The 67,466-nt window shown below is 60.3% G+C and overlaps 5 protein-coding genes across 6 annotated transcripts in view; 2 read left to right on the top strand and 3 right to left on the bottom strand.

The window, feature by feature from the left end:
• The window catches only part of FADS1 (fatty acid desaturase 1), a gene marked incomplete at its 3' end in the record, with an annotated part of 12,058 nt that extends 9,917 nt beyond the window's left edge, over positions 1-2,141 (top strand). The window contains exons 8-12 of the mRNA XM_079708807.1: positions 819-916; positions 1,085-1,181; positions 1,432-1,511; positions 1,619-1,744; positions 2,090-2,141. Of these exons, the coding sequence (XP_079564933.1) occupies positions 819-916; positions 1,085-1,181; positions 1,432-1,511; positions 1,619-1,744; positions 2,090-2,141 (453 nt within the window). The remainder of the gene's footprint in view (positions 1-818; positions 917-1,084; positions 1,182-1,431; positions 1,512-1,618; positions 1,745-2,089) is intronic.
• Positions 2,142-6,580: 4,439 nt separating this feature from the next.
• Positions 6,581-8,467, bottom strand: FEN1 (flap structure-specific endonuclease 1; the record flags this gene model as incomplete). Its single annotated transcript, XM_079707919.1, has 1 exon — positions 6,581-8,467. One exon carries the CDS (start codon positions 8,465-8,467, stop codon positions 7,325-7,327), a length of 1,143 nt encoding a protein of 380 aa, XP_079564045.1. The 3' UTR covers positions 6,581-7,324.
• A 1,128-nt stretch (positions 8,468-9,595) lies between these two features.
• On the top strand, positions 9,596-13,238 carry TMEM258 (transmembrane protein 258). Its single transcript, XM_079708794.1, has 4 exons — positions 9,596-9,645; positions 11,806-11,915; positions 12,381-12,517; positions 13,132-13,238. The coding sequence occupies exons 1-3, from the start codon at positions 9,643-9,645 to the stop codon at positions 12,505-12,507; spliced, it is 240 nt and encodes a 79-aa protein (XP_079564920.1). The 5' UTR covers positions 9,596-9,642; the 3' UTR covers positions 12,508-12,517; positions 13,132-13,238.
• A 2,973-nt stretch (positions 13,239-16,211) lies between these two features.
• Positions 16,212-47,027, bottom strand: MYRF (myelin regulatory factor; the record flags this gene model as incomplete). Of its 2 annotated transcripts, XM_079709046.1 has the most annotated exons (27): positions 16,212-16,292; positions 16,475-16,549; positions 17,903-18,008; positions 18,379-18,453; positions 18,693-18,798; positions 20,114-20,365; positions 20,621-20,812; positions 20,923-21,008; positions 21,164-21,244; positions 21,678-21,746; positions 22,038-22,126; positions 22,397-22,469; positions 22,542-22,702; positions 23,391-23,500; positions 23,989-24,100; positions 24,349-24,549; positions 24,907-24,997; positions 25,393-25,503; positions 25,687-25,763; positions 27,116-27,311; positions 29,042-29,165; positions 29,257-29,507; positions 30,576-30,834; positions 31,750-31,811; positions 34,240-34,503; positions 34,696-34,783; positions 46,982-47,027. In XM_079709046.1, the coding sequence occupies 27 exons, from the start codon at positions 47,025-47,027 to the stop codon at positions 16,212-16,214; spliced, it is 3,438 nt and encodes a 1,145-aa protein (XP_079565172.1). The 2 variants fall into 2 exon arrangements, with proteins under 2 accessions (XP_079565172.1, XP_079565173.1); XM_079709047.1 differs by lacking the exon at positions 21,164-21,244 and having other exon boundaries at positions 18,693-18,780; positions 20,923-21,011.
• A 7,674-nt stretch (positions 47,028-54,701) lies between these two features.
• Positions 54,702-67,466, bottom strand: part of DAGLA (diacylglycerol lipase alpha) — a gene marked incomplete at both ends in the record, with an annotated part of 24,047 nt that continues 11,282 nt past the window's right edge. The window contains 12 exons of the mRNA XM_079707552.1: positions 54,702-55,653; positions 57,110-57,297; positions 57,812-57,941; positions 58,769-58,965; positions 60,182-60,254; positions 60,591-60,659; positions 60,980-61,122; positions 61,972-62,052; positions 62,507-62,584; positions 62,699-62,782; positions 63,358-63,511; positions 67,209-67,333. Of these exons, the coding sequence (XP_079563678.1) occupies positions 54,702-55,653; positions 57,110-57,297; positions 57,812-57,941; positions 58,769-58,965; positions 60,182-60,254; positions 60,591-60,659; positions 60,980-61,122; positions 61,972-62,052; positions 62,507-62,584; positions 62,699-62,782; positions 63,358-63,511; positions 67,209-67,333 (2,274 nt within the window). The remainder of the gene's footprint in view (positions 55,654-57,109; positions 57,298-57,811; positions 57,942-58,768; positions 58,966-60,181; positions 60,255-60,590; positions 60,660-60,979; positions 61,123-61,971; positions 62,053-62,506; positions 62,585-62,698; positions 62,783-63,357; positions 63,512-67,208; positions 67,334-67,466) is intronic.

The raw sequence follows: 67,466 nt of genomic DNA on the forward strand, positions 1-67,466 counted from the left end.
GAGATTTACTCCAGGCCTAATTTAGAGCCAAGTAACAGAACCAGGTAGAGACCCTTCCTTATCTCTAGGTGAGATGATTTGGGCTCAGCAGGCAACCTGACTCCTGATGCCCTATTTAATTCAGCGAGTTATCTCCTGAGGCTATTGTGCTTGGCCTAAAGCAGGGGCCAGGCTGGGGAGGGGGAAGATGAATAAGAGACGGCACCTTCACTCAGGAAACTTCTGATGAAACAGGATGTGGTTGACACCAGACGAGGTACAGGCAGAAGGTTTGAGGATTTCGAAAGGGGCCTGACTGCATCTGGCTGGATGGGAGGCATCAGAAAAGACTTCGCAAAGTCACTTACCTAGCTGGCCTTGGAGGACAGGCAGAGGCAGGGGAGTTGGGATGGACTCTGAGCAGAGAAGCTGGGAATTAAGGGGCGAATCTGGTCACTGGACATGTGGTGGAGGACTCGGGTGTCAGGGGAGGAGGGTGGTGCAGAAAACTCATCAGCGATTTGATCAGGGCACTGGCACAGACTGAGCCACGATCCTGGAAGACTCACTTGGCAGCGTGATGAAGGAGTGAAGGATGGAGACGGGTTGGGAGGAAGTGGAGGCAGGGAGACCTGGCACCTGTGAAGGAAACAGGCAGGGAGGGCTGGGGGCGCCACTAGGGACGGAGCGGGGCTAGATGGTGCCGGACGGGCAGCTGAGAAAGGCTGCCGTGAGCACTCCAGTCTGAGGACCGGGGAGGATGGCTGCTCCACGCAGAGGAACAAGTGCCGTGAGAGGAGAGGTGCTTTGTGCTGTCACAGGGCTGCCTCTCGCTGCAGGACTTGGCCTGGATGATCAGCTTCTACGTCCGCATCTTCCTCACTTACGTGCCGCTGCTGGGACTGAAAGGCTTCCTGGGCCTTTTCTTCATGGTCAGGTAGTATTTGAATGGGGAGGAGGGAGCAGCGCAGAGATGTGTGGGAGTAACCAGTCTGGTCTGGGGGCGTTGGCTGGGGAAGGTGGCGGGGTTGGAGCAGCTTCTGAGCGAGAGTCAGAACTCTGGGCTCTGCTTGTACTGGTTTTGTCTGGGTGCCATGTCCACCAGGTTCCTGGAAAGCAACTGGTTTGTGTGGGTGACACAGATGAACCACATCCCCATGCACATTGATTACGACAGGAACGTGGACTGGGTCTCCACCCAGGTGAGGGACAGTCACTTGGAAGACCTGGGCACAACTAATAAGAAGGGTGGGTGGGCACAGACCCAGGGTAGGGGGGTGGGCGGTGGTAACAACAGACGCTCCCAAACCTTGCCTCGTTAGCCTGAAGCTTCTCTCCTGCCACCACGTGGAGAAGGGAGTGACCAGGGACAGGCCAGCTTTGCCTGGAGAAGGCTGGGCTGGCCTTTCCATCTGGTACCCAGAGCCATGCTCCCCCGACCTTCTCCTCCAGCTCCAGGCAACATGCAATGTCCATAAGTCGGCCTTCAATGACTGGTTCAGTGGCCACCTCAACTTCCAGATTGAGCACCAGTGAGTAGGGAGGCCTGGGAAGCAGGGACCTGGGGAGGGTCCACGTAGGAGGGGGATGGGGGGCCACAGGAGCTGGGGCCACTGACTGTCCCCTGTTCTCCGTGAAGTCTTTTCCCCACGATGCCTCGACACAATTACCACAAAGTGGCTCCCCTGGTGCAGTCCCTGTGTGCCAAGCATGGCATAGAGTACCAGTCCAAGCCCCTGTTCTCAGCCTTTGCCGACATTGTCCAGTGAGTATCTGAGCCTGGGAAGAGGGCTGGGAGGGCCGGAAGAGGGCAGGGCAGTGGGGTCAGTGGTGAAGTATGGGGTGGGAGCCACAGGAAGGTGCCATCTGGAATGGAGGTCACCAAGGCCAAGGCCAGGTGCTCTGTTGGTCTTGTGGCCAGTTTGGGCCTTTGCTCTCAGTGCCATGGCCCAAGCCCTTTCTCAGAAGCAAAGGGGAGGCGAGTGCTCACGTCAAGGGGGCCTTACATCACCTCTGGAAGGGCCTCACTGCTGCACTTCTGGCAGGTATGGCTTTGGGGCTCCTCTCCACTCTGTCTCCCTCACCACCTGCTCCCATCTTGTCCCCTCAGCTCACTGAGAGAGTCCGGGCAGCTCTGGCTAGATGCCTATCTCCACCAATAAGAGCAGCCTCCCATCTGGAAGAAGAGCCTTGGAGCCAAAGCAGAGGGGGCTTGGGGACAATGCCACTACAATCCTAATATTCAGAGGGGGTGGTTTGAGGAGATAAAGGCTCTGACTCAAACTCCTCCCCTTTATCTTCTAGGCACAGATCTAAGACCCAAAGAGGGGTGCGCAAGACCCCTGGAAGGAGGGGTGGAGCTGTTGGGACAGGGATGTGAAAGTTTTGTTTCCTTTTTTGTTTAGCAGATGCAAGTGGTTGGTGGGCAAACAGGGAGTCAGAAGGGTGTTCGAATAGGAAGGGTCTACTGAACCCAGAAATCAGGAAGAGATTTAGCACTAAAATTCTACCCAGGGGACTTCCCTGGCGGTCCAGTGGTTAAAACTCCGTGCTTCCAATGCAGGGGGTGCAGGTTCAATCCCTGGTTGGGGAACGAAGACCCCACATGCCGTGCAGTTTGGCCAAAAAAAAAAAAAATTCCATCCAGGAAAGGGAGGAGCTCATCTTACCGGTCCACTTCTCAGTGCCTTCTCCACTCTTGCTTGTAAACCTCAGAGGTTCACAGGCTGGAGGAGGGCAGAGCAGCTGAACCTTCTGGGCAAGATTTAGAAAGGAAGCATGAGCGCCTGAGGCCTGGCAGCTTGGTGTTGGAGGCATCTGGCTCTGAAGGATGCTGGCACTACAGGATTTGGTCCCGCATTCCATCCAGGGTACAGAAGGAGCATAAGGTCCCAGGGCTTGCCCAAACAACCAGCAGAGAGTCTCTGGCCATTAAAAATCCTTTCAGCTTTTTGATTCACCTCTTTTGACCACCACCCGAGGGAGAGAACACTCCTAGGATGGGGAGTCTACTTCTTGCTCCATAAGCAGGTGGGCAGACGGGCGCTTAGTCTTCTCCTCTGCAGAAACAAACGGGGGCTCCCAGGGGTTTCCCGTTGCTCCCCGACCTGTAATTCCAAATTTAATAAAGTAGCAGTTAGTGAGCACAAGTGACCAAGCTGGGAGAGGGTGAATTACCAGTCATGACGAAAACAGAGGGTTCAGGCATAAAGAATATAAGGGCCGTAAGAGATTTTCCATAACCTAAATTATGTTACGGCATTACTTCTGAGCAGGACTTGGGTTAAGTGTAATGACTTCATAGTTCTAAGCGGAAACAGGAAGGGAAAGTCACAGACATTTGTGATCATCATGGCTGCCCTTCAGCATCCTTACTCTGGCAATTCTGTTCAAGTACCTTTCTCTGCTGGAGACCAGGTAGGAATTTAGGAGAATCTCTTAAAGGTGTATCAGTCTAATACTGAAATACAATGTTTTTAATCTCCTGTTTTTTAAAAAGATAGAAACAGTTTAACCCGTCTCTAGAGAGTGAACACAGGACTGTGCCCATGGGTTACCAACATTCACACCCTTTCCCCTTCCCACACCCACAGCCTTGCAGGTGAGGTGAGGGGATCATTCACCTGTCCCAACAGCATCTACTCGAGGCATATTGAGCATTTCGGACACTGGAAAGAAAGTACCTTAAACTATAAGGAAAAAGCAGAGACCTGGGAGAATTCATATTTAGTTTAGGAAAGGAATGGCAAGGAGATGAGAATGGTAATCAGGGAGATGAAGGTCCTAAGGCATGTTGGGGTGGGATTAGAGGCACCACCTAACGGGAAGGCTGTTGTGATTACTTAGAGGGTTGTCAAAACAAAGACAGACTTAAACACACACACACGCACATACAGCAGAACAGGTTACAGAAGATTTTACATGTTTTCCATTTGGGCAGAACCTGGCTTAAAACAGTCTGGGTAAAACAATTAGTAGCAGAATTGGAGAGTTCTACTTTCATTGGCTCCTTCATTCCAGAATAGGTGCTGAACCCAGCCTCTCAAGCCATCTGGCTTTGGGCCCAGGCTGCCCAATCTGAGCAGAGCTAGTGAAACTTACTGAGCCAAGTCTGAGCCCTCAAAACACCTCAACCACTGTGGCCTTCTCTCCTTAGCCTGGACCAGTGTGGTCTCACATGGCCACAAAGGAACAGACTAGTGACAAAAAGCTCAGACGTTGCAAGGTAACATGAGTGATCTCAAATCCAAACAATGACATGAGAAAACAGGATTAGAGAGGATAAGTTGTTGCCTCTGGTCATAGATGTGGCAGAACTAACATTTGAACTTACTTTTTAAAAACTCCAACTTATATGCTTATCTTTGTTACTTTCATCTTCCTACCACTTTGCCGGAGGCATTTTAATTGGACCCAATATCAGCGTCCTTTTTGTGTGTGCCAATTTTGTTACCACATGCCAATGGAGTAAAACTGAGAAATAAAGGTAATTTTGACCAAACAAAGGCTGATATAATCCATGATGCTCTCCTGCATCTGTTGACAGGAGTCCCTGTACCTCTGCTACAAGTTACTATCCGACTCTGACTCACTTCTTTCTGAATATGAGTCCCCATACTGACTCCCCTCCCTTGCCTAAGCCCCTTGGGGCAGAGGGAGGATCATCAGGCTGCTGTGGAAACACTGAGGCACAGGTGGACTGTGGCAAGAAGAAAGGCCAGCCCATTCCCATGATACCCATATGTTCCAATGCTAGACTGCCTGTGTGCGCTAGTCAATTCTAGTGTTTAGTGCACTGCTTCCTACTACCATGAGGCAATGCCCTCACCCTTTTAAACTCTGATAGTCTGTGCAGGTAGTCTCCCTAAGTTTCCTTTTTTGCCTAAATCTCTGTAAGGCGTAATACCTCAGAGCTGGACTGCAAAGCAATGCCCTTTTAACCACTGCCCTACTAGAAGAGCTCTCCTCTCCAAGCGAGAATATTAGAATGTGCTAGGGCTTCCCTGGAGGCGCAATCGTTAAGAATCTGCCTGCCAATGCAGGGGACACAGGTTCGAGCCCTGGTCTGGGAAGATCCCACATGCCGCAGAGCAACTACTGTGCCACAACTAGTGAGCCCGCGAGCCACAACTAGTGAGCCCGTGTGCCTAGAGCACATGCTCTGCAACAAGAGAAGCCACTGCAATGAGAAGCATGCACGCCGCAACGAAGAGTAGCCCCTGCTTGCCACAACTAGAGAAAGCCCGGGCAGCTACGAAGACCCAGTGCAGCCAAAAATAAATTTATATTTTAAAAATGTGCTAAATAGGATTTGCAGGATTGATTTTCCCTGCAGTGGTTAATAAACTGGAAAAGACCAGGCAACTGAACTTCAAAAATAAGAGGAAAACAAACCACGCTACCTGCTACCACAGGGGACAGGCCCTTAACTAGAGCTACTACACTGAGGTGGTAACACCTAAGTCTTCCCACCTCTGGGCCCCATCACCATTACTGCAGGCTTAGAATCAAATTACCTGAATGAGAAAATGGAGCTCAGGAAAATTCCCTGGCGGTCCGGTGGTTAGGACTCCATGCTTCCACTGCAGGGGGGCACAGGTTTGATCCCTGGTCAGGGAATGAAGATCTCGCATGCTGCGTGGTGCAGCCAAAAAAAAAACAAAAAAACGGAGCTCAAATAAGTTGTGTGGCTTGCTTCAGTCTGGAAAATTGGTTTCATTTGTCAACTGCTAGAGACAGAGCAGTGAACAGATACTAAGATCGAGAGTTTGAAAACTACTGGTCTTTAGTCTTCTACCTGCTTAATCTGCTGAAATATTGTCAACTTAAATTTCAGACCACTTAAGTGTCCTTGGTTAACTTTAAATGGCAGTAAGTGATAGGAATGCTACAAAATTAGAAACTCAAACAGGACAGCCCCCTATCAAGTTTTATTAGGATTAAAAAAATTTCAGGGCTTCCCTGGTGGCGCAGTGGTTGAGAGTCCGTCTGCCGATGCAGGGGACGCGGGTTCGTGCCCGGGCCCGGGAAGATCCCACATGCTGCGGAGCGGCTGGGCCCGTGAGCCACGGCCGCTGAGCCCATGCGTCCGGAGCCTGTCCTCCGCAACGGGAGAGGCCCACATACCGCAAAAAAAAAAAAAAATTTCAGAGTACAAAAACATTCCACCTCTATGAAAAACAGTAACCTGAAGTTGACGTCACAAAGCGAACAAGAAAGTGATTTCTGAATGGCAGCTTTCACGATTTACAAACTGGTAAAGTAAATGCTTGGATGCTATGAAGTAGTTGATCTAAATTGTGAGGATTTCTCAGAGGAGCTCCTTTATCTCACACAGTAGGTGGAAAACTAGAAATCCGTTCAATTTATTAAAACTTCTTTCCCAGCAAGATAAACTAGGCATCATCCTCTAAATGGCTGAAGTACTGCCAAAGCTGCTTTGGCCATTCTATGGAGCACGGTGCCATCTTGTGGCCAAACCACCCATTACTACAGTGCAATTCCAGCAGGTTAACTTGGAGTGAAAAGAACATTTTATACTGCCTGAAACCTGGGGCACTTGAGATGTCTTCAAACGTTCTCAAAGAAAAGGACATTCTGGTTACTTTTATAATTTTATTGACTCTTTTCTCCTCATATCTTTCAAAACAAAAAACCCAGCATCTTATCCCAAAGTTTCGACTCAATTAACTGCCTCAGAGAGGCCACGTGAAGCACCACCACTTGATGCCTCTGAATAACCACTGTAAAGACTAGAGTTATGTACAGAGCAAGTTCAAGTTTCTGCCCACCTCAGGACACACAGCTGGTAACCAAACCCTTGTGGCCAACTCCAGGGACTCTGCCTATCTTATTTCTCGGCAGCTCTTCCCATCTGTTTAAGACTGCATCTTCCTGATGGCTACCCTTCAGGGTGGGTCAAGGCTGAGCCAAAGAGAAGCACAGTCTAGTCCCCCGGTCACCTCCCACCAGCCACCAGCCACCAGCTGGCCAGGCAGGAAATCATTTCCGGTCTTTTGTCTCCATCATTTATCTCCCTCTTTCTTCTTCAAAACTTGTTGCTCTCACTTTCATGTAACAATGGATTCAGTGTCCATTAAATTGCCTGAGAGGCGGCTTCAGCCTGACATACTTTCCTGAGCTAAAAAAAGAAAACAACAAACCTCTGTGGCTTTCCTGCCATGAGATCAAGTAACAAAGGGAAAAGCACTACTGAGCAGGATGGTGCTAGGGAAGCAATGCAAGCCCCTCCCCACCCCCACGGAGGTTTCTCCAGCGCCAGCTCTTGCGGGTACAACACGGCAGACATTCTGGGGTCAGGGAGGTATAATGAAGGGCAAGTCATCTATTTTCCCCTTTTGAACTTCCCTGCTGCCCCAGTCTTGGCCTTCTTCTTAGCGGACCCCTTGGGTTCTGGCTCCTTGCGCTTAGCTGAAGAGAGGGAGCCGGTCACCTTGAAGAAATCATCCAGGCGGCCCTGGGTGCTGCCCTGGCGGCTCTTGCTCAGCCTCCTGACCCCGCTGCGGATTCGCTCCTCGGAGAACTGCTTTTCACCACACATGAACTTGACGAGCTCTTCTTCATTTGGCTCGCTCCACTTCAGCTCCACAGATTCTGGGTCCAGCACCTCGGGCTCCAGGAAGAGCTGCTGGGCCTCCTTGTGGAGCCAATTTTCCGGCACAGGGTACTTGTTGGGGTCGAGCCGACGCAAGATCTCCTCGATGCTCTTGTGCTTCTGGATGAGGTCCACGGCCCGCTTGGGCCCAATGCCCCGAATGGTCTCACAGTAGTCACTGCCCAGCAGGATGCACAGATCCACAAACTGCTCCTGGTTCAGGCCCAGCTCCTGCAGAACCCGGCTCAGGTGGAACTCCTGGATGGGCAGCTTCTTGGCCTCGCTAGCAGTCAGGTGCCGCATGAGCACGGGGCTGCCAAAGGTCAGGCAATCCATGTCCTCGGTGGCCGCGGCATAGACTCTGCCGGCCTTCACCAGGGCGGCACAGCTGGCCTCAGCCTCGCTGGGCGCATCGAGGTATGGGACGCCCATGAGGCTCAGGAGATGCTTGCACTCGTCATTGTGTTGCTTGGTGACCTTCACCAGCCGCTTTGTAAACTTCTCCACCTCCCCTTCGGCCCCAGCAGCCTGGGCCTGCTGCAGCTGCTTCTCCGCCTCAGCCCGCCGCTCGCTGCGTTTGGCCAGCTCCCCTGACTTGAGCTGTGGCGGCTTGCCGTCAAAGACGTACACGGGCTTGATGCCGTTCTCGATCATTCGGATTGTGCGATAGAACATGCCCATCAGGTGGCTGGTGGTCTCACCCTCCTCATTCTGCAGCACATCCCCCCCTTGGCGAACAGCTATTAGGAACTGATAAATGCTCATGGAGGCATCGATAGCCACCTTGCGGCCAAAGTAGCTCTTGATGTCATTCTCCCGGATGGCACTGGGGGCCACGTCGGCAATCAGTTTGGCCAGTCCTTGAATTCCCATAGCAATACAGAGGGACAGCTAAAAGAGAAAGGCAGGTAAGACAAGGAGGAACTTAAAGGATGCAAAAGGAGGAAGGGTTACCAGGGGTGCTATCTCACCAACTTCACGCCCTTGGCTAAACATATCTAGCACAACAAAACGACACCAAGTCAGCACCTCGGAAGATGAAAAGAACAAGACAAGGCTCCCATAGTCAAGAAACGTACAGTCTAGTAAGGAAGTCCTCTCAATTAATACTAAGGCCTCCTGAGAGTTAACTGAAATAACAGACAAAAACCCCCGACAAAGATTAGGTGCTCTGTAAACGTTCTCCCTGCAAAACCCACTCGATCCTTTGGTTCGTGCCTCAAGCTGCCTGCTTTGCTAGAAGGTGTACCGAGGGGACAGTGCCTCGTTAGCCGGGCATCCTCCCCCTGCGTCCGACAAACGCAGGCAGGAAAGGGATGTGAACGAGTGTAGCTCAAAAAAATGTCTCCCCTCCGGGAGCTTAGTCACAATACACAACGACCTCATGAGCTGGGAATTACCTTCTTTCTACAAATGATGAAAGAGGCTCGGAAGTTAAGCGACTGGCCCCGGGCTTAGAGCGGGAAAAGTGGCGGGCCCGCCTGACTGCGAATCCCGCGCTCGCTCCGCCCCGCCCGCGGCAGCCGCCGGCCTTCCCCAGGACCCGGGGCAAAACGGCCCGCCGCTCTCGGAGACGCTTCCGGAGGGTCTCACCTGGCCTCTGGGGCGCTCCGGCGTGGCCCAGGACAGATCTCAGCCCAACTCCCTCCTCAGCCGCGCAGCCCCCTCGGCACTAGCCGCTGATACACTCACACTCCGCCGCCTTCCAAAGCCCGCGCTCCCGTCACGTGACCTGCCGCGGCGCACAGCCTCCTGGGAAGTGTAGTACAGGCTCCGGCCCTCTCGGCCAGCTTCTCTCACGACAAACAGTCCCGCCAGGGTGAACGCACTCGCTCAGCGAGCCGACCCTACCCTTCTCTACCGCTTGCCCCCACTCCACCCCGGTCGCCCCGCAGGCCCCAGATCCCGCCACACCCGAAACCATACGACTACAAATCCCACAACGCCACCTGTGCAGCTGCACTTCCTCTTCCGGCTGAACAACGCGCCTGCTCCTGCCGACGTGTTCTTCCGGTGGCTGAGTGGCGGATTACCCTGTGTCCGGCAAAATGGTGAGAGGGTTGAGGGGAGTTCCGGATTGGACTTTGGGGACCCCTCGGGGCCCGTCCCGCGCCCTGTTTTTTTCTCGCAGAAGCCTCAGGTGTCCGAGGTCCAGAGGGCTGGAGGCTCCTGGATCCTTCGGCTTGGGCTGAGGGGCGGGGAAGGGAAGCCCCTTGCCATGGACTCCTTAGGCTGAGGTTTTGATGGCACTGGGCTTCTGATCTAATGATTTATAAGGATGAGGAGCATGGGGAGCATTTCTGATACCTTCGAGCTTTTATCTCTGTTACTTGTGATCAATCTGTTACCTCTATCTGGAAAGTTTTTCCCGCCTGCCGAACTCGTACTCATACTACACGGTCCCGGGCAAAAGTCACCTTCTTGATGAAGTACTAACAACTGTCTCGGGCACTTGTCCTCTTTCTCCTGGGAGCCCCGCAATCTATGTACAGACCTCTTGCCACGTGTCATGGACTTCTTTGTTATTTGCCACGCCTCCTAGTGACCACCATCTGACGTGCCTCTGGCCCTGGGATGATGTCTATTCAGCTTTGTATTTCCAGTGCCAAACACGGGGCCGGCAACTGGAGGCTCAGTCAATGGCAGCGATTGTCTTTATCATTTTTAGGGGGGCATAAATGTTTACTGAATTGAATTCCTGTGTCTCTGAGAACAATGAGGTCAATTTACTTCTCTAGAGTTGTTGTGTTCTGGATTTTAGAAGCGTTGGCTGGTGGGTGACAATGGAAGTTAACATTTGTACAGAACTTTACGTTTACAGCCCTCTTTCACAAGCATTATCTCATAGTCTTCCCTATAACCTTGGGAGGGAAACAAACACCTATTGAACAACTACTCTATGCCAGGCAGTGAGTTAGATGCTATTGCGTTTGTCGCCTTTCTTAAATCATACATCAGCCTTGTGAGAGAGTTATTATTATAATCACTTTACTGAGACTCATGTTATTCAGTAGAGCCAGAATTTTATTTATTTTTTATTTTTAAAAAATATTGTTTACTTGTTTACTTATTTACTTACTTTTAATTTATTTTATTTTTGGCTGCCTTGGGTCTTCATTGCTGCGCTTGGGCTTTCTCTAGTTGCAGCAAGTGGGGGCTACTCTTTGTTGCGGTGCCTGGGCTTCTCATTGCGGTGGCTTCTCTTGTTGCAGAGCCTGGGCTCTAGGCACGCGGGTTTCAGTAGTTGTGGCATGTGGGTTCAGTAGTTGTGGCTCGCGGGCTCTAGAGCACAGGCTCAGTAGTTGTGGCGCACGGGCTTAGTTGTTCCACGGCACGTGGGGTCTTCCCGGACCAGGGCTGGAACCCGTGTCCCTTGCATTGGCAGGCGGATTCTTAACCACTGCGCCACCAGTGAAGCCCCAGAATTTTAACTTATGTCTTTTGCCTGTAGGTCCTGAGATTCCTTAATTGTGTAGGGGGAAGAATACAAGATTAGGAGTTGAGATCTGGGTACCAGTCCAGAGTCTGTCTTTCAGCAGGGATTCTGAGCTTGACGTCTACAGACATGGGTCCATAAAGCTCCTAAAATTATAAGCAGACTTTTTCTTGTATGCGGTTTGTCCCAGGCAAAGAGTCCATACCTTTCATCAAGTTTTTTTCATGGTGGCCGGCGACCTCAGAAAATGTTAAGGACCATTGCATTGATCTGTAGCTAATCAGTCACCTTCTGTGCCGCAGCCTCTGACTCTCAGCTGCCCATCTTGTCTCATATTGAAAAGACAAAATGCCACCTTAGTTTAAGATGTAATTGTTGTCATTCCCAAACAGAATCATTTGACGGTGGTTCTGATGGATTTCCACATTTCCCAAGCTGAAATAAGCTTCTAGCAGTCACAGCAGCACTAGGCTCTGTGATAACCCCATAGTGCCCCCAGATTGAGGTCATGGGATTCTTTTTTTTTTTTTTTTTTGCGGTATGCGGGCCTCTCACTGCTGTGGCCTCTCCCGTTGCGGAGCACAGGCTCCGGACGTGCGGGCTCAGGGGCCATGACTCAGGCTCAGCGGCCCAGCCGCTCTGCGGCATGTGGGATCTTCCCGGACCGGGGCGCGAACCTGTGTCCTCTGCATCGGCAAGCAGACGCTCAACCACTGCGCCACCAGGGAAGCCCCATGGGATTCTTTGATGGCTCTGATCTCACGCCTTCCCTTAGGAGCTTGAGGCCATGAGCAGATACACCAGTCCAGTGAACCCGGCTGTCTTTCCGCATCTGACCGTGGTGCTGTTGGCCATTGGCATGTTCTTCACCGCCTGGTTCTTCGTGTATCCTTTCACTGAGCAGTCAGTGGGCCAGAGTTAGTGAGGTGGGAAACTGAGGGAGGAACCATGCTGGGTACATGCACCCTGCGAGTTTTGTTCCGGTGTGGGGATGGGGGATGGTAAGGAGGTTGAGGGAAGGCTATTTGACGTCCAAAGTCAGGTTGTGACCTTATTTTCCAGGTTCAGGTGAGCTCAATTCGCTCTTGCGGTTTCCAGGACAGTGAGCAGAGGGCCTGGCTGGACTGGAGGCTAGGTATGGGGACCCGTGGTGTGCTCAGGTGTCAGGAGGTATGAGGGCTAGTCTCAGCTCTGCCGCTCATTAGCTGTGTGACCTAACCCCTCCGGGTTTCATTTTCTTCATGGGTGGTGGAAGGGTGGTAGGAGCACCAGAGTCTAGGTCACCTCTTGGGCCCCTCTGCCCGGAGCCAGACCAGCCATCCCTTTGCTTCTCCTTAATTGCCCTGCCAGTTATGAGGTCACCTCCACCAAATACACTCGGGATATCTACAAAGAGCTCCTCATCTCTTTGGTGGCTTCACTCTTCATGGGCTTTGGAGTGCTCTTCCTGCTGCTCTGGGTCGGCATCTACGTATGAGCTCCCAAGGGTAAGAGCAATGACAGGGTGGGACACTGGAGAGGCCTCCCCATGCCCACATCAGTGGGGTCCTTGGGCCTGCATGACCCCTTGGTTAATGGAGTGAGACTCAGCAGAATGGATAGGGACACCACACACATGTGCCCCTTTCCCTGTCTCCTAATGGGGATTTGAGCCAAGCGGGACCACCTTTGTCAGTTCTGAGGTCTCCACACTGTCCAAGGCCTCGACCTGGCTCTGGGATATACTACGTAGGGCTGTGGGCACAGGCTTCCCATGGTTACACATCTGCATTCTTACCCGTCATACACAGTGATTCGAGAGCCGCTGGGGAGTGACCCAGCAAGGGGCCAGGATCCGGGACTTGCTGCCAGGAGTAGCACTTTAATTCGTTTCAACGTTTTCAGTCATTGAAATAAATTTTGACTAAGTGACTAAAAAAAAATACCCACAACCTTGCTGCAGATAATCCACCAGACAGGTCACTTAGAATCAATCGGCTCTGGTGGCCCTGCTTCAAAGGACTGTGCCCGTCAGCCCTCGCCCCAGGAGCGTAGGGGTTTGGAGTGAAAAGCTGATGGAAAGAAGGCTCACTGCTCTCGTTTTGATGCCCCTCTTTTTCAGGTACCAGCCAGGCGGCTTCACTGAATCCCTGCTTTTGTAAATTAGGTTTTTTTTACTGTGCCCGAAGTGTCTCACCTGCTGCTCACAATAAAGGCAGATGTGTGACAGCCCTGCCTGTTGCCTGTCCTGCGGGGTGGGAGTGGTGCAGGTGCTGGGACCCACGGCTTCCCCAGTCCCACCCCTTCCCCTTTCTCCTTTCAGGTGGTTCCTGCTTGCTGGGAAGCCCTGCCCTCTGCCTGTGAGAGGGATATGGGGAGTGTCTTATCCTTAGAATTGAGGGCTCACCTGTGGATAGGAAGGGGCTCGGCCTGCCCTCCACTGTGGCTTCTAGTGTAAACTTCTGTGGGAACCCGTACCAGTCAAGTCTGCCCTGGGCCAGTCCCCTCCTCTCAGTGGTGCCGGGGACCCTCGAAAGGCTCAGCTTTTCCCTAAGGTGGCTACTTTTAACCCAGGCAGGGCAGCAGTAGGTCCGTGGGGTGTGGCTAGGGGAAGGGGCTGCTGCCTCCTGTTCCCAAGCCGGGCCTGAAGCTACGAGGGATAATGGGGTACAAAGCATCACCGGGCTCAGGGGCCCCAGTTGGTCCCAGGCCCATAGGCAACCCCATCTCCCACCAGAACAATCTCAAGAAGACAGGGAGGCAAGCTCAGATACAAAGCAGTATTTATACATTTATTTATATACGTATATTTACTTCAGAAAAGAACAGTTCAGGGGACAGGAAGCAAGCAGGCCCGGGGCTGCTCCCCTCTGCGCACTCCGGGGTCAGAGTTGGTACGCGATAAATATGAGTCAGAGCTCAGGGGCAGGAAGGGGGGGGTTAAGTGGGAGGGGAGGGGCGCACTATGCACACGCAGGCTTTCCCGGGGGGCTGTAACATGGGCAGGGGCACTTGTGCATTGAGAGGCACTGTGTACAGCTTGAAGCCTGGGGGAGATCGGCCCAGTGGCTACAGGAGTAAATGCCAAAGGGGAGAGAGGAAGGGAGGGGTAGGCTGCTGGACCCGGGGTAGGGGATGGAGCCAAGACACCCACTCACCAGCACCCGCCAGGCAGCTGTCAGCCTCCAGCAGGTGGCCCACTGGCCTTCCCTGAAGCCCCTTTCCCTCTACGGCAACTTCAGTCCAAGGTTGACCCCCCCTCCTTGGCCCCAAACTCAGCACTGAGGACCCCCTCCCCAGGCATGGAAACAGCCAGCTGCCAACCAGATTGGGGCGATGCTGTGTCCAGATGGCTCCAGGGGGCAGTGGAGGGTCACTTTCCAGTTAAGCACAGGGGGGCCGCGGTCCAAGAACTTGTACCCCCACTGAGGAAGCCCCAGAATCCTATTAGAAGGGGCAGGGCTCGGTAGTTGTATGGCATTTAGGGAGGGTTCCCCCAGTGGGAGGAAGGAGAACAGAGCAGCGCTAAGTAAGCCTTGGCCGCCAGCATGGTGTGGGGAGCCATGTAATTCCTATGTCGGAAGGAGGGGCCACACTGGGGAGGGGGCTGGGAGGCGAGGTATCCTTGCTACCCCCATTCCCCCTGTGTTTCCCTATCCCGAGAAGTGCTTTGACATCCATAGCAGAAGGGGGCCCGCGGTTCCTAGGCTTCTTGAAGATTCAGGTCTCCCACAGAAAGGCCTCCCACTCAAAGCTGAGAATGAGAGGTAGATGGGGCAAGGCCTGGCTCCCAAAGCGGTGGCAGAATATCACAGGGCAAGGACGGCATTTCCGTCCCCATTTCTGAACCCGTGGCAGACACAGCGAAATGATTTCCACTCTCCTTCCACGAGCCTGGATGTGGCCTCAGAAAGCTCCACATACCCATTAAGAAAGGTTAACGTTGGCACTTGAGAGAAGACTTCTTCTGTAAGCCAAGCCCACCGCTCTGCTCCTGGGAGGAGTGGGCAGAACTGGGACTACTGCTGAGCACGGGGCCCCCAGCCCGGCTGTCCGAGCCCAAGCACGGGAGCCCTTGAATCTGGGGAGGTGAGGCCACCAGCAGACAAGAGGGAAAGGCCAGTCCTGGTGGTCGGGAGTGGGGTGGGTGTCTCAAGGCTCCCTGGGACGGATCAGAGCCAGGGCCCTGCCTTTCAAGTGTCCCCCCAGGGCTCTGGCCTGCTCCGGGCTTTCCATGTCCATCCTTCCACTCCTGCCCGGGTTTAAGTGCATTTTAGTAATTATTTTCATTAATAACAGCAAAAGCTATTTGCATCCACCCACCAGACGAGACCGGCCTGCTGCCTTGCAGGGATTCCCGCTCCTCTGCTCAGAGACCTCTGTGAGCTCCGGAAGCTCCCAGGGGCCCAGGCTGCGGGGCTGCAACGCCATCTGGGGGCTCACAGGGAACTTCCTTCCCTTCAGGATACTCCAGGTTCAAGGGTCCAAGGCTTACCTGGCCCACTGGCTCCCCTGGTTCAGCCAGGCACTAAGTGTACACAAGGCACGTGGTCGGTTGCCAGCCCATCCAGGGCTGGCTTCAGCTGCCCTGGGAGCTCTTGGAGCCAAGCTCTCCCAGGGAGGGGAGACCTCCTGGGCCATGCTTAAAGCTTAGAAGTCCAAGTCCAGTAACAGTCAGACCCTAAGAAGTCCACTACCTAGCCCTCCCCAGGGAGCAGCTTCAAGGGTGAGGGCTGTTTGCCCTCCACTGACTCGTGGGTCCAGCCAAGTCTCTGAGGGTTCGAGCCAAGCCCCCGCCGGTCTCAAAGGTGGACGGGTCCTCTCTCCAAAAGAGGGGTGGCTCCCAGTCGCAGAAGGGGAGGCAGGAAGGGTGGGCTCTGGGCCGAGTCACGGGCTTCCCCCGCCTCTGGGGCGCTGCCGCCCGCCAGCCCTCCATCGGCCGTATCCGGACACGTGAATCGGGCCGGTCTGGGCCCGGCAGGTCTCCCTCCAGCGCCCTCCATGGTCTGGGGGCGCCGCCAGCAGGCCCAGCAGCTCCAGTGTGAGGACTTCCAGTTTCACCAGGCACGGGGAGGGCCGAGCCGCCTCAGTTCCTCCGAGGAAGTGCCAGCGGCGGGCTCCAGTGTAACACCATGGCATCCAGTGTGGAGGGGGCGCCCGGGGACCCCCAGGCCCTGCTGTGGCGCTGCCTCCCAGGGCAGCTCAGTCACACAGGCGGTAAAAGTGGAAGTAGTAGTCTGCGGCCGGCCAGACCGGGGCCTCCAAGCTGCAGCTGGCCTGACCCTGGGGGGAAGGGCAGTGGGAACCAGTGAGGTGGCTCCGGGGTGGGGGTGGGGCGCCAGAGGCGCTCCCCGTGCTGACGTCGCCTGACACTGCCCATGTCCTGCCATGTGATCTTCAGTCCCCACCCTTCCCCCAAGCCCCACCCTGAACCTCTGGGGGCAGACAGGGCCCCCCGTGCTCACCAGCAGTGCCACCCGGAAGTGATAGGTGAATCTGCGGAAGGACAGGATGGTTACTGGCCACTGGTGGGAGGTGCCCTGGGGAGAGGGGAGAGGTGGGCAGAGGGGTCAGGACAGCTGCGCAGCCCCCCACCCCCTGCCCCATCCCAACCGGCATCCCTCGCCATGGCCGTCGCAGCCCTGGCTCTGTGGCATGGTTTACAAAGCGGAGAAGCAGAGATCTGAAGAGAGATCGGAGGGTGCACTTTCTACTTCGGGGAGCAACAGCACCCACCGTCTGTGTATACCCCGTGCCAGGCACCCGGGGGCCCACAGCCGCTGGTCTCTTACTGCCTCCCCTCTCACCACTGTGCTCCGGGCACATCCAAGTACTTCGCTCACCCCATCCGCACTGCAACCCGCTGAGGTGGTGCCGCTTACAGATGAGGACAGTGCTGAGCTACCTGCCTAAACTCTGCCGACGCTGGGCAGAGCTGGCATTCAAGCCCTCCCCGCCCAGGGCCGGAGCCTCCAGGGCTCTCACCCACTCCATCGTCTACTCAAGCTACGTTCTGCACCTCTTTTCTCCCGGGCTAGAGAGTGCATTCTTGGAAGGCAAGGCCTCTTTCTTCCCTACCTCTGTCTCCCCTCAGCTGGGCCCAGCACAGGGCCTGGGACAGAGGAGGCCCCAACAGATACTTGTTGAATAAACACACGAGTGGGTGAGAAGAAATTCCCTTAACTTGTGCTGAGAGTCACAACTTCGGGTCACGTGGCCAGACAGGAGCTGGACGGTGACAGGTTCCCAGACCAGGAGGCAGCCCCCTCCACACAGCCCAAGAGATCTTCCAAAGTCACAGATGGAACCATGCCACGGCCCCCGCCCAAGCTTCAGGTCCAGCCTCCTTCCTGTCTCCCCTGGCGCACAGCCCTCGCCACGTTTCCAGCTCTGCCAGCGCGCCATGGTGTCCCTGGCCGGCCGCCAGGCCTCTGCACCCGCTGTTCCCCTACTCCTGGGACACTGTCCCCTTTCCTTTCCCCAGCTGATCCCATATTGCTCTTCAGGTCTCATCTTAATCAAACATGACTTGGGGGCAGCTGGCCTGACCCTGAGGCCACACAAGGTCAGCTCTCCCTGCCACGGGCTCCCAGGACGCCCTCCACACACCCTCCCCGTCTCCACCATTGCGCTCACCCCAGGTTAGGCCTTGTGGAACTGTTTTTCCTCCCCAGGCCTAAGTCGGGGCAGGCACAGGGCCGGGAGACACTCAGCGGTGAGCGGTGCACGCATGCCCCCCTCCCTGAGACACAGAGGCCCAGGCCCCAAAATGTCCTCCATGGAGATGCCTGCACTCTTGACTGCGGCTCCCTCTCCTCTCCCGCTTGGGAGCCCAGATGTGCCGGGGGGAGGAAGCTCCGGCCTGGCTGGCCCACAGCTTCCCAGTCTCCTACCTGGGTGTCCTGGTGGGCATGGAGGCTCTGTGGAAAGCCCCCCTCCTCACACGGCTCCTCCTTTGACATCAGGCTGCACAGCACCACGGACACGGGGGCCGAGGAGCTGGGAAAGACCCGGTTAGCAGGGAAGTGGGGTTCTGAGCTCCCCCAGCCCAGCCCGCTCCTAGCCAGCCCTCCACTCTACCTCCCTCACCCCGGTGAGACAGGGCACTGAATCCTCACAGCCTGAAAATGATGCGTAGCCGTCAGGGCTCCAGACGGCTACAAACCCTTTCCCATCCACCGTCCCACACAGCCTTCACAGCCCCTGGGAGGCAGCAGCCCATTTCACAGATGAGGAATCGATGCCTGGAGGTTGCCAGGTCACACAGCCAGTGAAGCATAGAGCAGGCAGTAAAGCTAGCACCCCTCCTCAGCCCCCTCCCCCGGCTGCCTGGGACCACTGGGTCTCCATCCCCCACGGCGGCACTCACTTCATCTGCAGGGTCAGGCGGAGGTGCAGTGGGGTGCTGCTGCTGATGGGGATGTGGTAGGTGAAGTTTCCAGGCCTGAAAGGGCAAAGCTGGCTCCTCAACAAGGCCACCCTGCCCCCGCCACCTCCCATCAACTCCTCAGCCCCCAGTCTACAGTGGAGCCCTTCAGGGGCCTGGAAAGGGGCCGCCCCACCTTGAGGGGGAAGTTCCTCCCTGAGGGGAGCAAGATCTGAACACCTGGACTGCCTGGGCTCATGTCACCAGAGGGAACCTGTCCTGGGGCGGGGGGGACGGGGGGAGGTAGCCAAGCCCACCTGCAGGCATCCTCTGAGGAGCAGTACTGGGACGTGATGGGCATCGAATTCTCCAGCACCTGGATGGAGGTCAGGGACGGCACTGGGTCTGCAAGGAGAGAGGCCACTGGCGCAGGAAGGAGGGTGACAAGACAGGACACAAATGAGAAGCAGCCAAACCTGTCCTTGCCCGAGACTCGCATCAGTCATTCACACCTCAGCAGGAATAAATTTCAGGTTATTCTTTCCAGACTCCCACAACAGCTGGGGTCACGCCACCATCTTCCCCAGCAGCCCTAGGACTACACAGTTCCCGTGAGCCTGAGGTGTGCCTCCTTGACGGACCCAGGACACCCAGAAGTAGGGATGGGTCTTCCATATCCCCTGCACGGGGCGTACAGGAGCCCGCTCTTCAGGCCCCTGTTCCTGACTGCACACATCTCTTCCCAACTCAGGGTGCAGCGACGTCAAGTTGGTAGCTTGAAATCAGCCATGGTGGGAGTATTCACACACACAGATCAGGGCCCCACTGTCCTTCAAAGACTCAGCTTCAATGTCGCCTCCTCCAGGAAAGCCTCCCCTGATCATCTCCGCACCTCAGTCCGGATTCTGTGCCCTCCCCAGTCGCCAAGCTGCCTGTGTGTCCCCTCAGAGCCTCACCACGCTGCTGTTTTCGTGTCTGTGAGCCCTTGGGGGCAGGACACATCCATCTCCATCACCCCTGGTGCCCTGTACGGAGCCAGTCACAGAGAAGGGGCCCAGGAAACGGCTGCCTGGTAAGCATCTACCCCGTGGGGTTTCCCCATCACTCTGAACTTCAATCTCGGCAAACCAGTTTCTAAGCTTTTTTTTTTTTTTTGCTCTTTAAGCCACAAAACCCATCAAATGGAAGTTGATGAGGAAGCTCAATACCTAGAGCAGAGGTGCTTGGTTGAAGCCAGGAAGGTTCTCGGCCTCCCCTTCAAGCTCCAAGGCAGCCCCGGAGATACTTCAGAGAAACCCGGTTTGAAAACCAATAAAGGGTTCTCTAGCTTTGTTAAAACCAAAGGTTTGAGGTTTGGAAAATTGGGGGGACCCTGAACAGTACCCTTCTTGCCCTGGCATGGTGACATAAAAGGAGCCACGTGGACTTGGGATCAAATTCCACCTCTGCCGCTAACAGGCTGTATGACCCTGGGCAAGTCATTCACCCAAGTTTCCATTTCCTCATCTGAACAATGGGGACGATTCCTTTCTCGCAGGAGTGTTGTGAAGATTAAACGAGGCGATGGATATAACGCTATATAATCAGCCTGGCCTGATTCCTGGGACTCAGTAATGCTCAGCAAATGTCTGTCGACTGACAATTGTGCACCCAGGTATTCCGGTGATGGGCTGAAATGGGCCCCAGCCAGTGAGCCTTGCCGGGCTGGGCTGAGCGGGGGAGGGGGTAGGGCAGGTACCTGGCTGGCTCCGGGCCTGGGTGGGCTGAGCAGGGCTCAGGCCAAGCTGAGGGGCCCCTCGGCGGCCCCGGACACGGAGACCAAGGCTAGGGCTGTTCTTGGCTTTGCCCTGGCCCCCAGGAAAGGGGACCGCAGGGCTGGCCACAGGGTCTGAGTTCTTTGGATGCTTGAAGTAGCCAATGCCATTGGCTGACAGGCCCCAGGACTTGGCTCTGATGTTGGTGGCTGGCAGGAGGGCCATCTGGCTGTGGCCTGTGGAGAGAACCAGGCACAGGCTGAGAAGGAGGCACGGGCTGCCTCCTGCCCAGCTGTCTTGAGGGCCCGACTGGACTCTGGGTGACTCCCTTCTCTCTCCTGGTCTCCTCAGGGGGAACCCCCAGTCTTTCTCCAGAGCCTCAATCTGGGCTCCAGGAGACCAGACCCTCCCACCAATGAGTCTTTGGGGCCTTTCTTAGGCCTCCTGTAAAACCCCCTCCAACCTAAAACCTGGCCCCAAGCGAGCCATACCTGAGCGGTTGGTGGAGGCGCCGGGACTGGGGCTGAGACCATGGCCAGGATTAAAGCTGGGGCCAAGGCTAGGGTCAGGGGTGGGGCTGGGGCTGGGCGGGGAGCAGCAGACGACTGGGCAGGGGCGGCTGGAGCACAGGTCCAAGGTGCGGAGGGCTGGAGCTGGGGCCGAGCTGGTCGGGCCAGTGGTAACTGAGGAAGCCAGAGGCTGTATGAGCCGGAGTGGGGCAGCAGAGCCCCCGACCCAGAACACAGCCACCGCTCCCCATCCCATCCCTCCAAACCCACGCCCTGGCACGCACCCAGCAGCAGAGAGGGCTGCGTGCCCGGCCGCCCAGTGGTCACAGGGGACTGTCGGAGCTGAGTGGTCCCAAAGCTCTGGCTGGACCTGCTGGGGAAGGGTGGGCTGAGCTCAGAGGGGCTGGGAGAGCCTGAGCAGGAGGCCTGGGAGTCCCAGAGCAGCGGGAGGGGCGCGAGGAGGTGGACAAGGAAGGCAGAAAGGAGGCAGAGGCAGGAGGGAGAGGGCTTGGTCCAGACACGTACCATGGGCACATGGCCTCACTCCCCCCAGGGTGCTGGGGCCGGAGCAGGGCCAGAAGACAGGAAGTGGACACGGCAAAAGAGCTAAGGGGCAGCAGAGAGGAAAAGAGGGGGCAGGCACGGGGGAGGAGAGAAAGAGAAGACACGGTCAGAGATGGCCCAAGGACTGAGGGTGACAGTGGGCAGAAGAGCCCAAGGCCCCACCCTGGCCCTCCTGCCCCTACCCCCTGTTCTAACCTGGGCCGCTCAGATGCCCCCTGCCACTCAGAGGCCCAGCTACCTGGAGGAGCACCGAGTAGGCCAGGGAGAAACATCGGCTTCAGTACGGCTGCGAAGCAGCTGCCCCCCTTCCAGAGAGGCCTTCCCACCCACCCCCACAAACCCTTGGCGGGCTAAGAGCCTGAGGTGGAACCCCCTTTAGAGGAGACAGTCTCCAGGGCTCCTCCGACCCGGGGCTGCCCACCAAAGCCCCGCCCGGCCTGGCGATGGCCCCACATCCAGGCCTCCAGGGACATACCCATCAGTTTCCACCAGGTCCTCCTCGGTGCGCAGGCTCAGCACATACAGTGTAGACATGGACACCACGCTGGGAGCCACAGGAAGGGGCCATTGTTAGAGCTGGAGCCACCATCCAGCACCCTCTCTCCAGGGCGGGGCCTGTGGTTTTTGGTCCCAGGGGCTGGACTCCCAAGTGATGCCTGTACGCGGGTCTCCCCAGTCCCAGGGAGAGGAGACAGAACGCGGCAGCCCCCCTTCCTTCCCCGAAACCTCAGCCACTTCATCTCCCAGGCCCCGCCCTCTTCTTCCCCCAGGACTGGGCCCGTGAGCAGCCCGACGTCCCCGGCCAGCCGCCCCCAGAGTCTGGGGGACAAGTCACCTGAAGGCCATGACCACCACCAGGGCGATGATGGTTCCCTGCAGGAAGCGCTGGCTGATGCAGGCCTGGTCTGGGACCACAGACGATGACTGAAGACCAAGAAGAAAGGGGGAAAAGGCCCAGACTTAGGGAGCCTACGGTCTGACCCACGGTGGGCTCTGCTGAAGTTGGGGTACTCATCCCCTCGGGGGGCAGAGGGAGAGGAAGGAGAAACCAGGGGCTGGGAGGGCTAGAGGGTCCAGAAGGGAGGGGAGGGGAAGCGCTTGGAGTCAGTGAGCCTGGAGAGGCGCCAGCTGGAAAGGGAGGCCACGAGGATGGGGAGGCCCCAGTCCCTGCCCCCCATCCCTGCCCACCCTCACCTTGCTGGCCACCTTGGGGGGCCTCTTCTTGTGGGGGACGCTGCCCGCCCGGCTGAACTGGCTCCCTGCGTGGCTGCAGCAAGAGGGCAGGGTCAGAGGTGCCTCTGGGAAGGGGGTCTTGCCCTCCCCGGCCCCGAGCCCCCACCTGAAGGCGCCTGAGCTGCCGGTGGACTTGAGGCTGTCGAGGCGCCGCAGCTTGGCCAGCTTGTGGCTCCAGCGCTCCAGCTCATCAATGCGCGTCTCCAGGTTGTCCGTCAGCTTGCACAGCTCCTTCACAGCACCCACGTTCTCCATGAAGATGCGCTCCTGCGGCGGGCAACGGCCAGTGTCGAGGGCACAGTCAGCCCCCGGGAGCCCCAGGCTTTGGGCCCATCGGGGCCCAGGAGGAGGGCACTCAGAGGCTCCCTGCCCAGGCCAGCCTTGCCCCTCGTCCAGCCTCAGCTCCCTCGGCTCCCTGTGCCTGCATCCGAACAGCATCCCACCTCTGCACCTTTCCCCACCCATGGTCAGAACCCGCTGACCCTCAGAGGCTCCCACCCTCCATCGCCCCGTCTGATGAACACGATGTCTCAGACTTCAGCAGAGGCCAAAACATATCACGTTCTCGTTGGTGCCCATCCTCATGCCGGGAAGGTTACAAACGTTATCCTCACGACAAACCCCATGTTTAAGCTTTTGTCATAACCACATTAGAACTTCTTAGCGGTAAGTATCGTTTCCCTCCTTTTGCAGGGGAGGAAGATGACCCTCAGGACGTTCCTCTTGCCCTTGATCGCACAGCCACAGACTGGCAGAGTCCCCACCTCCCAAATCCACCTCTCCCAGTGGGGTGGGGAGGGGGCTCTGGAAGCAGCATGAGAGAAGACTGGGGGGCAGGGGGAATGCTCCTGTTCTCTGCACTTCAGTGTCCCCGGTCTCTACGGAGGGGGTGAACGCCCTCCAGCGGGTCCACCCCTCTGCCCCTTGGGCTCCCTTCAGTCCCTCCTCCACAGACCTTGTTCACCACCAGGAAGTTCTCTATGGTTTTCCCATTGGCAAAGACCACGTCTCCAGTGTCCTTCACGGCCTCAGGCAGGATCTCCTTCACCTCCTGAGCGATGACACCTGGGGAGGGGCAAGCCAAGTGTGTGTTGGGGGGAGGACTGCCCACAGCACCGTAATGTAAGCAGGGGCTGGGATCGGTGAGGGTGAAATTCTGGGGGCTAGAGATTTGGGATCCAGGGAGCCCCGGAGCAGGGAGCTCCGAGGCACAGGGTCACAGTTCCAGGGATCAAGGTGTGGGGTTCCCTGGGCTAGGGACAGGGGCATATTCCAGGGAGTAAGGACCCCAGGGGAAAGGGAGCGGGGATCCAGGAGAATAAAGGCAAGATTCATCTAGGGAACAGAGGAGCGAGGATCCCGAGGCCACAAGTCCCAGGCTTCCAGTGTCAAAGGGCGAGCGGTCCGGCCCGAAGGGCAGGTCTTCCGGAGGGCCGGGATTCCCAGGGGCAGGTTTCCAGGAGTCATGGGAAGGGGTTCCTGGGAGTAGGGTTTCCAGAGGACAGGACAGGGTCGGGGTTACCAGATCCCAGCCTGCGCATGTGAATCCTTACCCGTTTCTGGCGCCGCGGCCTCGATGCCAGCAGTGGCGGCAAACTCCGGCTTGTATCTGTAGTGGACCAGCCGCATGCGCGAAATCCTCTTCAGCTGCTCGGTGGTGTCCACCTGCGCGGGAGCCAGGGCCAAACTGAACGCCTCCCGTCCTGGGCCCGTCCGGAGGCAGCAGTGTGGAGGGGAGACCCTGCTACTAGGGTCGCGGGATCCAGAGATCCAGGGCCAGCCTCCCCCACCTCCTTCCCCTGCAGCCCCGCCCCCTACAGAGCCCCGCCCACAAAGCAACCCCGCCCCCCGCGGGCAACCCCGGTCCCCAGTTCCTCCCGCTCAGTTGTCCCCGCCCCCAGCCCCGCCCCCACCTCCTGCAAGTGCTCCTTGGCCCGCAGATCCGAGGGATGCATGAGCGAGCCCATGACCTTGACGTTGCCGTGCACCACCAGCGCCTCATCGGGCCGGTCTGTGTTGATGCCCACACGGCCATGGTGGAAGACGGTGTCGGGCACCTGCGCCCGCTGCCACAGCACGTCGCTGTCACTCTCAAACTGGCCCGGATTGGAGGCCTAGCAGGAGTTGGGGTTGGATCAGCCCTGGGGGATGGGGGACCTGCAGCGCCCTGGGAAAGGGGGAAACCCCGCAGCCACCTCTCCAGCTCCAGCCAGACCTCCTCACCCCACCATGCCCCGCTTAAACTGTCCCTCCCATTGTGGCAACCAGGTCCTGGCCATCTCCACACTTTATTGTGAAGGAGACACTGTGACCCGGACAGGGTGGGAGCCTTGCCCAAGGGCACACAGCGAGTGCCCAGCAGGATCAGCATTCCCGCTCCTGACTCCTGAGGACCCCTGTATCTCTCCTGGGTGCTGTTTCTCCCAGGTCTGGGGAGGACTCTCAGCCCTCTGCGGGGAGGTGGCCCTCACCCGCACGATGATGCGTTCTGAGATCTGGGCGGCCAGCGTGTAGTTCTGGTTCTGTGCGTGGGCCTGGAGGGCCACCACCAGCATGAAGTACCTGGGGCACACAGGGGTTTTAGAGGCACCCAGGGGTCTGCCCCACTGCCTCCCCACCCCCCGCCAGCCTTCCTGGGTCAGATGTACAGTGCCCACTCGGTCATCTCGCCCAGGCTCCCACCAGCCAGGAAGAGGGCATGAACACCCCGTCTTACAGAGGAGGAACCTGAGTGTCCACTAGGGGGCGGAAATTCCCCAGGGCCCACCAGCTAGGAACCAGGCTTCTGCTCTCCCATCTGTAAGTCATTAAGGAAGGGCTCTGAATCCCAGGTCCCTTTTTTGTGAAATGGGTGAGTCTGTGGGACTCTGTGCCTGGCATGCTATGTGGGGTGGCACCCTCCCACCCCTCGTCCTCAGAAGTGGAGCGGCTCCAGGGCAGGGGCCCAGCCTGCTCACCGCTGGTCAGGGTTGGGCTTGCCCTTCTTGCGCATGTTGTTGGCGGTGGTCTCGCTGAAGTGCAGCCTCCCCACAGTCACCTTCGTGACCTGCTCGGGGGGCAGGCTGACCCTGCAGGGGAGGGGCAGGGTACTCAGGGCGCAGGGAAGGGGCCTGCGGAGAGCCAGGCCGCAGTGGGGCACTGGGGTCAGGAGTGTGTAGTAGGTGCACACTGTGGGTGCCTTCCCGCGCTCCCCTCAGCTCCTGCCAGGGTGAGCCCTCCTGGGGACCACCCGCCACGGGCCAGACACTCACGTGACAGGGTTGAAGGGCCGCTTGCTTCGGTCGGACTGCGACTGCTCGATGTTGATGGACTGGTTGAGGGCCTCCAGCTGGGGGAGGGGCAGAGGCCAAAGGCACCTCAGGACCCAGGTTCCCCACCTGGTCCCGCCCTCCTTCGGCCTCTCGACCCAGGCCTGGCCCAGCTGGGGCTCGTGAGGAAACCGAGGCCCTGCCCTCCCCTCAGCCCACAAACGCTGGTGCCTTCTCCTACACGCCACACATCCCACAGCCCCACACCCATGCCACCCCCCCACCTATGTGCACATGCATGAGCGTGCACACACACACACACCCTCACCGGCCCCCACTCCCGCCCGCACACCCCTCCCGGCCCTGAGCACACACCCCAAACCGGCTTCCACTGCCACCCGCTCACTCGCCACCCCACATTCCCCAGACCCCGTCCCACACCCACTTCCCCTCAACCCCTCCACGAGCACTGGCTGCGCCACTCGCTCGCGACACTGAAGGAGATGCACCCGGCCGACCCCCGCCCCGGGAGCTCATGGGCTCAAGATCAACCACCACTGTGGCGGTGCCGGGGGATCGCAGGGGAGGGACCTCAAGTCAAGATGGGCCTCAGGGCAGGTGTCCCCGAGGATGCAGCAGAGTGAACGGTGAAGGTCAAGGAACAGCGGCGAGCCGGGAGAGGAGGGATGGAGTGGTGTTCAGCGGGCGTCCCAGAGAAAGGGAGCCACCTGGGGGAGGCGGGGCTGCGACTGGGCACAGCGAATGGCGAATGGCGGGACCCGGGTGAGGCTGGGGTCCCCAGGGCCTCTGCAGGCCCAGCCTAGCGGTCAGGGCTTTGCTGGGGTGAGGGAGATGGGGTCCCGGAGGCCTTGGAAGGAAGAATGGGAAAGGTCTCAGGCAGAGCACCAGTCAGGAGCCACAGCAGACGGTCAGACAAGGAGGCGGGTGGCCTGGTCCGGCAGAGGTGGGGGGAGGGGGAGGGGACCAGACAGAGGGGAGTTCTGGGGGACAGTAGGGCCTGGTGCATGGTGAGGGGTGGGCAAGTGGGCCCCGGATTCATGGCTCAGGTAACCAGGGCCCTGGAGCCCCGTTCCCAGAGAGGGGGCCCGCGAGACAGGCAAGTTCCCAGGGAGTTCATTTGGGGGTGTGGCACTGAGACAGCTGACAGCGGGGTCAGAAGAGGGGTCTTGGCTGGGGGGCGCAGACTCGGGATCACGGGGTGGAGAAGGAAACGGGAAGCGTACCTGAGAAGAGGGCTGAGGGGCCTGACGCTTAAGGGGCAGGCACGGGAGGACAGGCGGAAAGGCGGGACTGGACTTAGCCACGAGGGGTTTCCTCAGGACACACTCACCTGGCCTTGGGCTCTCTCGACTCCCCCCAGCCTGCCTGCCCTCCTGCCCTGCCCTCCTTGCCCAGCGAGCCCCAGACCTGCCTTCACTCCGTGCAGCTTCAGGTAGAAGCAGTCAAGGGGCTTGAGGCCTTCGGGCGTCTTGACATACTTGGGCTCGCCCAGCATGCCGATGTACACCGTCACCTGGAAGTGGTTCTTCTTCTGGCACACGAAGGCGTCGTCACCCACCGAAAAGTTGAAACCCTTGTCGGCGTCCACGCGGTAGGTGAGCATGGGCCTGGGGGCAGGTGGGGGCACTCACCCGAGGCCCCGCACACCGGGCTTGCCTTGCCCGTCCCACCCACATGCCTGCGTTCCAACGCAACTTCCCATGTGGTGCCCCCATCCTCAAAGCACTCTCGGGGCTGCCCCCGTTTCTCAGAAATGGAAACTGAGTCCCCAGGAGGATTTGAGCTCAGGTCTGCCAATGCCTCAGCCAATATTCTTCCCACTACGTGCCTGGGACCACCCCACTCTGGTGATGGGGGCAGGTGGGGCAAGACACTTGGACGGGAGGGAACTCCTGAGGAGGGGGCCTGACGGCCCCTCACCACACTTGGCTTCTTCCCAAAACGCTGCCCGAAGCCCCCTCCCTCACAGGAGACGAGGTGAGAGGGGATGCGTCTGTGGAGCCTCACTGCGGCTGACAGCTGGTTGCCATGGAAACGGTGGAACCAGGCGCCGGCTCTGCGCTGGCCCAGCCCCTGCCCACCAGCTTGCTCAAGCCCCCAAACGTCCTCATTCTGACTCCTCCATCTGCCCGGTTGGGGAGGGGGGCACTCTGGGCAGCCTGGCCTCAGTCTCAGTTTACGCAGCTGTTGCTGGCAAGGTGTTCCAAGTCTGGACCCTTTGGGGGACCTCCAGGTGGCCCGAAAGGGGGTGATTGTTGGCCTGCCCTCACCCAGGTCCCCAGGCACAAGCAGTGCCCCGGATGCTCAGGGCCCGCCTGGAGGAAACTGGGCAGGGACAATGTTCCCAAACCTGTGGGGAGAGGCCTTTGGGCCTGGCTAACATCCACGGGAAGGCCCAGAGCTCACTACTTCTCCCTCCCTGGGCTCCACCCACCTGCCTGACCCAGGGGAACACCCAGGAAGTGCCTGGGCCACACTGGGGGCCTCAGCTCCCAACTTCCTGGCCTTGGGACCTGGGGTGGCAGGGCTGGCCCAAGAAGTATAGTAGAAGGAATGGGGGCTCCTCACCAGGCCATAGGGCTGGACAGCCAAAGACCTCCCCCCCGCCACCCAGACAGGGCCTCAAAGGACCCTTTCACCACTACATCAGCTGGACACCCCCTGCCCCAGCCCTGAGGGCCTGTGGCTAACAACCCGACATAGCCTGGGACACCCGACTCCAGGAGGCTGGTCTAGCTGCGAGAGGGCCAAGTCCCAGACACCCTGCCCAGGCCTGGCAAGGTGCAAATGAGCTGACGGTGAGCCATGCTCTCTTCCCTCACTGGCCTTCCGTGGGAGTGAGGGGAGTGGTCCCGGAGTGCTCCTGGCCAGGTCCCAGGAAGCTGAATCCACATGGGTGGGTGCTGAAGGAGAGCGAGGAATGCCCGGCCAGCCTCTGACCCAGTCCTCCCCCGCCCACTCATCCCTCCCCTCCAGGGAGGGGGCTGCTGGAAGGGCCTTGCTGACGCTCTGCTTCCGGCTACCTTCCTGGAATGCAGAAGGAGGAGTAGGGGCGCGGGGAGCCAGAAAACACCCCTCCACCCACTGCTCCCTGACTTGGCCCCACGGGCCCCTCCCTGGCGGACACCACCTTCTTCAGGAGGCCTCGGGCTGGCTCAGGAGTCGGGAACCCTGAGTGCCAGTCCTAGCTCTTCCCTGAGCCTGTCTGCTCTCCTGTGAAACGGGACCGTCTCGTAGCCGGTGTGCTCCCCAGCCCTGCTCTAGGACGGTGATGCCAGGGCTGGGGGTCTCCGGACGGCGTGACCAGGAGGGGCGAAGGGGAGCACAGGTCACTCACAGCTCTTTGTAGTTTGCGTCGTACAGTGTCGCCCACTTGTTCTGCTGATGTGGTTGCCACTTGATGGACTGGTAGTTGGGGTCCAGGTAGGAGCCACTGAGGCTATCATTGTCCTGAAGGAGACCTGGAGAGAGAGAGAACGGCCATGGGCCACGGGCTCTGGGCCCCGGGCCCCACCCCCCCACCTTGAAAGCTTGAGCAGGCCAGCCATGTACCTGGTGAGGGTGCACCTGGTGGGTGCCAAGGCGGCGTCTGGACCCGGGCGATGCTGAGGGGCAAGGAGCCAGGGCCGGGTGAGAGCGGGCCCTGGGGAGGCCAGGGTGGGGATGGGGCTCGAGCTGGGTGCGGTGGCAGGGATGTCACGGTCCCGGGCTCCTGTTTGATCATTCCATTCAGCATCTGGGCATTGAGGGTGTTGGGGGGTGATTCGGAGTGCTTCCTCTTCTTGGAGGGGTGTGTGGGGAGCCTGGGGGGGACACAGGTGTGCACCATGGGGGCTGGCCCTCCCCGAGCCCCCTCCCACTGGGCAGTATCCCCGCTCCCCTCTTCACCCTGTTTCAGCAGGATACGCCCAGCCCAGGGGATACCTCCTGCATGAAGCCTGTGCCTTTACCTCCTAAGTGCTCCCCCATCACCCTGTGTAATCATTCTGTTTCTGTCCCTCCACCCTACCCCCCCGACTGTGGAATCCAGGAGGGCAGGACCCACACCTGACTTGTCTGTGTGTCCCCATCACGCCCAGCAACCGGCCTGGCACACAAAGTGCTCAGAATCGTTTGTGGAATGAACGAGTCTGTCCCTTGGCTGTGGTGTCATTCTCAGTGTCACTCTTTATAGCGACAGCTCTTTGGAGAGCAGCCTCCATGGTTAGAAACAAGCCACAGAGGGCCTGGGCCACGAAGGCTGGGGAAGAGAGTTTCCTGGGAAGGGGGCTGATGATGTGGGGGCTACACAGCACCCCTTCCCCTTCTGGTTTACAAAAAGCTTTGCCAGTGGAATCTTTCCTTGAATGAAATCTTTCACAAAATCTCAATGTGCAAAACAGATAAAAAGACAATTCTACGGGTTGGAGTCAGAGCAGGAAGCTTGGGTCTAGGCCTAGAACCTCCTCAGAACCCCGAGGGCTCCATGGTGACTGGAAAGTCACTGGTGTCTGGGTAAGAGCACAGTCCCAGGTTCAGGTCCTGGCTCAGCTCCCTCCTACCTCCGTAGGGCAAGCATCCCACCCCCCCAAGCCTCAGTTTACCTATCTGGGCAACGGGGGTGGCCATGCCCATCAAATAAGGTACTTATGAGGCCTTGGCCTTGGCCGTAAGTGCCCGATGCATTGCTCGCACATACATATACATAACACTGACCCCCATCTCTGGGGTCAGAGCCCTCGGTCCTTCCTGGGTTCATTCATCCCCGCCCCTACCTCCATCTCTATCCTACCTGCTGCTGCCCTGAGTATCCCCACCCCCCGCCCCCACCAGCCCATCCCCCCCCACGCTGCCCCCGCCCCCCACCCCGGGGAAGGCTGCCCAACTCTTACTCGGCTCCGGCTCCGTGTTGCTGCAGCAGCTGGTGCAGCATCTGGGACTGCTGGGTATGGTGGAGATCGGTGGGCACCAGCCCCTGCCCCATGGCAGCGTAGGGGGGCATCGGAGGCTCAGCCTTCATGTACAGATCCCGCTGCAGGATGGGGTAGTGAGGCGGGGGTGGTGGGGGCGGTGGGGGGTGGTGCTCCGGGCGGGAGGGCACCCCCACGTGGCACAGGCTCTCAGGGGTTAGGGTGCGCAAGAGATGGGGGTCTGTGGGAGAGATGCGGGGTGGCCATTAGGTTTCCCAGCACCAGCTCTCCCCGGGCGGGGTCTCCTGATACCCGCCCCGTCCTGAGCCCAGCCCGGGGGCTGCCCTCCCGCCGATCCCACGTGGGAGGAGGCTGGGCAGCCTAGACGCTGGCCACTACAGGCCCGGGCAGGGAGGCCAGACCCTGCCCACGGGGTGGGCAGCCTTTCGTCCCATCTGAGCCAGCTCCTTCCCCAGGGCCAGCCGGGCCTGGCCCGGCTCCCTGGGGAGGTCCCGCATCCCAAGGTTCTCCCCCAGCCCCTCTCAGGCCTGCTCCTCCTCTGAACCTCAGGAAGGAGTCTCCCGGGACCCCCAGCGCCGTCCTGCAGGGGCCCTCCTCCCTCCGGCTACCCCAGGGGCCAGCCCCCCAGCCTGAGGGGGGAGGCCCCAGCTCCCTTTGTTCCCCAGGAGGCATTCCAGAGATGTTTTTGGTAAGATAAACAGAACTCTTGACCCCTCTCTGGGCTGTGGGGAGACGGGCTGCCCGTGATCCCTCTGCTCTTGGCCACCTGGGGGCCACTGCCCCCCTGAGCACCTCCCAAGGTGAGGTGGGCCCGGCAGCAGCAGGCCTGTGTCCAGGCCGTACCCAGCCTCCCCCAGCCGCCCACTTACCGCCGAAGGGCGCGTCCATGATGGCGCAGGCGGGCAGGCGGGTGGCATCACCGGCAGGGACACTTGCTCAGAGGCAGGGCCAGGCTCCCCACCCGCCCATGGGGAAACAATAGCCAGCGCCGGGGAGTATTTGACCAGCGATAATCTGGGCCTGTTGGGCGGCCGCTGGCCCCCTCCCTCCCTTGCTTGCTCCCTCCCTCCCGATAAGGCCGCCCCAGCCACTTGCCCAAACCCCGGAGGGGGAGGGCGGTGCCCGCTGGACTCACCATTCACCTGCTGGGGGGAGTAGGCCTCGGAGCCAGAGTCTGGAGGGGAGTCTGGCAACGTGCTGTGAAGCAAGAGGAAAGGGTGGTTGGGTGGGCAGCCGAGCCCCTGCCTTCCAGCCGGGCAGCTCTTCTGCGGGGCAGGGTCCCGGAGACCCAGGGGCTGGAGGCTTCGAGGTTTCTTCACAGCCCCCGTTATGGGCATTTCTCTGTACCAGCTACCTTGGGGTGCCTGGCAGGGCCCAGTTGTGGGTGGAGGCCTTGGGCTCTGGCCCAGCATCCCCTCAGACCTACAGGGCACTTGGGAGAGTGTCACCTGTGTTCCTGATGATGGCACAGGGATTCAAGGACTCCCTCTGCAGACTGAAGGGCCAGGCCAGCTCTTTCCTTCCTGCACCCACTGAAGTCCCACTTCCTGGAAACTCTAGGGGCCGGGCCTGGGAAACTTCAGTGGGTCACCAGGGGGGCTGCCCTGCCACAGGCAGGTGTAGGCTGGGCAGGGAGCCAGCTCGCCAGGCCTGCACTTATTTTCTTCTTGCAGGTTTTGTTTTATCAGTGGTTCGGGCAGAAGAACAAACTCAACTCTGAGAGGTCAACACGTCCTGCGTGAACCCTGAGTCCGCCCAGAGGGGGCGGCTGCGGCCACCCCCTGAGGGATCTCACTCTTTGGCCCTTCTGGTCCCCATGTCTGGAAAGGCTGCCCACCGTCATGCCCAGGCAGCTTCTGAGGCGGCCCAGCTCTTGTGGACACAGCCCTGGGCTGCTTGCAGGGTCCCCCAGCTCCCCTGGACAAGCCATCCCTCACCCAAAGCCTGCAGGCCGTGTGAAGATGACAGGAAAAGGTGATGGGGGCTCGGCCCTTGCTGCGCCCAGCAGGCTGACCAGGGCCTCTCCAGCTCCGGGTCCACCATCTGCCCCCACTCCCTGCGCTGCCCTGACAGCGGCCTTGAGTAAAGGTCTTTCTCACCCTCTGGCCCCTATCAAATGTGCCAAATCCACAGGACCTTGTGTTCTTCCTTGTAACTCCTTACAGTGCTCACGAGTCCTCGATTTGCTGATTTATTGATTAGTCACTCCCTCCCCAACTAGACCGCAGGAGCCACTACAGGAGGGATGTGCCTGCCTTGTTTACCACCTAGAACAGGGCCTGACATGGGTGGGGGCAGTGGCCCTGGAGCGGCCCGGGGGCCACAGCGTGTCTGAGTGGTTCTGGACAAGCGCTTTCTCTTTCTAGGAAATGGCCCCAGTGTGCCATCCGAATCCTGCTGTGAGCGGGGAGGGGCTTTACTCGCAGGCTGGCTGGTTTTGGGGTCCCCCAGGAGCTGGTTACTGGGGACAGTCGATGAGCTCTCGCAGAGGCATGGAGAACAGTAGCGGGCACCCAGCAGGTGCTTATTATGTGTCAGTTCCCTTCCCTCCCTGCCCTTCAGGGCCTGTGGCTCAGGGACAGCCTCTGCGCCTCAAGCAGCCAGCTGCCCTGCAGAAATGGCTCACCCCTGCCTGGCACCCCAGCTCCCCTCCACGGCCCTCCCCCAAGACACAGCCACTGTCCCCCAGTACTTCCTCTGGGTTTCCTCCCCTGACTTCCAGTCACATGGGGGCGGAAGCATTCGGGGTTCACTTCACAGCCGGGGTGCCGAGGTTATGGGTTAGCACCCAGAAGGCCGGAAATGGTGGAGCTGGAGACGGAGCCAGGCTGCCTGGCCGGCGTTGTGCTCCCAGCACCGTCACCCTTCCACCCAGAGATGGGGTCACCTGCCCCCTGCCCGAGCCTGGGGAACCAGAACTTTCTCCGAGCCCCTCTGCAGAACCGAGCAGACCCACGCTCCCTGCCTCTCCCCACGAGCATGTGCCTGTGGACTGCCCTGCAGTCTGGCTGGGCTGGTGGCCACCTGGAACCCTCGGTCACAGCCAGGCCCAGGCTGAGCCCTTGGGTCAGGCGCTGACGTGGATTCCTTGGAGAGGAGCCGGGGAGGACCTGGGGGGCCGGTTTGGGTAGGGTCCCAACATCTGCACCAACTTCAGGTCCCGCACCTGCGCCATCGGCCAACTCCCTGAGGCCGCGGGAAACAGCAGCTATAAATGCACGAGTGACTGGATAGGCCTGGTGCAGGGAGGGGTCTGGGTGCCCTGGGTGCCTGCACGCGTGTAGAGGTGCTCCCCTGAACGTAAACACTCCTGCCTCCAGTCCCACTCCCTCCCCGCCACTCTCCACACAGCTCTCTCTCCGGGATGGAGATTTTTCTAGCACTTAGGTCAGCCCTCATGACTCCCCTGCTCAGAACCCTCCGTGGCTGTCCACTGCCTCAGCACAAAGCACTGAGCGCCTCCTCAGCCTGGCCCTGGTCCCCCAGCCACCTTACCTACCCACAGGGCAGGCCGATCCCCACTGCCCAGCCTTGGCCGGCACCTCCCAGGCCCCCATCACTGGTCCCACAGGCCGCCTGTGCCTGGGCCTCTGCATCTTACCCCACCCCCACTGCCCTCACTCACCCGGGGGCATAGGGAGCCTTGGGCTCTGCCTTGATGGGGGGCCCAGAGCCCCCCAGGAAGGGCTTGGGAGCAGCACCCATGCCGTTGTTGTTGTTGCAGTTGAGCGGGGTACTGTAGTTCGGGGGTGGGAGGGGGCCATGGCGACCCGGGGAGGGTCCGCCCCCGGGGGGGCTGAGGTGGTGGACCCCGCTGGAGCCGGGGATCGCTGGCTGCCCGTGGGGGTAGGAGGCCGCGCTGGCTGGAGCAGAGATGTCAGGGAAGCAGCTGCGGAGAAGGGCGGAAGCTCAGCGCCAGCCCGGCCCCCACCACCGCCCCTCCCGGGGCTCCCACCTGCAGGGCGGCTTGGACGCTGCAGAGGGCTCAGTGGTTGGGAAAGGAGCAGCTTTCAGAGGCAGGGCCACGTCACCCCTCCCAGGTGGAGGCCAAAGGGGCTGGGGTGCCGCGGGGGCCACTCACAGGTCAGAGGCGTCCTCCTTGCTGATGTACTCCTCCAGGATGCTGGTGTCTATGTTGGAGGGCTCCAGGGCGCCGTTGATGTCGTGGCCTGTGGGGGAGGGGTGGGCGTGAGAGAGGGGAGAGATCGGCTCCCCAGACTCCTAGGCCTCTGGGCCCAGCCCAACTCTCCCCAGGCTGGGCCCTCCCGATCTGTGTATCCACGTGGAGGGGGAGTCCCTCATCATCCCCCACCTGACACCCCTCCAGGAGGTATTGATGCTGCTGCCCTCAGTCCACAAGGCCAGCTGGACTCTGCAAGGAGGGGCGGGGCCCAGAGAGCAGGTGTGCACAGACCAGCCGCTTCCTGCCCCTCCATTCTCCTTTCCAGCTTTGTGACATGAGCTAGTCCCTTCGTCGTGTCTATAAAATGGGGTAACCGTTTCCCCGTCTTACAGGGTGCTGTGAGGAGCAAACGAGGCACTTCATTTAGCCGGGTGCCCAGCGGATACCACCCCCCTCACTGACTCAGACCCAGACTCACTGACTCTGTCCTGCTCTGTACTCCGGGAGGCGGTTCCAGATGGCCCAGCTGCGGGCAGCCGGGACCAGGAGGCCTGGCTGGGCTGGACCACACATCCTGGGGGGCCCATGGGGCTGGGGGAGACTCCTGAACCCCGGACCTCAGCTGCAGGTGGCGAGGGAGCAGGGGTCGGAGTCAGAAGTGCCCAGCCCACCCTCACTGCGTGTGCCCATCACCCCCACATCGAGGGCTGAGCCCAGAAGAGGAAACAGCCCCAGAGAGGTTCGGCGGGGAACGATGGTGGCCTGAGCATTGCTCCTCTGCCTGACCTCTCCTGGGCCCTTCCCGCTAGCCCCAGCCCCACCAACGGGAGGGACTCACAGAAAAGGCAGCCCAGTGCTCTTGGGCATCAGCAGCGAAGGAGAGGGGGAGGCGCTGGCCTTTCCACTCCCGGGGTCACCTTGCAGGGGGAGCTGGAGTGCTGGGTGATAAGGGGGCTGACGTGGGAGATGCGTCAACTCCGATAATGGAGGAGGCCCCACCCACACTGCTGACCTGGGCTGGCTGGCCCCACTGAGGCAGGAGGCGCCCCTCCCACAGGCCCCTAGGCCTTGAGTCTGGGGCCTGCGCCTCATGTCCCCTCCCCTGGTGAACCCCGGGAACAGAGCTCAGGTCCAGTCATAAACCCTAGCTCACCTACTCCCTGCTGTGTGACCTTGGGCAGGTCCCATACCCTCTCTGAGCCTCAGTCGCCTCAGTAAAATGGGGACATGAACAGCTAACACTTTACAGGGTTCTTCTGAGGATGAAACAAGTTAAGGTATATAAAGTGCCCGGAACACAGTGGGTGCTCAGCAAACAGAGTGGCTGTCCCCACTCCCCAGAGCCCTGGGGTCCCCAGGAACCCCCAGCCCAGGCCCCTCCCTGGCCCTGGCCGGCATTTCAAGAATGCTGAGCCCCGCTTAGGTGATTAATGAGTGGCTAAGCCCTCCTAGGAGTCACGCGCTGCCTGGGACAGGCCCTCCTGCTGGCCCCCACACCGGACTCACCCAGCCAGGAACAAGGGACACCCACCAAGCGCCTCCAATGGCCGCCCAGGGCAAGGGGAGCTTCTCAAGCTGGGACTGACCAGGCTGCATGCCGAGGTTCTAGGACCCCCACCCCGTCCTTCCCTGTTAACCGGAGGTCCCACTTATTGAGCGCCTGCTGTGTGCCAGGCACTTTCAGAGCCGAGTACATTAATAATCATAGGAGTTTATCATATGTAAGGCATCCTGCAGGCTCTTCCTGTGCACTGTGACGTAATTCTCCCAGCCTATAATGGTGACGATGAGAGTGGCTCACACTGAGTGCCTGCCAGGCCCCAGCACTATCCTAAGTGCTTTACGGGTTTACCTCCCAATCGCCCCTGCAGACTTGATGTTTGTTATTAGCATCATCCCCTTTGTTCAGAGAAGTCAAGCCTCTTGCCCAAGGCCACACAGCAAGGAGAAGCCAAACTCAAGTGCAGGGGCCTGACTCCAAGGGGGAAAGTGTAGTTGGTGGTCACTGAGGCTTCCCAGCCAAGCTGGGCTGCCCCACTGGATGAGGGGGAGCGGGTGGTCCTGAGGGAGGACCAGGCACAGGAGATGGGGAGGGAGGGGGTACTGGAGCGTCACTCCCACCTTGGCTGCTGAAGCTGCAGGGTTTCGAGGCTGAACTTGGAATCCACAGTGAATGATGGGGTGATAGAGTCATGGTGCTGCTATTTATAACAGGCCAGGCCTCCTCCTCCCCTGGCCAGGAGCACTCCTAATCACCCCTAATCCTCCTGCCCACCTCCCCCGGGATGGGGGGTGCCTCAGACAGAGGCATCTTGGGAGACCCTAACGAGAACCAGATGTGGTTGGGGGGAGGAGAGACCCTCGGTGCCAGGGGCCGGGCGGACGGGAGGATGGAGGAGGGAGGGGGGAGCCACTGGGGCGGGGTGGGGGTGGGCCAATGGGTGGGAGAGAAGTATGAGGTTTGGGGGGTTGGTGGGCCTCCTGAGGAACACTGACCCCACACCTCCTCTTTCTCTGGGGGTCCTCACCGCCTGTCCCAAAGGGTCTAGCCACCCAGGAGATGCCCCCCGCCTATCCCATGAACCACACTGGAGATCTCTAACCCAACGTTCCAGCAGGACAGGGTGGAGGGGCTCCTTGACTCCTGAGGCTGGGGCAGAGCCCCCAGGAGCCCAGGAGAAAGGCAGGGCTCCCTCCCCCACTGCTCCCCAAAGAACCCTGGAACATCCTGGAACTCCACTGAGCAGCAGCAGATACCCGTCAGGAAGGAAGCTAAGAGTGTCTCATGCGGATCCTCAAGACCTCCCCGGGAGGTGGGGAGGCTGCCCAAGGTCCCGCAGCCTGAAGGTGGCACCACCAGGTCACAAACCAGCATCCCTGCCCTCCCTCTCCCCAGACCCTTCAACTTCCCATTGCTCGGGATAACCAGAACGCTCATCAGTCAAAGGCCTGGCGTGGTCGACCCCCTGCCTGCCCCCATGGTCGCTCCTGCCTCAGTGCCCCTCCCTGCAACTCTCCACAGTCCAGCCCCCGCCTCATTCCATCCTGGGGCAAACACCCCCTTGCACATCAGGGCCTTTGCACATGCTGTTCCCATTCCTCGTGACTCTTCAGGTTTTGGCTTAAATGTAAGTTCCTCTGAGAGACCACGTCTGACTCCCCCATTCTCCTGAGCGGCCTCCTTTTCTACTTTCTCATCAGGCTCTTTGCTCTCCTGCCCAGCACCCACCTCGGGGGAAGAATCAGTCCTCTGCCCACCCGCTGCCCATAGCACACACTCACCGAGCGGTCACTCTGCCCAGCCATGCCACACACTTTATATGGCTCATATTTAATTCCCGTGACAACCCTATGGGGTAGGCGGTTTTCTTGTTCCCTCTTTCACAGATGAGGAAACTGCGGCTCAGAAAGGATAACCGCCTTTCCCATAGCTTAGAGGTGTGGCCGCTGGGCTGTGAGTCCTGCCCCGTTTTGTCTCTCAGCGGTGTAAGCATCTAAGCACACCGCAGGCACACGATAAATGTTCACGGGATGAATGAGCAAAGTGACAAGCGGGGCACTGGGACCAGGCCTGCCTGAGTCTGGGCACCTCCGCCTGGCCATGCCGTGGTCAGGGTCCAGGGCTAGACAGGGCCCCTCCAAGCACCGCCCCTGCCCTGCTGAGCTATGCACCCCAGCTGCTCCTCATTAATTAGGCCCTTTATTACCTGCTTTTAACAGGAGCCAGACACTGCTCCTTCCCAGGCAGGCGGGATCGGGGGCTGTGGGAAGGAAGCCCCTCCCCTCCTCCCTTTAAGGCCACCCAGCTAGGCAGAAGAGGAACCGAGGGGACACAAGCCAGGTGCGGGATGAGGGCGGATGGGGGCCCAGGTGGTCCTCCACCCTGGACCCTTCCCTTCCTGCCCCCTCGTGCTCATGCCCCCCCCCCACCAGCTGTGGCCACTGGCTGAGTCTCGGCCATTGTCCCGGGGAACGGGGGAGGGTGGGGACCCGGCACAGTGGGAGGCTTGTGCCCTGCCCACACCCTCCCCCTCAACCGTCAATGGGGCACTTGTCAATTCATGCCCCAAACATGGCGGAAATCCCGTCGGCCACGTGGCCGTGGGCAGGGCAGGCCATGGCCTAAGGATGCCGGCCAGGCCTAGCTGATCTGAACCTGGGGCTAACAGGACACAGGTCTGTCCCCCTGCTGTTGAGTGTCCACTCCAGGCATCTGAATCTGAGGGGCATCCTGCCCCCAGGCAATGGCTGGGCCAGGGCAGCAGTGGTCAGGGGACTGCCCACCTTGGCATCCCCATAATGCCCTGAGGGACCCCTGGGCTCAAAGAGGCCTGGTTGCCAACGCGGGTCCCCCTTCACTGCTGCGTGACCCTCGGCGAGTGACCTGACCTCTCTGTGCCTCAGTTCCCTTCTCTCTCAAGTGAAGGAGATCCCTGCGTCACGGGGTGGTCATGAGTCTTCAGTGAGACGGTGGGAAAGCTCCTCACCCCTAGAAGGCCATTCCTCAAATTGCTCTGTTTCCACCTCTCTTGGGACTCCCATCTCCTTTCCTGCCCAGGCACAACCTGTGCCATGATGTTATTCTGGCACACGCATGGCACAGTCCAGCCTCCAGGATTTGGCTCTAGCCACCCCCTCTCCAGTGGGCAAGCCTTCTGTGACTGCCTGCCTCCCCTGGCAGTCCCTCCTCAATCACCCCAGTCACAGAGGGCCCCCAGTGCTGTGGCTCATTTCCCAGTATTGACTGAGCTGATCAACATGCACCAAACTAGTTCACACTGGGACGGGGCACAGAGGGCTCTCACCTCCCTTGGTTTGGACTTTCGATCTTTATTAATCTTTATTAATTGATTAATATGACAACTACTTCAGGCTTCAACTTGTGACCAGAGCCTTCTCACTCAAAATGCCTTCAGGCCAAATGCTTGATTCTGCAAGCTACGCTTTGCACCTCTGCATCAAATCCCCAATTATCTTGGGGCTGAATGACAAGGATGTAGCTCTGGAGTCACTGCCATCAGGTCCTTAAATCTGATCCACGGTTGTCTTTGTTCCCTCTCAACTTCTTGCCAAAAATGCGGTAGAGCCCTGCCTCCTGCCTGCAGAGACCCAGATCCTCCAGGGGACCTGAAATCTTCAGCCACCCCTGGGCTATAGCTATGTCCTCCCCTAGTCCCCACACAGCTGCCACCCTGTCCTCAGGTCCACACAAGGCTGAACTCACAGCCCGAAGATGCTCCCAAGCCAGGTCCGACAGAGGCGGGCCCAACAGTTGTGGCCTCTTCTTAGGGAACCCACATTGGTCCCTAGGGATCTCCACTTTGCTCTGGGGGCCCCCAGCCCTCTCCCACAGGGACTAGGCCAGGCAGGCTGGGGAAGGCCCCGCCCCACAGAGGCAGAGTAGAGACCCTGCAGCTTGGGGTGGGAGCAGGCCTCTACCAGGGTTACCCATGCCCACCTGTGTTCATACACCAGCATGCCCCACAGGCATGTGCATACACAGGGGCACACTCCCAGGCATGTATCCACTGGCACGCACGTGATCGTGTACATCCGAACATACACATATACAGAGGCACACCCCCCGCACACTGACACACACATGTGCACATACCAGCATGCTCCAAGTGTGCTCATTCATTCATTCACGCAATTATTTACTGAGCATCTACTGTGTATCAGGCACAATTCTAGGCTCTGGAGATAAAGCAGTAAACAGACAAAACCTACTGCCTACATGGAGCTGACATTCTGGATGCAGAGTCAGATGACAAGCTAGATGGGTAAAATCCACAGCATTTTAGAAGGTGACAAATGCTATGGAGACAGTAAAGCAGGGAGAGGGGCTGGGGTGCTAGGAGGGTGGGGAAGAGTTGCAATTCTAAACAGGGTAGCAGGGAGGGCTTTACTGAGCAAAGATACGAAGGAGGTGAGCCACATGGACATCTGAGAAGCGCATTCCAGGCAGTGGGGAGGCACTGCAAAGGCCCTGAGGCATGTTCACATCTCAGCGCACCTCACAGACTTCTACACTTGTGCCTACCAATGCTCACTGACCCAGTGGCAGGCCCAGGCCAACACACCTGCCCATCAGCTCTAGGTGGAGCCAGTCCAGCTGAGCGAACTCGGTGTCACAGACCCCAAAATCCACCGCCAAAGGCAGCCCCCTCCAAGTTAGCAAAGCAGGGGATGGGGACTGCCTCCCACCCCCGAGCCCCCGCCAAGGCCACAGACCCCAGGAGGGAGAACCATGGGAGGAGAAGAGAGCACAGGGGACTGAGATGATGAAGAGGGGAGTGAGGGAGGGTCCCCAAGCTCCTCAGAGAGACAGACGCTGCGGCTGTGCATTGTGGGGCTGGAGGGGTCTAGGTCAGATGGAGGGAAAACTTTCGCACTGATGCAGCCTGGAGTCAGGGGGAGGCCAGGAAGCCCTGAAGCCCCCTGTGCATAGTCCAGGCCAGTGGGGGTGGGGCTCAGGACCCAACTTCCTTCCCTCCCACTCCAGGCCTTGGCATTCCTGGGGTCTCACTGCTTATGTCACACAACCTAGATCATCTGAGTGAGGGCTCTGAGGCCCAGAGAGGTCAAGGGGCTGGACGGCGGTCACCCAGCACAGCCATCAGTGGTGGGTCAGGACCCTCAGCACTCAAGGAGGAGAGGCTCCCTCCCACCCCACTCCAAGCTAGCACCCAACTGTGATGGGTCAGGAGACCCGGGATCCCAGCCCAGCTCTGCCGTGGCTGCCCTGAGTGAGCCTGACCCATCGCCTTCCCCTCCTGCCTCAGCAGCCCCCTCTCGGAAGTGAGGGGACACCACCCGCACTTCCACAGAGGCCCCAGGACTCCCGGGAGACACCACATGCGAAAACCTCCGGCCTGGGTGTGGCAGGCACAGACAAAGGACAGTCAAGCCCCTTCCCCCTGCCACCTGCCCAAGGGCCAAGTTCTGAATCTCTGGGGTAGAGGGCGGGGCAGGCCCAGCTGGAGCAGGCATCAGGACCAGGCAGGGCCAGACCTGTCATGCAGCAGAGCTCCTGAGTACAGAGCGTGCTCATCCCTGGAATAAGTAGCCCAGAGAGGGTGAGGGGCTTTCCCAAGGCACACAGTACCAGCCACAGGCCCCAGCCCAAGCTTGAGGGCACCGACCTACCCATGGACCAATAAATCCTCCAAGTGGGGAGCATAATACCTGTTGTAAGCCTCCCAGGGGAGAATAATCACAATCCAGGCTGACATTCATGGAGTGGAACCGTGCCAGGCACTGCACGAGGCCCTGCTCAAGCCCCTTTTACCTAACCCCTGCTCAAGCCCCTTTTTCCTAACCCCCACGGAAACCCTGAGAGGCAGGTACTCCTACTGCAACGGTATTCCCATTCTACAGATGGGGAAATGGAGGCACAAAGAGGTACAGTGATAGGCCCAGGAGAAGGACCGTGGGTAAGCGGCAGAGCTAGGGACCGACCTTCAGCCCACTCCAGGGAGTGCACATGACCAACACAGACCCGAGGGGCTGCCCAACACGGTGGCAGCAGGGGCTGGAGACGGAGGGGAGAGGGGAGGCCCCCCATACACACACCCAGGCTGTGAGGAAAACTGAGGCCCAGAGGAGGGGGCCGTGAGGAGGAAGAAGGTGGGGAAAAAGGGCAGGCAGCCTGGCTGGGGCGGGGCCATCCCTGGTTAATAATTCAGTTAATGATTTCTTCTCCCCGTCCTTATCGAGTGGGCAAAGTCCAACGGCAGCAGCCAATCAGCAGCCCTGCCGGGCTGTTACCCAGCAGCCTCTGCTGCCAGGGCCCCCCAGTCCTGTAGGCCCTTGGGAGCCAGGGAGCGGGGGCCAGGCCCCCAGGAGGAGGCCGTTCTGCCCAGAGCAGCCTGTCTTTCCCCCAGACACCCTGCTTGGCTCTGCCTAAGACCCCTAGGGGTACTCTGCCCAGGCTCCCAGACTCAGGAGAGGCCCTGAGGCCAGCAGGTTGGAAGCAGCCGGCTCCGGTGGCTCCACTCCTCTGTACCGAGCCAGGCCCTCACAGAGAGTCAGCTTCCTGGGGTGCGCCCCCCACCCCGCCTCTGTTCACACAGTCATTGTTGCTTCCATTCCTTGGGAACATTTCCTGCCCCCCTCCCACCCCGTGTGGCCCTGCGCTGCGTGTTGGGGACAGGGCGATGAGTCAGACCCCTGGCTACCACTTCCCCTCCAGCTGGAGTCAGGACCTTGGGGGGTGGGGCTGGGACAGGAGTCCTCCGGGGGGCCTCTGGGTGGACCCAAGAGGCACTCCATCTCATCTCCTTGAGAGTCAGGGGTCTGGCGGTCTCCCCCATCCACCTACTCCCTGGTCGCACTGCAGACAGACAGGCGGACACAAGGCACAGTGCCATCCCATCACACACCGCGCCTCAGCCCCAGATTCCTGTCCAGGGTGGGCGTCCCCTCACACAGGCGGTCAGGTGGTCTCCTCCTGGGGCTTCCTCCTGCCCTCTGGAGGCAGAGATGCTGGTCCCCATAGGAAGGCCACCCTCCCTCCCCCAAGGCCCTGGTGGCAGAGGGGTGTGCTGAGGCCTGGGTGTCAGCCCTGGCTCACGCTGGCTAACTCCCTTCTCTCAGAGCCGCAGTCTTAGGCCCTGGGAAAGGGGGCCAACGCCACCGCTCCCCTCCCACATCCCAGAGCTGGGGAAGGGTGGCTCTCAAACCAGGATCTGGCGCCCGGGGTCTGTGAGGAGCCCATCCGCCCTGTGTCCAGTGTATATGCCCTATTCGGAGGCCAGGAGTTTGTGTCTTTGCTTGGTGGCTAAAAAGAATCACACTGGAAGTCCCTGCTCTGGTCCAGCACACCTGCCTACCCGAGGAGGGGACATGAGGCCAGAGAAATAAAGTCACCAGGCCAAGGCACCCATCAGGTATGGAAGGAGTGAAAACCCGGCTCCCACCTCCAGCCCTGGCGGGGCTCTAGAGGCCAAGGGCGGTCCCCCAACCTCTCGGTGGCCCTTCCAGCCCAGCTCCCCTCAGTGGCGTCCTCCACACCCACCGGCTTTCTGAGTGCTGATCGCTGCTCACTCGTGCCCCGTGTGCCCCCGGAGCCAGGAGCCAGCGCCCTCCCCCTTCTAAAACGTCCCTCTTCCCCAGGGCTGGCGGGCAAGGCTCAGTCGAGGGCATCATCAGGACCTGCTCTGCCACCCACTCCTGTCTTGTAGGTGAGGAAAAGGGGCCCAGCGAGAGCAAGAGCTCTGCACAGGGTCACGCAGCTCTCAGTGGCCAAGTCTGCGTCAGAACCTCTAAAGTCCTAGAGGGATCCTCTGATGCTGCCTTGCCCTGTCCCTGACGGGCTCTGGGAGTCCAAGGCCCCAGCCGGTCAAGGTGACGAGGAGAACACCTGCCACTGTGCCCCGGTTACCTGCTGGGAGCCAGTGCATCCTGCCCGGAGGGTCCCCTCTCTGCAGGCCCTGTGCCCGCCGATCTGGGCGGCCGCAGCCTCCCTCTAGGGGATTAGCAGGGCAGTCACGGGGGCCCGGCTGTACCAGCCTCGAGGGGGCCGCCCTGTCCCAGCCTCCCACCTGAGGCCCAAAGCGCCTTAGCTTCCAGCCCACCAGCCTGAGGCAGGGTACAGCCAGGCCCACCGCACAGGACCAGGCAGGACCCAGGGCATATGCTTGGTGTGCCTGGAGAGTGGGCCACGTCACGCGAGGGGCCTGGGCACGCCCTGCCCCCTTCAGCCAAGCCCTTTCCCACCTCCAAGTCCAGAGCTGAAAGCACAGACCCTGCCCGCCATACCCACTGTCCTGGGGAGTGACCAAGGCCAAGCGGGACCCAGGATGAGCACTCAGGTGTCCCCAGCCCGAAGTGCGAAGCATGCATTGCTTCCCCTCCCTCCTCCTGGGAAATACATCCACGTGTGCAAAAGCACCGCTGCACTTCCACACTTCCACTCGTGAGCACACTCAGCAGCGCCCCCGCCCAGGGGCGCCCTAACACCCCCACCACGTCCCCTACATGCCGCTGCCCACCGGATTCCTGGCCAGGCCTTCCCCCGCAAGTGGCCCCGGAGACCCCAGCCCTCAGCGCCTGCCCCACCTTCCCCCCATCTCAGGCTCTGGGAGCACTTCTCCAGTCCCTGGCTCTCTCCACAGACATTCTTGAGTCTGCTCTTATCTCTCTGGAGGGAGCAGCGCAGCCTCCCCGCCAGGCCAGCCAGGCCGGCCGCATGGCTGAGCTGTGGCGTCAGGCCCCACCCCCACCCCCACCCCCACCCCCCGCCCACGGCCAGGAGGGAAAGTTTGGCTCAGGAGACAGGGAGCCTGGGCCAGCCAGGCCCACCCCTCTGCCCAGGCCCAGGGTCCTGGGGGAAGGAGGCACAGGGATTTCTGCAGGAAGCAAGGGGGCCTGGTCCGTGAGTCATCTGGGATGTCTGGCGGGCTCCGGGCACCCCCAAAATAGTGGCCCCCGAGCAAGGACTAGTGCCCCCTTCCTACCTCCCCAGAGCCCCCAGCCCCCATAAGGCCCCTCAAGGCTCTTAAAGGAGGAAAAGGATCTGGGGAGAACAAGAGCCCCTGGGACTGACGGGGAAACGCCTAGGACCCTCAAATGGCCCAACTACCTGAGGATCAACCACTTCATCTAGTCGAAACCTGATTTCTTGGATTCTGGGGGTGTCCAGAATCCTGGAGTGGGGAGACCTGAGGCTTAGGGATGCCCTTACCTGGGCTGTTCAGCAAGCAGAGTGGACAAAGGCTCCCACTCCACCGGAAGTCACAGACAGGGAGAAACTAAGTCAAAGAAAGGCCTTCCTTGCTCCCTCATGGGACTCCAAAGGGCTCTGGGCGCTGGGCTTGAAACTTGGACCCTAATTCACTGCCCTGTGGTCCAACAGCTGCAGCACAGTGTGCCCCGTGGGCCACCCACGCCTCGCCATGGGCAGGTTCACACTAATGGAAGGTTCTGGATCATTGAGTTTTGGGTTCTGAAGGCACTGAGGTGCAGGATATGGACTTAGGGACTAGGGGGAGGGTGGGGGCAGAGGCTGGGCTACCGAGGTTGGTGGAGAGGGACACAAAAGCACCCAGAGGGTCAGGCTGGATGTTCCAGTGAGGGTCTGAGAAGCTGGGAGATGTCAGCCTGCACCTCTGCACCCCCTCCCACACTCGGTCTCATCCCTCCTGAACCCAGAACCCAAGAGGGGGACAGCCTCAAGGGGCAGAGACTACTCAGGAAAGGGGAGTGGGTGAGATGTAGGAGCAGACCCCCGAAACCACTGGCCAGGAGCGGGGAGAGGGTAGAAGACAATATTGTAGGGTGTGTGTAGATCCCAGCCCTGGGGAGGGTCCTATCAGGGCCAAGGTGAGGGGATGAGGTCACTCCTGGGATGGGGGCACAGCCAGAGGAGGCATAGCTCCAGGGACAGGTGTGAGCGAAACAGCCCCGAGGAGCCACACAGAGCTGGCAGGATGCAGTTCACAGCTTTGGGAGGGTCTCGGAGTGCGGAGGTGGCTAACGGGGCGGGGGGGGAATGCCAACTTCAAGAAGGTTCCAGAACCAACGAGAGTATTCCAGGGTGGGAGGTGGGGAAATCCAGCCCACAGAGGAATGCTGGGGAGGGGTTCCCAGCCCTAAGTAGGGGAGAGATAGCCGCTTCAAGGGGAAGTTCAGCTGTGGGGGAGGGAGCAGCCTTGTGGAAGGTGGGTGACAGTCTTGAAGGGGGTCCCTGTCTCAGGGAAGCACTGGTGGGGAGGCGCTGGGGGCAAGAGTCAGGCTGGGAGTAGGTGCCAACCTGAAAGGCACACAGGGTGCCTGAGTCTCTAGGCGGGGGTCCCAGTCTCTGGGAGGCATGCTGGGGTGCCAGCCTATGAGGCATGGAAGATCCTAGAAGGCATGCTGGGGGCCCCAGCCTGGATGGCGTCCCAGGGAAGCACAGTAGAGGGTCCCGGCGTCGGGAAGTGCGCTAGGGGTGGGAGGTGTCAGAATTTAGGGGGGACTGCAGGTCCTGGAAGGCATGAAGGAGGACCGAGCAGGGAAGGGGATACAGCTCCAAGGAAGTTGTGTGTTGGGGGACGGGGAGTGGGGAGCCCAACTTCAGCGGAGGTGGGTAGTAACCTCCAGGAGACAGAGGACGGCCCCAGCCCAGAAGAGGCGTTCTGGGCGGGGGGTGGGGGGTCCCAGCTTGATGAAAGCACAGTCGGGGGTCCCAGTCCCCGGGGAGATCGGCTGCGGGTTCCCAGCGCGAGAGGGTCGCCGCCCCCGCCGGCCCGCGGTCCCTCACCTTCGAAGAAGCGCTGCAGCGCCTCCGTCTCGTCCACCACCTCCATGTCCGGCCTGCCCCGCGTACACTCCACCCCGACCCCGCTACAGCCCGGCCCGGGGGCGCGGCATCGCCGGCGCGGCCCGCGCGACAGTCCCGGCTCGGCTCCGGCTGCGGTCCCGCCCGGCCCGCCGCCGCGCTCGCCCCCCGCGCGGCACTGGCCCGGCCCCTGCCCGCCCCACGTGCCCCGCCCGCCCGTCGCGCGCAGCGCCCCCTGCCGGCCCGCCCCATCCCCGCGCCGCAGCCCCGCGGCGGGCAGGACACGCGGGGCTCCTCCAGGGGGCGCTCGGCGCGGGGTCCTAACCAGCTTGCGGGGTCGAGGGGCGGCCCAGCCTCTATGCCGGGAGGGCAGGGCCCCCGCAGTCCTCGGCCGCCCCTTGGGCAGGGGAAGATAGCGGGCTTCTGAATCTTAGATTCTCAGAACCAAACCTCAGAGGCATCCCCCGTTTCCTCTCCTTTATCCACCCCCCTCTCAGCAATAATAATAATAACCTGCATTTCTCGAATATTTGTTATGTGCCAGGCCCACAGTGAGCGCTCTACAGGGGTTATCTCACGCTGTCCTCTCAGGTACCCTACAAAGGAGAAACTATTATGTGCATTTTACAGATGAGGAAACTGAGGCTCAGTGAAGTTCAGTACCGTCTGAGGAAGTCTGTCCTGTGTAATCTTCCGTGACGATGGAAATGCTCTCTGCGTTGTCCAGCACGGTCGCCGCCCGCCACATGTGGCTACTGAGTACTTGAAATGTGGCTGCTGAGACTGAGAAACTGACTTCCCAATTTTAATTAATTTTAATTAGTTCAAATTTAAATAGCTATGTGTGGCTGTGGTATTGAAGAGTGCAGGTCGAAGGGTTTCCAAGTAATTAGCATCAAAGGCAGCATCAGTGCCAGATCCTGGCTGACCTGGGAAACTCCCCCCTCAGTCATCCAAGAGGGTCCTGAGTGAATCCACCAGCCTTGTCCCTCTGCCTCCACCCCTGTGAGTGCCCCCTCATCTCTTTTCTGCCCAACTGCACAGCCTCTCTCCCCACCCAATCTCCTCTAACATCCTCCCAAATTACTCTTTTTAAAATGTAAATCAGATCATTTCACCTCTTTGCTAAAACCTGTGGTCTCCCTTTGCACTCAAAACAATATCTAGGTCCATCCATGTTGCTGCAAATGGCATTATATATGTATAACTGATTCACTTTGCTGTACAGCAGAAACTAACACAACATTGTAAACCAACTATACTTCAATAAACATTTAAAAGACAATATCTAAACTCCCACCCTGGTTTCCAAGGCCTTGTATGACCTGCCCCTGCCTGTACCGCTGACCTCAGCTCCTATTTTTCTCTCCATTGCTCACTAAGTCACAGCCACTAAAAGGCCTCCTTGCCTTCACTCACATATGCCAGACCCACACCTGCCACAGGGCCTTGATTTTTTTTTTTTTTTTTGGCCACACAGCATGCAGGATCTTATTTCCCTGACTAGGGATCGAACCCGTGCCCCCTGCAGTAGAAGCGCGGAATCCTAATCACTGGACCACCAGGGACTTCCCTGCCGCAGGGCCTTGGAACATGCTGTTCCGTCTGTCTGCAATGTTGATCCCACAGGCCTGGTTCCTTTGTAGTAGTCAAGTCTCAGTTCACTCATCATCTCACTGACCATCCTATTGAAAGCAATTCCCCCTACCTAGGCCTTTCTTTCTCTCCACATAAAAGAGTTGTATCTACTCTTTGTTATTATCCTTCTCCTCCCTCGAGAATGGAAGCTCTATGAGGGTAAGGGATTTTTCTGGCTTGGTGATTGCTCTAGCTTCAGCACCAAGAACACTACCTGGCACACAGTAGGTGCTCAATAAATATGTGATGAATGAATGGATGGTGGCAGCTTCACACTGCCGAATCCTAGACCTATGAAACCTTGGAAGCAGAGAATTCTGGAATCCCGGACCCAGCGAATCATCTCACTACAGAGTGACTCAGCTCACAGCCTCCCTGGGTCCTCAGACACAGCAGGTTAGAGCTGGAAAAACCCATCCCACCCTAGAACTGTTTGACCGAAGACAAAACTGAAACTGAGGCCCTTGGGGGGTGGGAGGACTCACTGGCAGATCAAGATGCCAGCCTAGCCAGCCCACAGCTCTCAACTCTGCCCACCAGTGGCCCCCCAGAGGAGAGTGGGGTACGAGTGGGGCTGCCTGGTAAGGGTGGGGGTGAGAGCCTGCAAAGCGGCTTCCTCCCAGGCCACCCTCCCCCTCCCCAGTGGCCAGCCACAGGGGAGGGACGGCCAGGGCCTGAGCCCCAGATGTGGCCCAGTCAGCAGGCCTGCGGTGGCCCGCCGAGGAGGGTCAATGCCACGACAGTTCTGGGGCTGGGGGAGGGGACGCCCAGGCCGGCGGGCGCCTCACAATGAGGTTTTGTCCCCCAGGGGCCGCTCTCCGAGCTGTTGCTCTTAGATATATAGAATGGGATTTTGCTGGAGGCCCCAGCTGTGTGTGCTGACCAGTGCTCCCCCCGCAGGGGCCGGGCCAAGCGGGGGGGGAGAGGGCCACACTGAGACGCCTATTCTTTTCCAGCTGATGCACCCCAGAGGTTTCTCCCCCTCTGCAGCCTCCCTTAAGACAATTGTTATTCTCTGCTCCGCCCCCTCCCACACCCGGGTCAGGTCTGCCTGTGGACACAGTAGACACCGCCTACGCCGTGTGATATTTAAAAGTGAATTCATTTTAGCAGTTGCCCAGGACTGGCTGGAAAGCCGGCTTCTTTATAAGCCTCCCCCACCAGCAGGTCTTTCTGCCACATCCCACAGGGTACCAAAAAGTCCACCATCAGAGGGCCATCCCAATGAGCTATGCGTTGCCCTTGCCATGGGTGGGTGGGCTATGCATATTTTGTGCCCAACACCCAACTTCGCAGGCTGCATTACTATGTCTCTGGGTCAGCCTTGAAGTTGCGCGGGGTGGGATGCAGCCTCCTGTTAATCCTGTGGGAGCTGGCCTTGCTCGGAGGTTCTAGCCCTGCCGTCTCCCCTGACTCCACTGGGCCACTGAGCAAAGGAGCAACGGTCCCCAGGGATCTTCATCTCTGGGTTGGGGGAGAAGCGTGGCTGAAAGGTCCCAGACTCCAGGGCTCAGCTAAGAGTCGAGGCTGCCACCCCCAAATCCATAATGAAGGAGGTGGAGACTGGCGAGGGAGCCCCAGGGAGCCTTGCACAATCAGGACCTTGAGGGGCTCATCCATGGAGAGGGGTCCCCATTGGTACCCCCTCCCCACCCAGCCACATGAGTGAGGGACCGAGTTTTCAGTCCTGGCCCGGCAGACATGGCTGTCCCTGTGGGCTGGCCCAGCCATTCTCCAAGCCCTGTCCTCTGGTCCTTGGAGGCCTCATCTCTGAATCAGCCCATTATTGCCACCTCACGGTGTAGGTAAAGTACCAGGGAAGTGATTGATAAATGGTGTTTTCTCCGATTCCAGGTCAGTTTCCAGTGCCCAGTGCTGGCCTTTGAGTGCCAGTAGGGCCAGGAGGAGCTGGCAGCTCAGCAGGCAGCCCTGGGGGAGGGGGGGGCAGGGACTTGAGGGTTAGTGAGTAACGGGCTGGAGGCCAGCCCAGGAGAGGGTGGGGCTCTGTGGACAGAACCCTCCCTACCGCAGCACTCCAGGCCTCCCGTGGGCCCACGCAGCCCTGGCATCCGCCCAGTTTGCAGAGGAAGAGAGGAGGGCCCAGAGGGTGGTGGGTGTGAACCCAGGGAGTCAGTGAGGCTGGGGACCCTGCAGGGTAACCTCTCTCCCACCTCCCTCCCAGCGGAGACGGAAGGGGACATCCGAGGGTCTGGGAGGCAAAGCGCTGCTCCAGCCCTTCCCGGAATTGCTCCTCACGAGCGGCCCTCCCCATTCCTTGCTCTGGCTGTGTGACCTTAGGCAAGTCACAGAACCTCTCTGGTCCTCAGCTTCTTCTGCTTCTGCTCCACTAATTAGATAGGATAATATGCACACCAAATGAGACTACAGGGTGTGAAGAACCTCTGAAAACCGTGAGGCGAGGGTGGAGGCCGGAGTCCTGGCCTGGAGGCCTGGGTTCTGGTCCTGGATCTGTCCCCAGGCTTGAGTGACCTTGAGCAAGTTTCCACCCTTATGTAGCCTCCGTTTCTTCTGTTCAAAGAGGCCTGGGTGAAGACAGAACTCTTCTATCATCCTCTCCAACTCCCCACTCTGGACTCAGGGCTGGGAGGATGGGCAGTGTGGGGAGGGGAAGGTCAAGGTCCGGTCACAACTTGGCTGGGTCAGTGCCTGGGCCGCACGCTGCAGGTCCCGTTGGGACTGGCTGGAGGAACAGCGCCATCTGCTGCAAGGAGGGGGCAGGCCTGGGCCCGGGGCTGGCTGGAGGCCCAGCTGCCTGCCCACCGTGGCCTTGCAGCCACTCCCCAGGCCTCCCTGTCCCGGGGCCAGGCTGGGAGGGTGCACCTGGGGTGCCCTGGGCCTGGCCAGGTCTTCTGTACCCTCCTAGAGAAGCCCTCAGCAAAGACTTCCAGTGGGCCCTGCATTCCAGTGCTACCCAGCCAGGGAGTTTTAGCGCCCTCACCCCACCCTGGCTCTCAGCACTGGGGGGAAGGGGCGGGCACTGTCAGACCTGCCTGGTACACCTCTGTGCTCTTGGGCAGTTTACTTACCCTCTCGGAGCCCCAGACCCCTCAGGGAGAAGGGGCTAAGAAGCCCCATCTTTCAAGGCCCCAGTGAGGTCAGACGGAGTCCCTGGCATGTACCTCATGCAGGTTGGGCTCAACAACGAGCTGCCCCCCATTCAAATGGGGCTCTGAGGGTCTTCTGCTCTCTCATTGCAACTCAAAGTGTGGTCCTGGACCAGGGCATCGGCAGTGGCGACAGCCAACCTCAGAGGTCCCCTCCCGCCACCCTGCCCCAGCCTCCACCCCACCTGCGGGGAAGAGAGGTCACTCAAGGCGGCCAGTGTGCTTCTACATCCAGTTTATACACAGCTCTATACAATATACAGAAAACCTTATATACAGATATATTTATAGAATAAGCTATATTAATTTGTCTCTCCTTTTTACAGCAATATTAGTTTGGATTTTTCATACATTAAGTACAAAAAGTCATGGGAGAATGGCACGTACAGTGCATGAGTGTCTGCGGGGCCCAGCTGCTCACTACCGATTGCATATGGAGGTCGCCCGGGCCCCTGGGAGGACAGGCCAGCGTACGGCCGGGAAACCTTGTGCTGCAGGTCTGGGGGACAGAGTGGGGGTCGGTCTGAGCCGAGCTGGGCTGAGGGGGGTGGCTCAGACCCCCCAAGTGTAGTGTGCGGAGGAAGGGAGAGACACGCAGCAGGCCCATCCTGCAGGGGAGAGGCGGGGAGGGGGTGGGTGAGATGTGGGCCGACCCTGGAGCGTCCAGGGCTGAGTCCGAGCCTGCCCCAGCCCCAAGCCTGTAACCCTGTGCGGCTGCAGACTTGGGGGTGGGAAGTCTGTCCCTGATGGCTCAGTCCTGGGCATGGGTGGGCACCACGCCCCCTCAGAGATCCCAGGCCCACCCTGGTGGAGGAGAAGTTAAAAGGCCAGACTCCTGGGCTTCCCTGGTGGCGCAGTGGTTGAGAGTCCGCCTGCCGACGCAGGGGACACGGGTTCGTGCCCCGGTCCGGGAGGATCCCACATGCCGCGGAGCGGCTGGGCCCGTGAGCCATGGCCGCTGGGCCTGCGCGTCCGGAGCCTGTGCTCCGCAACGGGAGAGGCCACAACAGTGAGAGGCCCACGTACCGCAAAAAAAAAAAAAAAAAAAAAAAAGGCCAGACCCCCAAGTCTCCCTGCTACGGGCTGGGGTGCTTGTTGGAACTTTACTCTGATTTATGATTTGTCTTTTTTTTTTTTTAAACTTTAAGCGCCACTGATTCCGTCTTGCTTCTGTGTGGGAAAGGGGGTGGGCCCAGCAGGGGCAGAAGCCTGATGGGGCTGATGAGGTTTGGGAGTCGCAGAGGGTGAGGGAGGCCCAGCTCCCAGGTCTCTGTACCCATGTGTCAGGGTGGGCAGGGGTCCCAGGTACCAGTGATCATGAGGCTGGGGTCTTGGTCAGGGGAGCCTAGCCAACCCAGGGAGGCCATGGGCAGGCCCAGAGTCGTGGGACCTTGCCTCCAAGGAAATGAAGGCACAAGCGGGCGGTCAACGCCTCGGCACACACCAGTTTTCCAAACCAGGGGTCAGAGCAGCCGGTGAGACGAGGGGGATGGGCGGTGTCTGAAGCTGAGCTCGTCCCGCGGCCCCCGCCGCGTGGTGCCCATCATGTTTCTGCCTGTTTTCTTGGCAGGCTGGGAGGGGCAGCAGGCAGGCAGGGCGGGCAGGGAGGGTGCCCCAGCAGCCCCTTCCTCGGCACACACTCATGCACATGCACACACATGCCCCGCGCTGGCATGCGCCCCCTCCCCGCTCTGTCTCTGGGGACGGGCAGGGGCTCCACTTCCCCGCTGCTTCTCCAACCCAGCAGGGAAGGAACCCTCCCAAGTGGGGGCTGTGGAGGCCTCAGGCTAAACTGGGATGGCCCCAGGGCCCCTGGCCCTCCTGGGTCTCTAGAGGGGTCCCACAATACCCCACGCTTGGCTCCACTTAGGGCCAACAGGACACTGTGGGTGGGAGGGAAGAGAGGCCCGCACCCAGGAGACAGCCCAGGCCAGCGGGGAGGGGCAGCTGTGCAGAGTAGAGGCGTGTTTGGCTGCAGAGCCCAGGGCCTGGGGTGCCTAGGCCTGGGGGGAGGTGATTAAAAGGGGATTTGGTGGGGCCCTCCTTCCTTCCAGGGCACTGACTCTGCAGGCAGGGGTGGTCACACCTGTGCCCTCCACCCTTTGAGCGGCCAGGATCCCCGGGGGTAGAAGGCAGGCCAGGAAGTAATGGGGCAGGCCTGGGTACCCAGGACCCATTGACAGAGGGATCAGCATGAGGGAGATCAAGCAGGGAAGGGGCAGCCCTGACCCCACCCTCCTGTAGGCCCCTCCAGGCCCCATGGCTGCCTTGGGCCCTGTGGAGGCTGGCACCTGCCTGCCCAGAAGGGGGCTACTAAACACATGATTGCAGCAGGGGTCAGGGGGCCTGCAAGCCCAGGACACATCCTGAGCCCAGCCCAGCAGCTTCTGTAAACATACACAGCACTGCGGGCCACCTTGGTGGGGGGGTCACCCCAGGGGGCTGGCCAGCAGGCACCAGATCTGGGGGTGGCCAGGGCAGATGCCAGCCTGGACCACAGTTGAGAATACGTGGGGAGGGGGCTGCTCTCCATTTCCACCCTGGGAGAGCAGCCGGAGGGCAGTGACGGGGAGTCAGCATACTCATGGCCTGTCCCGGAATAGGAGGTACCAGGATGCCCCTGTGGCGGGCACTCAGGCTGAGAGGGCGGAGTGTTGCCCTGTCCACCTGGCAGGCTGCCCCAGGCTTCTCCCTGCTCCACGCCCCTCCCTGTCATTCCCTATCTGGAGGGCCCAGATCCCAGCTGCCTTGGCTCTGGGGGTTCCAAAGCTGAGGTAGGGATGCGGACCCCCAGCTCAGCAGCAATGCCCAATGCCTGAGGCTACACTGGCCCTGTGGGGGCCTCTCCTCAAAGCTGCCCGGCCTGGGGGGCAGCCACCAGAAGCCTGAGGAGCCACCTGCTCTGGCCTGGGCCTCAGCTGGCAGCAACTCCTGGGGTGCTAGCGTGCCGAGATGACCAGGTCATCCTGCTTGGTGGGGCTGGCCCCATGGCCGGTGGGGGTGGAAGTCCGGATCTTGTCCACTGCCAGGCACTCCTGGCTGCTGAGGCCCGTGGGTGTCAGGTCCATGAGCTCGCCCGAGGAGCTGAGTGGGAAGGAGGGCGACAACGAGATGCCCGAGGAAGGGTCGGCTGAGCCAGCGAAGAGCCTTGGGGGCTTGGGCACCAGGTTGGGCTCAAACTGGGCGCGGAGCAGGATCTCTTGCTGGCTGGGGGACTTTGGGCCCTCGGCGTAGTCGCTGGTGGGGCTCTCGGGCACCACCATGCAGTAGAGGTCCTGGAAAGAGCTGCTCTTGCTGTCCAGGTTGAAGAGGCTGTCGATGAACTCGGCGAACTCCAGCACCTGAGGGCTGGGCGAGTCCCCCAGGCGCCCGTCGTGCAGCGCCAGCTCTCCGCTGCGGGGGGCTGCCCCGCCACCACCCCCTTCTTCCAGCTCGTTGTGGGCGGCTGCGCTGGGGGGCCGCTCGGGGGTGATGCCCCCGCTGCCCAGGGTGGCCTCCAGGGGCTGCGTGTCCTGTGAGTGCTTGGACAGGCTGTCGGCCGCCAGCAGCTCAGTGCGCGAGCTCAGGGACGGGTTCTCCTCGGGGATGGCGGGGTCGATGTAGAAGAGGTGGCCCTCGTCGCGCTCCAGCACGGCGTGGAGGCTGGGCGAGCCGCGGATGCTGCGGAAGCCGGAGGAGCGGCGCGAGTCGAAGCTGTACAGCGACTCCGTGTCCGAGAGGCTCTCCATGGTGGCCAGCGGCGCCCGCCGCGACTGCAGCTCGGCCGCCAGCCGCTCCTGGGTGGACAGCAGCAGCAGCTCCACTGGGTCCTGGCGGGCTGCCGCGGCCACAGGGGACAGCAGCTGCCCCTCCGAGAAGCCCTCCAGGCTCATCTCAGACTGGGACTTGCTCCTGAGGGGGCAGGGAGGGGTGAGACTCAGCGGGGCGGGGGCCCACCCCTAGCTCCCCGGCGGGAGGGAACTTGGGGAGGGGGAGGAGGGGAAAGTGGTTGAACAGTCTGGGGACAGGGAACCCTCCTTTTTAAAAACCAGACCCCAAGATAGAAGACAAGAGAGTCGATGCAGGGCTGAGCTGGGGAGAGGAGGCCAGGGGCCTGCACTGGTGCCCATCACTGCACTGACTCGCTGTACCCACCTGGAGACTGAGGCCCAGAGAGATTGGCTGCCCCAGGTCACTGGAGGCAGAGGTGGAAGGGTAGAGAGGGAAGGAGGGAAGGTAGGTAGGCAGGGAGAGAGCATGGCCCAGAGCCGCCCCCGCTGGGTCCAACCCCACCCTCCGGGCCAGCACCCCTCTGGGCCCCTTCCTGAGCTCCTATCACTTCCTTCCTCACCCGGGGGTTCCTCCCACCTCTCCCATGGGGTGTAGCCCTCTGCTGGATGGGGCCCTGGAGCCCCTTGTCTCTGCACACGGGCCTGCAGGGAGTGAGTGAAGGGCCAGGGTGGGGGACGCAGCAGTCACTGCAGCTGCGAAGGGACACTGGCTCCCCCATCTGGTCATGCAGCCGCTATGGGAAATGCTTGTAAGATAGGGAGAGAAGTCCAGGTGTCCCCACCAAGGGCCAGGAAGCAGCCACCACCCTCTTTAGCAGCCTCTAGGCCAGATCTGTAACCTGGACCCAGGACCTGGGCGGGAAGGGTCCCAGAGAGGCAGGAGGATCCCCACCCACCCCAGGAGCCACGGCCTCAGAGCCCAACCCCCAAAAGAGTGTGTTGAATGTGGGGTGTGTTTGCATCTGGAAGCAGGTACACGCCTGTGTTTCTGCGTGCAGCATGCATATTAGGCGTCTCTATGTCAGTCGGCCCATGTATCTGAGAGGCTGGGTCTGGGTACAGGTGCATCCATCATTTACACACATGGCTGCCCGCACAAGTGTGTCCTTGTGTCCAAGCGTCTTGGCCTCTGTCTTGGTGTGTGTTCTATACGTGAGTCTGTCTGTATGGGGCTCTGTGAACTCAGAGCTACTATTTGTGAACACATGTATATACACGTGTAAGCTTGTATGTGTGTGCGTGTAAGTGCACGGGTGTCCATCTGTTTGGGTCTAAACAGCTATGAGTGAATCTGTGTGTTTGTGGTCAGGGGTCTGTGCATCCCTAGACGCCTACTAGCCCACATGGGCTTCAGTGGTGGCAGGCTGGGGGACAGTGGGGGCAGAGCAGGAGAGACCCCGAGCAGCGGAGGCAAGTTCAATCCCTCCCGTGCACCTGTACAGAGTGGCGTGAACATACGAGGGCCCGGCGCGTACACAGAATGCACACGTGCACAAGCATTCGTGCTTTTGCTGAGAGCATGTGTGTGGCCGCTGCACACACCCTCTGGGGCGGGGCTGCGGGGCGACGGCGCTCACCTGACACTGCTGTTTCGGTGGTCTGCGGCGGGCAGCTCCAGGGCCAGGCCGGCGGGCACAGGTGGTCCCGTGGGCAGCGGCTGCTGCTGGAAGATGAGCTCGGGAGTCAGGTCCACCTCCGTGGGGCTCACCATGACCTTCGCAGCAGAGAGCAGGGCTGTCTTCCCCTTGTTGTAGTTCTCCAGCACCTGGGGACAGGACGGGGAAGCTGGTGGCGGTGGAGGGGTGACAATCACGTGTGGAGGCGGGGCAGCAGGCCAGGCCTCTCAGGCCCGGCAGAGCTTCATGGGGTCAGCCGGGCCTGCTCTCCTCCCCACACAGGGCCCGGCTCCTCCGGGAAGGTCGGGGCCAGGCCCCGTGATCGTGCCTCGCCCGCCCCACAGATGGGACAGGTTGGACTTTTCCTACCCTGTGGTCGGCCCTTCCATGGCCGGACAATGGCCAAGGCTGCCCCTGCTTGGCCATGCGTCCACCAAGTGCCAGGTGGCCTTCAGGGTTTGCACTCAGCCTGCCTCAGGGACAGGTTCCTGGGTGTCTCCTAGCCCCTACCCACCACGGGACCACACGGTGGTGTGGACAGAGGCGGGTGTGGAGCCCAGGACACGAGTGGGCTCCCTGGCCCACTGAGTGTCCAGGGAGCGTCGCACCCTTGTGTGTAACATGGAGATGGAGACCCGGCCAGCCAGGCACCGTGGGGCTCACCTTGTTGAGCCCCTCCATGACCACATAGGGGAGGTGCTCGTGCAGCATGGCCGGCGAGATGATCACCTCGTTGAAGGCCTTGTTGTCGCCCCAGATGGCGAAGTACGTGGGCTCCTCTTGCTCGCAGCAGCTGAGGGGCACAGGGGCCAGAGGGAAGTGGGTGGGCGGGGGGCAGCCTGGCCTTGGCCCCCAGGCCCCTGGCCCTGCTCTCTGCCCTGGCTTGGTGGGGGTGGGGTGGCCTTGGAGACGCCCTGCCCGCCTGGACCCGCAGGGCTGTGTCCCCGGGCTCCTTGCTTCTGCCTCACCTCAGCCCTCGCCACCAGCCCTCCGCAGCCAGGAACATTTATGCCACACGGAGCCGGAAAGCCTGACCTTGAGCCTCAGCCCCGATCCATACATAGCCCTGTCACCTGCTTGTGGCCTGGGCCATACCTGCTCCACCCCAGGGAGGGTCCCGGCTTGCAAGCCGTTTGTCGAGGAGGCAGCCCAACCCTCTGAGAGTGCGGGAAGGGGTCGGGGATGAGGTGGGAGAGGTGGGAGAGGTCGCCGTACCCGCCCTCTCCTGGTCTCTCTCCTGCCCCCGCCAGCTGTCTGCCAACTCATCCCAGCCGCGATGCCAAGTGACAACTGAGGCGTGAGCTTGGCCAGAGCTTTAGGGTGACCCTCCAGGGCGTCCACTTTTAAATGGATGAGAGTGGGGACAGCTGGGAAGGGTGACACTGGGGACGAAAACTGGGACCGTCAAGAGAGGAGCCTGGAGTCCTGCTCTGGATCGGCCTGTCGTTGCACTTCCAGGACCCGAGGCTGGGGCAACCCTGCTGTGGGCGCCCTGGGCCACCGTCACCAGCCTCTGTACCTACGCCCCGAGGGTGACAGAATGAAGGCTGGCCCCACCCTCCACTCCCCTGCCCTGGCTGCCGCCACCTCCCAGCTGACCGGGGCGCAGGCAGCACCTACCAGCACTGTTCCGCTGGGTGGTTGTGGACCACGTGGATGATGCGGCCGGGGGGGTAGAGAGGGGTGCTGGCTGACAGGGCAATGGTCAGGTCACTGGGGTGGGTCCAGAGCCGCGTGCTGGCCAGGGTGGTCACCTCCAGCTCCTCAGGCAGCTCCGACTTGGGGATGCATTTTGTGGCCCCTACAATGATTCGCCACTGTGGGGACAGGGAGAAGAGGGGGATGGAGCTGAGTGGCGCTGCCCGGGTGGGCAGGGGGTGCTCAGGAGAGCTCACAGGTGACGGTGGGGAGCTGGGATGGCCATGGGGCAGAGGGAAGGGCAGTGCCCAGTGAAGAGGCGGCGGCTGAGGTGTCCAGCGGCCACGATGGCCGAAAAGGTGCCAAGGACAGATGACATGGAATGGCTGAACTTCAGGGCTGCAACACCAGTCAACCCCTTATCTAGCGGAGGGGAAACAGGCCCAGCAAAGGGAGGAGACTTGCTCTAGGTCATCTCGTAAGTCAGAGGCAGAACAGACCCCGAAACTCAGTCCAGCTGCACCCATCAGGCCCGGCACATCTGAGTCGGCTCCCCGCCACTTGCCTCCTGGGCCTGACAAGCATCCGGGACTGGGTCTGAGAGGGGCAGTTCCATGTCCTTAGGCTCCTCCTATGCCTTCGTTGCCCGCTCACCCCGGCACCTGGTGCCCTGCCTGCCAGATGGTCACGGGCACAAAGGCTGGGAACAGTCCCAACTGGGCTGAGAGGGTGAATGGGGTGAGGGTGGGCCTGGGGGCACAGAGGCCCTGCTGGGCCTGGCCGGCCACCCCCTGCCCACCTCAGGGCGCCTGGCTGCAGCATGCCCACCCCCAGCCTGGAATGCTGAAGGCCATGCTACAGGAAGTGTAGCTCCAGTGTCCTCTGCAGGCCTGAGGAGGGGTTAGGGAGGGCTGGTCCTCTCCTCTCAGCTGCAGGGAAAACCAGAACAAACTGCCCCCAGAGCCCCTCCCCAGGCGACCTCCAGCCTCCCTGAGCCTGGGGATCGCAGTGGGCTTTGGAGGAGGCCTTCCTGTCACACTCGGAGCACTGACCTCGGGACTGCTTTGTCCTAACTGCCGGCAGCTCTGTGCCACAGGAATCAGGACTCAGGAGCCCTTGGTTCCAGTCCTGACTGCGTTACGACTTGCTGTGTGAGCAAAAGCAAGTCCCTTGCCCACCCTGGGCCTCCGTTTCCCCATCTGCACAAGGACAGGTAGGGGGCAGATGGCGTGAGCTCGGAGATGCTGAGGGCCTGGTGGCCTGAGGTCCCCAAGACATCAACCATACCCCAGCCTGGCCTCACGTGGCGGGGGGCCGAGGGACAGGTGGGGCAGAAGACAAATGGGGAGCCCAGAGTCCAGGGTGCCCCGGCGGCGGGGAGGGGAGTGGGCTCACTTTGGGCTTGGTGCTTCGCTGCAGGACATCCAGCAGCTGTCTGCGGAAGCCTTCCAGCTGGGAGAGGCCGATCCTGGAGAAGGAAGCAAGTCGGGGCGTCAGCCTGAGCTGGCCCAGGACAGGGAGACGGGCGGGGTGAGGGGTGGCAGGGCTCCCGGGAACAAGAAGCCCAGGCCATCAGGGTCACGGGGTGGGTGAAGAGCCTGCAGCTCGGCAGGGCCCAGCCAGGACGGGGAGGCCAGGGAGGGTGGGCCGACCTTGCCCTCTCACCCTGGACACCTGAGTTGGGGGGATTCTGGGGGTCTCTCGAGGAGGTGGGAATTTGAGTGAGAGAGACGGGGCACCTGGGTGAGGCCCCGAAGTGGGAGAACAGCCCAGGCCAGGCAGGTGGAGAGAGGGAGCGACTTGCCTGGGGACAAGGTCTTTGCCCAGGACCACAGCTGTCACAAACTCCTTGGAATACTCCATGGCGTCCTCGCTGCAAGGAAAGCCGAGGGGGTGCTAAGGCAGGGGAGGGGCGCGGTGTTCCCGAGCGGGCTCGGCTCCAGCACTCCAAGACCCTCTGGGGAGCGGGGCTGCCTGCTCCCTGCCCACCTATCCCGTCAGCAAGGCTTTGCTGGGGCTAGATCCCAGGGTCCACCTGGCTTTTGCCAGAAGCCCCGCCTCCACTCTCCAGGCCGTTCCCAGGTTCCCTTATGATCGGAACCCAGACTGCCCAGTCCAGCCCCCTGACTGAGCCAGCTCCCTGCGCTGTCCACCCGTCAGCCCCAGCCAAGTCTGAAGCCCCAGACTGCTCACCTCAGCAGGCCCCCTGGAGGGGAGTAGGCAAAGCACTTGAGGGTCGGATACTGGGGGCGCAGGAGGAAGGAGAGGATGGCAGCCGTGCCTGCGCCCAGGGAGTGGCCCACCACTATCAGGCCGTAGTGTTTGGTTCCGCGGCCCTGGGGACCGAGAGAAGCCCTGAGAGTCCTGCCCCGCTGCCTGCCAAGCTGACACCAGGGAGGCAGAGGGGGCTTCCCAGAGTCCTGGGATCATGTCTGTGCTGTGTGGCTGGTGGGGCAGAGGAGGGGACAAGCTAGGCCCCCCCAGAGGAACTTCTTGGGGAGACTATATAACAAACTCCTATTCATCCTTCAAAACCTTGCACAGAGGTTACCTCCTTGGAGAAGCCCTTCCTGATTTTCCAGGAGAGGCTTGCTCCCTCCTAGATACTGCATCCGTACCTGGGATAGACCTTTAAATATAATGATTACACTCTACTATAATCATTTGGTCACCTGCTCCCATCCCTGTGCCCCAACCACTAGACTGGGGTCTCCTGAGGCCAGGGACTGCTTGGCTTTGGGAAGGGCAGTTGGGAGCACCTCAGGAGCTGCCTGCCTGCACAGGGAGGAGCGGGCAGTGGGCAGAGCCCAGATCGCCCTCAACCAGGGCAGCACCCCTTCTATCTGTTCTGCAATTATTTTCTATGTTCATTCTGCTCAACATTTTGGAAGCCCCAGAACTGAGCCATCTTTCGCCTCCAGTGCCTGGCACCGAGCAGGTGCTCACAGCTGCGTGGGGCTGAGCAGGGGTGTTCAAGAGGAGCTGGTACAAAAGAAGAAAGGGCCAGAGGGGGTGGGAGGGACTGAGCACGTGAGGAGGGGGCTGGGAGCCAGGGATGGAAGGAGAGTGTAGGAGCCTGGCCTGCAGGGGAGGCTCCATCATTCACCTGTCCTGTCCCCAGTCTGTTGCCCTGGGGGAATGCGAGCTGGGTGTGGCAAGGGCTCATGGCATGGAAAACGCCTCACCAGGTCTCGCCCGAAGGCCTGGGACAGGACCATCTCCTGCTCCAGCTTCTTTTTGATGTACTCAGCTGAGAGGACCATTCCCTGGGTGAGGAGGAACAGAGGTGGGTGTCACAGGGAGGGAGGGAGGCCTGTCAGGGACCAGCAAAACCACAGGGATGTGGAGCTCACTAACCCTGTCCCTCCCATTTCCCCCTTTGGTCCTCATGACAAGCTGGCTGGGGGGGGTGGCTGGCCATTTCACAGATGAGAAAACTGAGGCTCAGAGGGATGGTGCGTCTAATAGGAACCAGTGAGATCTCTTCCCAGTTGCCTCCTTGAGCTCTTGTAGGACAGGATCTGTGCCGGGCAGGGCTGTGGGGGTCCTGGCAAGTGGGGGGCAGTGGACTTTCCAGATGAATCCGCACCTCTCTGAGCAGTCTCTCCTGGTGAGCCCAGTGGCCCCGGGGGAACCCCCACCCCAACAGGACAGGCCTGCGTGCTGGCAGCGGAGAGGAGAAGGCCAGGGGCCACGGGGGGAGCCCAAGAGGAGGGGTACCTTGTGTCCCAGCCAGGTGCCATGGTGCCCCTCTACAGGGAGGCGCTCGGCGTCACCGGTCAGGTCTGTCAGGGCGTCCTTGTGGGGAGAGAGGACGGTGAGGGGCGGGACTGAGAACAGGAAAAAGGAGGCGGGCACCCTCGGGGGCTGTGAGGGGGTCCACGGGGTGGGCTGGGTCACTGGGCAGCGTACCTTGGGGGACAGGGTTCCCCGGATACTGATCACCACCTTCTTCTTGTCGTGGTCCACTGCCACGTAGAAGGGGGTTTCATAGACCTAGGAGAAGGGCGTCTCATGAGCCTGAACGGCCCCCAGGGGGGAGCCAGATTTGGGGAAGTGACTGAAGCCGGTCTCCTTCAGGGCCCGGGAATCTGGCTCCACTGGCCACTGGGCCCCTGACGCCTGCAAGGGTCACAGTAGGTCCCTCCCAACCCGGCACACAGCCTACACGGCCTTGCTAATTCCGCTGACCCGGGTGCCCTGAGCGCTGCCATCCTGCCTGCTCAGTCCTGAGGGGCTGCCCCCTCCCCAGTGCCTCCTGCTTCTTCCCTCTCAATTCCTTCCCCAAAGGCTGGGGCCAGGAAGCCCCAGTGCCGGGTGCGGGGTTGGGGTCCACTTCCTAGCCCCAGAGCAGATGCAGGCCAGGATGTGGGGAGAAGGAGGCGGCCCATCTCTGGTCTGCCCAGCGAGGGGAGGCCTGGAGGCTTCGGCCAGCCATGCCAGCCAAGCCAAGGGCTCCTGCCACTGAGGGGGACGGCGTACACACCCCAGGCCGCAGCGCCGCCTGCCTCCTGTGGCCTGTGGAGGCCCGAGGCTGGGGGAACGCTGCATCAGCCTGGCAAGTCCCTCACCGCATCATGGCAGGAGGTGTAGACGATGTCCACCGCGGTCATGTTCTCATCCAGGAAGTGGCGCCGGATGGCGATGGCGTTGCAGCCGCAGCAGTTGTCTTCCTCGATGGTAACTCCAGGGGCAAACCGGGGCCGTGCGGGACACAAGCAGCACCTGGGCGGGTGGCAGAGGGCTCAGAGCCAGGGACCCCGACGGAGCAGTGGTCTCCCCCATCCTCTCTGGAGCTGGTTCTTGCAGCTGTACCCCCTCTCCAAAGCCTCCCCTGCAAAGCTCCACCGGCCCGGCCCGGGCCCAGCCCTCATCTTACTCGGCCTCTCGGCAGCACAAGACCCAGTGGGACTCGCCCTCCCCCTTGAAACGCTCTCCCCATTCGGCTGGAGGCACCCTCTCTCCTGGGCTGCTTCTCCCTCAGGGGCAGCCTATTGTACTCGTCCTCTCACTGAGGACCCAGAGCTCAGCCCCGGAGCTCCTCTTCTCGCTAGCGACACTCGTTGCTGGGGCCTCATCGTCTTGAGCTTTAAATACCACCTATGCGCCTATAAGCCTCAGAGACCTGCTCACATTCCACTGCCTGTGCAACACCTCCTCCCAGATGTCCCACAGGATTGCAACCTTTCCAGGCTCCAGTCCCTGAGGCTCCGCCCCCTGTGCTCCGGCAGTCCCCACACCCACCCCTCAGGGCCCAGCCTCGCCATCAGGTCCTCATCCCACCTCACATCCCACACCAGTCCGTCAGCACGTCCGCTAGCTCTGCCTTCAAATTCAGATCTGGACTCCGAACGCTTGCCCTCGCCACCACCCCCTACCCTGCTCCAAGCCACCTTATCCCTGCCTTGGAGTGTCACAGGGGCCCCCTGACTGGTCTCCCTCATTTATACTCGCCCCTTACGTTCTCAACATGGCTGGCAGAGTGACCCTTTAAGATACACTTCAAGCCACATCACTGCACTCAAAACCCTCCGAGGCTGCCCTTCCTGTCCAGTATAAAGGCCAGAGTCCTTGCAAGGGCCGAGGGCCCTGCCCCATCTGGCCCTGGTCCTCTGGCCTGTTGCCTCTGACTCCCCTCGGATGCGTTGGCCATATTCCTGCCTCAGCCTCTGTGCACCGTGGTTCCCTCTGCCTGGAACATTCTTCTCGTGGTTTCTGCGTGGCCAGATCCCTCACTCCTTCAGGCCTCTGCTCAAATGTTATGCTATGGGAGGTCCACCGCCTGGGCCACCTCATCTGACATAGCTAGCTCCTGCCAAGCCTGACAGCACAGCCAGCCTAATTTTTCTCCAAAACACTGACGTGCTCCAATGGGCTGCATTTCCTTGTCTGTGCCTTGCCACCAGGCGGTGGGCTCCACAGGGCAGGGTTCGCTCTGCTTGGTTCACAGTTACGTCCCCAGCACCAAAAACAGCGCCAGGCACATAGCAGGATTCCCCAAAATGAACGGGTGAGCGGCTGAGCTGGGCACCCAGCTCGCGTGCAGCTGCTCCTCAGGCCACCAGAGGGGGCCAGCACCCAACAGATGGGGCCCTGGAGCCTGAAGAGCATGTGACCTGTGTCTGCCTGCTTTCTTGGCTTGACGGCTGAGATTTTATTGATACTAAGAATCCTAGATCTTGGTGATGCACAGAGGTTTGTCTTCACTCGAGCAGCACCTGAGGGACTAATACATACCCCTCACTGGGAAGAGGCCTCCTGAGAAAACCCAGGGTCGAGCCAAGTCTCGGAAGCAACCAGGCCTGGGGTGGGCAACCACCTCCATTTACTCTGGGAGACCCCCACACCCCTCCCCCGCCACTGCTGGGCCAAGTGGGGACAGGCCTGGGCCTGTGGGCCAGGCTCCCGTTTTCAGGCAGCTGTGGCCCCTCTCCAACCTCAGTCCCGCCCTCTAGCACCGAGCACGTGGCTGCTAAAGCATATGTAGTCTTCGGAGACAGAGACCTGGGCTTGAATCCTTGCTCTGGTGGCCCTTCCTGACCGCGAGGGCCTGGTGGGCAGGTGCTGAGAGGTACTTCACAAGGCTGGGGTGAGATCAAAGGCCCAAGATGCAGGAAGCACCTGGCGTACAATAGGCACCCAATAAATGGTGGTGCTCCCTCTCTCCAGGGAGAAGGCTGCCCCTGAGTCAGTGATCTGAGGGCCAGGGGAACCGATGAGAGCAGCGGGGCCAGCAGCCTGGAAAGGAGGGGCCCGCGGCACCTTCGAGGCCAGCACGCCCGCCTAGAGGAGGCTGGGGCGCTGAGGGGCTCAAAGGTCCTGGGAGCCTGAGGACCCGCTTGGCCCACGGCAGGGCCTCTCCCGCCCACAGGAGACTGACCACACGTCCAGGGCAGGGCTGGAGCCGAGTGGGGTGTCCCCAGGGTGGCGGGGCCATAGCCAGGCATGGCCTGCCATGCTCTGTGTGGGACGGGAGGACCACTGCAGGTGAAGGGCCTGGGCCTGAGGCAGGGGGGCTGCCTTCCTTCCTCCAGCCAGTGCTGGGACTCTGGGCTGCTGTGGACAGGCTGGGACTCAGAAAAGGGAGCCCGGCCCTCTGGCCTCCATCCCGACACCCTTGGCTGTAGGCCGGGACTTCAGGCCTGCCTCTTCTCCGCCCCCCAGGGCACCGGGCTCTCACAGGGCCCTCACAGGGTCTGAAGTCCTTCTGCTTCCTCTCCCTGCAGCACTGAGAAGCTGCTGCAAGTGCAGCCTCGCTCCTGTCTGCAGAGCCCCTCAAGTGCCCAGGCTGCCAGTGACTCCCCGGCTTCTGAAATACCCCACAGGTGGGCAGGATGAACACTGCCTGTACAAATGACGTCCCCACTGTGCCAGTGAGAAACGGAGCAGGGCTGTCGGAACCCAGGTCTCCGGACTCCTGGCCCAGTGCTCGTTTGGAGAAGCCTCTCAGCCGCTGCAGGGGCTCCCAAGGATGCTGGGGGGGAGAAGCAGTGTGCGGGCTGGCAAAGACGGGGAGGGGCGTGGGGATGCCCTGGTCAGCTGTGTCAGTCACTGGGGGATGGTGAGAACAAGCCTGAGAGCCCCCCAGCTTTCTGGGAAAAGGAGGCTGAAGGAGGGAGTGGCTACTTGGGCCCCAAGGGCGATAGTGTCGTGGAAGAGAAGCTGCCCGCCCAGCATGCCAGCCTTTCCGGAACAGGGAGCCCAGGGAGCTGTCCTCCTTTTGCCCGGCCTGGGCAGAGCCTGGAGACACCAAAGACGGGGAGGGGCCCTCGTGGAGCCGAGCCCTCCTCTGGCCCACTTAGGAAAGCAGAGTCCACCCCGGCCCCCGGCGGTGGGCTAAGGGCGGCACCCGGCTGAGGCCTTGCCAACTCCTTGTGAAGACGGCTGGAGCCTTTCACAAAGGGCCTTCTTGCTGCCCTTCCAGAGGCTTCTATGGATTGGGCCTCAACTGGGAAAGGCCTTTCTTCCAGAAAGGCAGAGCACAGGAAGGGAGCCGGGAGAAGGAAGATGCGGGCAGAGGGGAGTAGTTGAGGGGGCAGGGAGAGAGATGGGACAGGGGTAAGTTGCACAGCCAGATGCTGGGCAACGTTTCATTTCGTCCTCTCAAACATCCCCATTTTACAGATAAGGAAACTGAGGCTTGCAGAGGTAGACCGACTTGCCCAAGGCTGCCAGTGACAAAGCGTGGATTCAAACCTGATACCGTGTGATTCCAAAGCCCACGCTCTTCCCCATCCAGGGATAACGCCGAACTAGAAAGGTTGAGGCCCAGAGATGGTGCAGAAGAGAAGCAACGCGGGCCGCAGGGGGCAGGTTAGCAGGTACGGTCCATTTAGGGAGAGCCCCCCATGGGCAGGCCCGGCATCGTGACCACAGCCCTCCGTACATGCCGCTAGCTAGGGGGACGGGCCAGTATACTCACGAGCAGGACCGGGCCAGCTGGCAGAGGCCACAGGCCGGCTTCCGCATCAGGTACATGGGCCACCCGTAGGCAGCCAGGGCAAAGAGCATGTAGTAGCAGACCTCTTTGTAGCGGAGCATCTCTTGCTGGAAGAGACGAGGACGGTCACCTCCTGCCGTTCCTGCCTGTAGCCTCAGGGCCCATGGGCTCCCCTCGATGGAGGATGGAGGCAGGAGCTGCCCTCCCAACGGGCTGAAGACCACCCCCACCCCCGCCTTG

The sequence above is a fragment of the Hyperoodon ampullatus genome (genome assembly GCF_949752795.1).
Source record: "Hyperoodon ampullatus genome assembly, chromosome: 7".
Classification (NCBI taxonomy): Eukaryota; Metazoa; Chordata; class Mammalia; order Artiodactyla; family Ziphiidae; genus Hyperoodon; species Hyperoodon ampullatus.

Coding starts and splice junctions, on each gene's coding strand:
- TMEM258 (XM_079708794.1), top strand. Junction 11,916..12,380: donor TTCACCGCCTGGTTCTTCGT/GTATCCTTTCAC, acceptor TTGCCCTGCCAG/TTATGAGGTCACCTCCACCA.